Genomic DNA, 70,734 nt, shown 5'->3' with positions numbered 1-70,734 from the left:
AAATTATCTCATATCACCCAAATGTTAAAAAGTGTCTGCACATGCTTCAAGTTTAGGTATCATTTTAAAATCTTGGTTCTTACCTTTATGGCCTTACAGGGTGAGGCACCCATTTATCACTTACTCCACTCCTGCTCTCCAAGCCTGATCCTTAGTTCCACTCCTGGAAGCCTTCTACCCGTCTAAAAACTAAGAGGGATTGTCCATTCCAGACCTTAGCTCCAAATCTGTGAAAGTGTTTGCTGCTCTCTCTTTGCATCATGTAAAAAACAGCTTACAGCCCATCTAATCAGACGGGCATTTGGGTAATGTTCTTTGCTTTGTTGTTTTACTTGTCATGTGCGTAATAAGTGAAGTACATTCATAATATGATATGATACAGTATGGGGCAGCAACAAAGGCATCCTCTTTTACCCCTGCAGCCACTCCCTTTCAATACCTCCTCCTGCAGAAAACACATTTGTTCTTCTGCTAGTTTATAGTTTAGCTGCTATTGACATAGCTGCTAATGTTTCTTAAAGTCTTGTGTATTTGTCAAAGTGAGGAAGGTGTAGTCAACTACAGTGAGTGGAAACATGTCCTTGGTCTCTTGTTGTGTTGCTTGGTATGACATGTGGTAACAAAATGTTATCAGTTGCTAACAGTGGCTACACGTGAACTACTTTTAAGAGTCCTGACTTTAAAGGATATTTTTTTTGTTTTTCTTTTATTCCAATTATTAATTGGTGAGTCTTCCACAGTGTGTGTTGTGCCCTGTCTCCTTCCTATCACACCCAGCAGATGGCTGCCTCTGCTTGAGCCCGGTTTTATGGACTTTTCTTACCATACACTATACAGCACTGTGAGGTGAGTGTTGTTGTGATTTGTCACTATATGATGAAAATTATAATGAGTATGATGAAATTGAATTGAAAGTGAAATGAACCGAATTGAACTCAGTTCATTTCAGCAGAAAAGCATTTGTCTGCATGACTCTGCCTCCAACACAGAAAAGAACACAGAACTAACAAAGTGCAGGTAAATGGGGACATCTGAAACGAAGCTGCATACTCCAGCAAACGTTGACATGCATGTCACATTTGTTTTTGCTCGCTTGCTTTCAAATTACTTTTGCTCATTCTGAAGGTCTTTCCATTTTCTTGCCCATATCTGCTTCTTCTTCTTCATTGTCAGAGATCCCTCCAAATCTACTTATCAAAAGTGGGCATGACAAAAGGGGCGTGGCAAATGAGAGGAAGTGGGAACGAAAGGGTTTTGTTAAATGCATTATGGATCTAGGACACAGACAGATGGATAAATGGGAGGAAATAGAGAGTGGAACAGATGGGAACCAGACAGCATAAACTGACAACATAGGAAGAGCTGTATGGTCACAGAGGGCCATCTGGAATCTGTCTGTTTTTGTCTATGTATTGTGTTTTCTGTTGTTTGCTTATTAATGACTTTTTCTGTGTTTCACGTGGGAGAAAGGAAATATCTAACACTTTAATAACAAACCTCTGATTAATGTTTGCAAAGTAAACTGATGAATGCAGAATGCAGCCGTCATACTGGCTCTTTGGGATAGCCCATCCAGCATATGTGCAACACTCCAGTGACTCATCAGATGGAAATACAGGGTCACACTTCACGGTAATGGTCATACACCCTGACTCAGAGTCTGTCTGCGAACTGTGGTCCACCAGCCACGTAGGCATCCGGCGTGATTCATGAGCCATATCTGGTATTTATTACCAAATTGGATAGTTGGATTCTTTGTAGACTAGAAAAAGGTTTTGTTTCAATAGGACAAAATATTAGTTTGATACAGTCCATCAAAATGAAGGTGAAGCAAAACTACTACAAAACTGGTTCTCTTCAGTATTACTTTAAAACACACCAGTCATTTGCATTCCTTGCATTAAATCTTTCCAGTTTGTCTGAGGCTCAGAGGAAGTACAGACTCAGTTAAGAGCAGCCAAAGAAGGCAGCTGTGCCTAAAATTTGGCTGGGGATTTGGTAGGCTCGAATCCCAGTGATATCAGAGTGTGCCAAAGCTTTATAACTCGCTAGTTGTGCTTTGCTACAGCCACATATGCAACCTGCAGTGATGAGCAAATTTATAATGCATTGTACGTGCTAAGACTTCAGTTACTGAATAAAATATAAGCACATTTTTGCTTATATTAAAGTCACGTAAGATTTTAAATTCAATTATTCATAAGCAGACAAAGCACTGAGAAGCCAATGTTCAGCTTTTTATTTTATTTATGTTTAATTTATTTATGTTTTCCACATTACGGTTAATTCAGTCTGCCTGAAAAGCAGAACTATGACAGATGGTAAATGGACTGGTTCATATCTAAAAGCACTCAAAGTGCTTTGCACAACTTGTCTCATTCACCCATTCACACAAGTACTTCCTATTTACCATTCACACACGTTAATACTTCAGTTGATGCATCAGGGCGCAACTTGGGATTAGTATCTCGCCCAAGGACGCAGGATGCATGCAGAGAGACGCAGGCAACCATTAACATTTATGGTTAACTTAGGATAGCAAATTAACCTTTGAACTGTGGGACGAAGTTGAAGAACAGGGAAAACACACAAACTGAGATAGCTATACAGAGAAAACTTGTTTTCTGTAAACATGTTTGTTTCTGCTCTAAATTTGGGAATTTTAACCTGTTTTTTGTGCACAGTCTCAAGTGGCCACTTGAAGAACTGCAGTGGAATAGAAAGCTGTAACTGCCCTGGCATGTAAAATTAACAAGTTAACAAACATATTTCTATGAAAACGACTGGGGTTTGTGTGTGTGTGTGTGTGTGTGTGAGTGAGTGAGTGAGAGAGAAAACTCTAGTCTGAAGGCAAATGGCCAATTCTTTGCACCACTTAAATTGCAGCCACCCAAAATTTGTCCAGTGGACACGGATTCATCTAAAAAAAAGAAACATGATTCAGCTTCTCACAGAGCTCAGTGAGAGAACATTCAAACCCAGATTAGAAAAAAGTAGACGCCCCACAACGATTACATAACTGACTTTAGTCTGTTGTCATAATACTTTGTGTTATGGGTTTAGTCAGATTTGAAATGTTAACTCTTTTTCCATTCAACATTGTTTCTTAGTAACTAAACAAGCCAAAATGTCACGTCTCATTCTTCCTTAATATGTGAGTCTCTAGAAAACGGTCTGCTGCTTAGCTTTCGACAGCAGTAAATTTACTCATCTGTCAGCACCAACACACCCACATATTGTTCCGATTTCCAAGCAGGCAGTGCCTCTGTTCTGTATGTGTGAAATATCTGCCTTCATACCAGAGAGTGACCCATAATTCCCACGGTGGTGATAAGACTCCATCTTCATGGATAGGCCATTCAAAGTCATTTTAGTCATACAGTCCTGTGAAAAACTAAAGCCAAGTTCAGTAGCTCGTAGAACCAGCTTTAGCAGTAACCGTTTTCTGTGTGACTTTATCAGTCACTCACATCATTGTGGAGAAATTTTGGGACACTTTTCTATATAACTGTGATGGCTGCAGTTACAGCTCCACAGTGGTAATATCCACCAAATATTAGTGTAGAGGCTTATACATAACACTACACTAACATTTTTCTGTCTTTAAATATAAGGTTTAATTTACAGGATAATAACTGGTTTTGGTTTAGAATTAATTCACGTATCCACATAACACTGCATTCTAAAATAAGTGCGCACATTTTAGTTTACACTGTTATGTATGATTTAATCTCTTTGTTTTCTGAGTTAACTGAGTTGCAGCTGCTCCAGTCCCTTGATTGACGAGCCAAGAGGTGGAAAAGGGGCGGAGCCAGCATATATGGAGGACAGCAAATTGGCTCATACCATAACTCTTGATCATGGAGGAGGGGGTGGGGGATTGGGATTTGTTATGTTAGTTTCAGTTAGGTTTTGTGTGTTCTACCCCTTTTTGTGTTTTTGTGGGCTGATCAGCCACTATTTAAGTTTCCCCTTTTGTTTAGAGAGGTCAGTTTGTTTGAGTTATCAGTATTATTTGATTGATCTATGAGTAGAGTTCTGTTATTTTGACCTCTCTTATGGGCCCAAGATTTTGATTTTTTTTGTATGATTTAACCAACTATGTTTTTGGGTTCAATAAAAAAAAAACATTTTTGGATTTTAACCTGTGCCTGACTTTCTTTCACTGCTCAGTTCATCACAATGACACTGGTTCAGTTCATTATAGTTTTGTAGTCTCTTAAGGTCCTACTACAGCACAGGTGTCGAACTCCAGGCCGCTAGGGCCGGTGTCCTGCATGTTTTGGATGTGTCCTTGATCCAACATAGCTGATTTAAATGGCTAGATTATCACCTCAACATATCTTGAAGTTCTCCAGAAGCCTGTTAATGAACTAATAATTTGATTCAGGTGTGTTGAAACAGGGTGATATCTAAAACCTGCGGGACACCGGCCCTCGAGGCCTGGAATTCGACACCCCTGTACTACAGCATTTCAATTAGGCTGGGGTCTGCGAATTTGAGTGGGCCATTGCAACACCTTCATTCTTCTTGTTAGCTGTGATTGGGACCTTTGTCGTATTACATGACCCAATTTTGGCCAAGCTTGAGAGATTCAACATTAGAATACTTTGATAAACAGAGGAGCTTTTGGTCAACTCATTGACTGCAAAGCCAAATTTTTCCTACTCCAATATGGTGATCAACAGTTGCTATTTATCCTGATATGTTGGCTTGTTTTTCACCGATAGCGACCGATAGCCAAACATCTCCGCTTTCATCTCATCCGCCCTAAGACATTGACAGAAGCTATGTAGGGGTTTGTTCTTGGGCGTTTTTTAGCTTTTGAGTTTTTTGCGTTTTCTCTCTTTAGACATCCAGCTGGGACATCCAGTCATGAGAAAAATAAAAACTATCTTGAATGTTCTCCATCTGTGAAAAATCTTTCTCACTGTTGACTGCAGTCAAAGGACACTGTCATTCAGGTCATAGATGAGTCAGTGTAATAGTGGTGATGATCATAATGAATGTGCAATTTAGGGGACATGATAAGGTCAGAGAGACGCAATCATAATTACCCAAATGACAGCTAAACCTAGTTGTTCATCTTCATTTGAGGAAGTCTGAACTTGCTCATGATTTTGAAAGCTTGTCATTGGAGGGGAGGTCTTTAGTGCATGCCTCTGTCATATGAAGTTCATCACATTGTTTTCAAAACATCACCAAATTTGGGGAACATCCCTTAATGACTGATATCCCTTTAATATCTCGAACATGTCATATCTAAAAAAAAAAAAAGTAAACTGGGACATTTACAGTAATTTTTGGGAGGATCTTTTAACCACTTCACATCACTGAAAAAAATTCTAACCAAGGGAGATTGTATTACTTCTTGTATTATAGGCTAGGACTTATCCAGACATGGGGGAAATTAAATCTCATTCACTTGACTTTCCTTAGTTTGGATGGAAAGCAGAATACAAAAAAGAATCTGTGACCAACACTCAGAAAAAGCTGACTCAAACCTTTCTTTTATGAGGCAACAGTGCAAACAGGATGGGTAGATTAAAGACAGAGACATCTGAACATATCAGTTAATGTTTCCCTCTTCTTGCAGTGTTAGCAGTGACATCTGGACACCAGTAATGTGAAGACTCGGTAGAAAGCTGAATGTGATATTTGGATTCGTGTATTTCTGTCTCTTTGTGATGTGGATGCACATCTGTGGGTCTCTGCCCAGCCTATTCATAGACCAACCACTTGAGCAGGCTCGAGGGGCCTCCCATGGGAATCCGTGTGAATGTATAGATGTCATACGGAAGGATTTAGTTTGTTTGATATGATGCTGCCCATCTTGCTCCCATCGTCTATGTACCTCTTTATTCATCTTAATTTTCTGTTTTGGAAGCCTCTTAATCCTTTCACCTTGCTACGTTGCCTTATCTTGTTTTAGCCCCTTTTCCACAGCTGTGTCCTCCTTGCTCCTGACTCCCTGACTTTCCCACACTTCCAGGCCTGTGAACATGACTGTTGTCCACACTGCCAAGGCCAACATTTCTACAGGATTGACCCATGTGGCCAAAAAGATGCTCGCTGCTGCCAAGGGGGGGAGGTTGTTTTATGTGTTATGTCAACAAGGACTGCCAGATCAGTGCCAGCTGTCTTCCAAACACCATCCAGTGGCAGTGGCACTGTACCCACAGCTTCCCTGTGGCAACTTCCCAGTGCCAACTGTACTGAAAAAACAACATGGACGGGTGTCGCAGTGCCAGCTTCCTGCCATCACATTAATACAGACTGGCATGGACTGACAGTAGTCTGGCCACATCCGCACACTTATTTGAAGGTGGGAGTGGGGGCATAGGCGTATCTCTTTACATTTAGCTACAGCCTGTGTGTGTGCGCATGGACTTCTGTGCTGAACTTTTAGCTACTTAAGATGTTTAGATTCTTATCCATGATAACATACCATGAGTGAAAGATAGTCCTAGTCAGACTGATAAGTGGATTTGATAACCAAGACTGATAACCCAGAGTTCAGAAGAACTCTAAATGCTGACTTTCTGAGAATTTTTCTCTTTACTTCACTTTGTATTAGAAAAATAAATGAAATCTTTTAATGACTTTACTTTGAAAAGTCTTTTTAATTTAGACTTTGTAGCTGTGCAACATGTTCCAGATGGGTCATTAGAGGTAAAGTTAAGCCTCATATTGTTGTGTAATCCTGTTCTCAAGTCACAGAAAGGATCTTGATGTTGCAGTAATGCAAGCAGGATTTCCTTGGCTCAGGAGGTAACAATTTATAACAGAAACCTTGTATCAAAAACCCGCTAGCAATAAAGACTAGTTAGATTATAGGAAATGTGAGATCAGAATAGAAAAAAATAATATCATCTCAATGGCAAAGACAGAGAGGGGGAGAGGCTGGACTCGAGGATTCCTGAATAGACATCTTTTGGTGAATTCTGTTATCCTCCCCGTCCCCTTAAAGAGCCAATAACTGTGTAGTAGCAGCCATATTATAGAAAGAAAATGAAGTGCTTTAGTCTTGGTTTTCTATATTCATACCATGAATTAGCACAGCATTTGTTCAGTGCTCTGGTGGTCTGTTGATTATGGCGCTCTGAACTGACCCATAAATAACGCCATAATGTGTAACCTAATCATATAATCTTGTGTATAACTTGATGGGAAAATCTTTTTAAACATTTTCTTGAGCAAAGAATACAAGTGAACGTGTGTTTTTTATGCCTGTTTGACCACTGAAGTCATTTAGTTGGGGACTCCAATTTTAAACAAAAAACCTGCCCAGTTAACTGCCCAGAGATGCCTAGTAAGTGTAAAGACTTGCTTCTGTGTACACCTGCGGCACTATCAGTAAGGAGGCATATCTACTCGTAGTTATTGACCTTTGACCTCTACTGGTCAGCAGACATCAGATTCCTTTAGTCACAGCTGCCACTGAGCCAGAAAGGGGTCACGCCCTCCCATCTCCTTCCACCTCTGGAAATAGACACAGTGTTGCTTAAGAAGTTATCAACCACTCAGCTTTGCCGAGTGGTTGATTCATGCGCACAGAAGTCAAGAGACTTGTAACACATCTTTCACTGTGCCTGCAGTTTTGCATGTAGGTATTACATTCTTAGAAGGAAGTGAAGGCTCTTCCTGCCCTTCTTTATGTAGTCTATGTTTGTGATTCACTTTGATGGATCACATTAAGAGAACTATGTCGATGTTCCAAGAAACATTTGACACTCAGTGTAGATCTTGTTTGTTTTGCCTACAATGGCTTTAATTTCAGAGATAAACAGTGAGTGATCAGGTCACTGAAACACACAGGGCCATTTGTGCATGTGGTGTTGGTGGTCTTCCATTGACAGATCGACACTGCTTTACCAGTAGAGTTTGCAAGACAGCAGGTACACCTAGTGTGGTTGCCTACCTCTGGAAACACCTCCCTGGAGGGGAGTTTCCAGGATTTTTTAAATCCAAAAGCAGATTAATTTCAGATGTGAACTGAAGCTCAGAATAAAAAAAAAAAAAGACAAGACACGTGCTAATAAAAGAACAATTTTTAATCGTTTTATGTTATCGCAGGCAGGTAGTAGCTGTATAAATACACACATTATTTTCCAGTTTTTTTCAGAGTGGGTTACGGCTTTAGTTCACATTTGATCAACTTTATTCCAGTCAACTTGTCAAATCTTAATCTGACTGTCCTGTCAAAACAAAGGTAAATAGAATTTGAAGCAGTTATTATTTACATATGATACAAAAATAGATTTCACAATAAAAGAGAGATATATTTACAATAAGAAGCTCTATAAAATACAAATATCTTTCTGTTATAAAAAGCCATTTTTAAAATAACTCTTCCAGCTCAAGTTTTGCACGAGGGAGTGTAATCTGGTCTGTGGCAGGATGAATTGTAATTCAAACAACGAATGCACCTTTAATGGGAGTCCATTACTTCATGGCTGCGCAGTATTCTTGTCCTACAAAGCTAATCTTAACCCTGACTGCAGTCTTTACAGCCATGTGGTCTGAAGTTAGTGCTGGGTTAACTTTGGGAGCGCTGAGCGGCTGGAACTGATGCTGTGGTCGAGCTACTTGGCAGCTGCTCCGCCATCCAGCTGCATCCTGTTGGGTGGTTTTCTGTGAGGGGTGGGCAGGTGCATGTTAACTGTTCAAGGGGGGTCCTCCAGACTTACACTCCCTCCTTCCCTCATGGCCAGGCTCCAAGCTGACTGTGGGCCTCTGTGTCACATGCCTAGACCAGACAGAGACGGACACGGTTAGAGCAGGACTCCCTGGCTCCTGGTTCTATTCTCAGAATGGTGGACGCTCAACTTTACAGGCTGCTCATCGTAAACACTGGTGGCCCCAATAAACACACCACACTCCGTTGCTAACAGAGGAGCTGGCTGACTGCCTGAACGGCTAATTGAATGTCCAACTTTACAGACAGACGGGATGTCTGCGAAAGACGGATGTGCAGTGGCTAAAACAGAGTAGGGAGCCCAAGGAACAGACATGGAAATAAGAAAAGTTCCTCACTCCCACCCCTGTCTCTTTCCAATACTGACATTTAAAGTTGAAATTTCCGACAGGGTTTACCCGGCACACATTCCTTATTCTCTGATGCAAGTTCCAACTCTGACAAGGCCTGAGCAAAGAGGAGGCGCAGCACAAACCAGCCGTCTATTAGCCTGACGTAGTGTAAGCTACCAAATTGCCTTCTCAGGTTACAGATTTGTGCATTCCAAGTCAACTCAGGTCAAATATTATTATTATAGCCCAGTAGGCTAGAGATGACAAATTTGCATACACCACGGAACATTCCCTACCTCTGGGTTGCCAAATATACAGCAGAGGTTCCAGATTCAGCCCAGTGAATGGCTTTGCAGAGTGCAAAGACTGCAACAAGGAGGGCATAAATTTTGGAATTTTCACTGCTTTTTACATTTGGAAGAACTGCGCTGCTAGTTGATAAGAATGAATGGTGTGATGACAGCTGTTATTTAGGTCACTGCTGGGTTTGCAGTTTATCCTGACATCACTCAAGGCTACACGAGAGTAAGGTGGGGGTTTCTTTGCTTCACTACCACCACATATTGTTCAAACTGACTTGTTTTTCTAAAGACATCTCATCATTATCATTACAAATAGATGTTTTATTACCTGTAGATATTTTCACATTGGAGTTACACTTTACATGAAAAGAAAAGAAAGTAATAGGAATGATTTGGAGGGTTGAACTGGGCTGTATGTGACCCACAAACTAAAATAAGTTTGACACCCCTGCTCTACACTAAGAGGATCAATTTGGATAAAGAACAAAAGCCCAGAGGAAAATGCCTCCGTACAGGGTATATGTACCATACACTGTATACACGGAAAGAGATAGGGGAAGAATAGACCAGGATGAAATTTATAAAGCAGCGTTCCACTGTGTATGATCTGCACTTCAAAGCTGAGTGACAGGTGAAAAGGGATACGCAGCCTTTCTCTCCAGTGTGGCCCTGGAGGCCTGGAGGTCCATATAGCAAGCCTCAGCCACTTCATAATCCTGACACATCATTGTTTCATAGAAACCTGCGGGGTGGCTCTCATGGCATTTTATGAGCAGTTGTTAACACAGCCGACACAGGGAACAAACGCTCCGGTTAATCCCGAGTAGCGGGCGGCGCCAGCATGCAGGCTAATTTATCATGGGGCTCTGACAGCCAGATTGCATTAGTGCTTACTCTCTAGTGTCTTGTCCAGGTCAGCGATGAAGTCCTCCAGCTCTTTAGTGTCGCCCAGTTTGGCTGCAATGGAGACACGCAGAAAGAATCACGATTTTGAAGCAGTTTAAATATAAGCTTCTTCAATCACTCATTACTACATATACAGTACAATACATAGCTTGTTTATGTCCATGAGTTTTCAAGGGCTTTTACTCACGTTTTGGTGACATTAGGGGAGGTGAGGTGGTGGTGATGGGGGAGAGCATGGTGGGCGAGTTCAGTCTCTCGTCGCTGAAGCTGAAGCTGTTTCTGTTGAGAGACTCGGCACCTGTCAGAAAGAGACAGAAGAGAAAATGCAGGCACATAAGATCAAGCGAGTACTCACTTTTCTCTACATCTGTGTCAGTGGAACAAGCTTCAGTGTGTAATCATCGCATTCTCCTCTAATGACACCCTTTCTCTATGGGCTGTCGCGTGCATGCCTCACAAACACGTGCGGGTACAGCACAAAAACAAAAGTGTTAAAATGAATCTCTACGGAAGTCTTTGTTTTTCTAGCAGCAAAAATTTCGGGATGACTTTCAAAGCTAAAAAAGAAAAAGTCTCAATAACCATAAATCATGGATTAAAGCACCACTGAGGCTGTTAGTGACAGTAATATCAGAAGTTTTTCTGGGCAAAGAGGTCTCTAAAGGCAGCCAGCTCTTCTCCTGCTCTTTAGTAAGATTTATCTTTGACATGTTCAAAACAGCAGAGCACGCTCTTATTTGGGATACTGTTTGTGTTTCTTATGCACCACCCAAATCTCTACACAGAGTCTTACATAAATGATCTAATAGTCACCTTTATTTTGCCGCACAGTACTTCAAACCACCACTCTTGCTTCACAGCAAGGAAGGTTCTGGGTTTGAATCCACCATCTGTGTGGCTGCTCCGGCTTCCTCGCACAGCCCAAAGACTTGCATTTAGTGGGATTAGATTAACTAGTGATTCTAAATTGTGTGAATGTGAGTGAGAATCTTTGCTTGCGGCAGACAAGTGACCTGTCGGGGTGTAGCTTGGATAGGGATAAATGTTTATCTGACAGCATGAGAGACTTTTTAAATCATTCTTTGTAGAAGTGCAAACCACACTGATAATAATGAATGTCTAGCTGTGAAGTGTGTGTGCTCAAACTAAGATTAGGCTACACTTAAAGATGCCGATGTGTATCTTGCACCATGTCTGAGATGTCAAGCACCCACTTGTTCCCGCCTCTCTGACCAATGCCTCTCCCACAACTCTGGATTGTGGGAAATTGCACATGAGATAGAAGACAACACGCGGGAAGTGCAAGTGGATCACATGCAAACATACACACACTGATGAACCCTTAATGTCTGCACTTGACTTGAACCTGAACCCCTCTCATTTCTCAGCTTCCTCTGCTGCTCTATATTCATGTCTGTCTGTCCTTCTTATTCACTCCTACATTCTTCATACCACTTTCTGTGGCTCTCTGTCGCCTCTCTCACTCACACTGACACTCCAGGGTGCAGCTCCAAGACTTTTTTGTCATCTATCTACGCCTTCAACAGTCAATACATCCATCAGACTTTGAGACAATAGATGACCCCTGTAGGAGACAGCTCGTTCGTCATTACTTCACTACCATGGAGAGGACAGGGTTCAAGCAGGAATCTGATCCACTGATCAAATCAGCAAGCTCATTAGTGCCACAGACATGTGTTCAAACACCTTCCCTGTGTTTGTATCACTGATGTTGCTCCCTGCGAGATCATTAGTGATACTGGCCCCTGTTATTGTGCAATTATCTAGTTTTAAACATCTGATTCTCTTTCTAGTATATATCATACATTCGACTGTGTGGCCATCAAACCTGTACACCCTCCTTCCTCACTTAGACGGCCCAACCCACTGGCATGTGTTTGGAAAAGTATATTTGCGCATGGGGACATGAAGCATATTTTTCTCTGTGTGTCAGCATATCCCACTTGCCCGCCTGAAGTCGGCTCTACAGCTGGGGGAAGCTAGACTTTTAAGACACTGTATGGTAGAGTGATATGGTAACATGACAGTAAACCCTTAGAGACGCAGCCACAAAATAGGGGCAGGTGTGCCAAAATATGCAGCTCAACGTGACGCCAACATCTCTGAAGCATGAGAAAGGGATTTTCTCTCACTGCTACTCTCCCTGCGTGCGAGCATACATGAAGGCGTATGCAACAGTTTGACGCTCGACTCGGGTGCCCTCTGGATGCGGCACTGTAAATGCAAACAATACCCTAATCAATTCAAAATAGTCTGTATGCTTATCTGTACCTCATACACCTGTGAGAATGTTAATGTTTAACTTTCAGTAAGTTTAGCAGTGTGGTGATCCCGATTCCAGTTATGTCGTGTTTGCACTTCTTGTGGATGTGGAATGTGGTCTCTAGCATTTCCTCCTGTTGAGAATAATGATTCCTGCTCAGTTTTCTTGTTTAGTTGATGGTCAAATGTTTGCTAGCGTTTATGTAACTGTGTGGTATTTGGGCCACTGTGACATTAATCAGCAATACTAAATTAAAATTAAATAACACTCTCTTATGTTTATGTGTACTATATTACATTGATGTGACATATCCTCCTCAAGCCAAGTACACTCAAAATAAACAAGCTTGTGAACCTGGCTTTTTTTAAAAGGTTTCCTTACTTAAAGAGTTTGCATGTTTTTTACATAAAGCCAACTTTACAGTGTACCTGATAAGACACTACACACCCAAGGCATACAGTGCGCTATAGGAGGAGTGGTACTGTAGAGATAACAAACCCTGTGTCTTCAGTCTGCAGAGAAGTACAACGTGTCATCATTTTGTGACACTTTGTAACTCTTGTCTGACTGTCTGGGGTCCAATTTAATTGCTCCATGTTAAGGATGACAACAAAGTCGCGCCACTGAACCTTTCCACTGGTTAGATAACCATGGTAATACTGAGGAGCAGGTGAGCCGAGAGTAAATCACAATCCTTGCCCACTTACTTTCTGTGTCGCTGATGCCGCTGTCGCTGACGCTGGCGCTGCTCCTCCTCTTCATGGTCTTCAGGTGTTCGTCGTACCTGAAGTGTCGCTTCTCCACCGGCGATGTGAAGTCTTCGATCACCGCGTCGAACTCGCACAGCACATCGTTCAGATCCTCCTCATTGACGAACTTGGCTGCAAAGGGGGGGAAATAATTCACATATTGAAATAAAATGTTACGCAAACTGTTGATGTTATGATTCAGGTCTGAAAATCATTCACGTAGCACATTATTTTATTCTTATATAAACACAACTGCAATTCAGTTATCGTACTCATATATAAGATAATATTTATATACATATATATTTAAAACAAACGACATTACCTTGAGGCTTCAGCTTTGGGGACTTCATGATTCCACTAGTTCGCTTAGAAATGATCCAGAAACGTCGTGAAAACTTGTAAATAAATAAATGTGGCCCTCAGCGTAAAGTCCCACTTCGTCGTAGGTCGCTTCAGGTCTTTATCTAACCTCCAGGTCCAGGACTGGCGCTTTTTAACGAGCCCTGAGGAGTGGGGCGGAGACGCAGGGAAGGGAGGGGAAGCGTATGTGTGTGCGCGATCTCTTACGCGCTCGCCATTACCAATAAAGCTTCCCCCGGTTAAAGTTACGGTCCCCTGACGTCTCCTTCTTAAAAGTATGTTTGTAAACAACTTCTGTGTCACTTGCCAGGCAGAAGTGTAATGCAGGGATATTTATAATCACGAGTCAGTGCTTTTCATATTTTATCACCGGGCAGATCATCACAGTACTGTGATGATCTATAGCCTCATCTTTGATGAATGACCAAGTTTCTATAATCAAACTGCGTTTCCTCTCTTTGCATTTAGAAGAAATGAAATGAGAGTATGATCAGTGTGGAGCATCTTTAGATCAATGATTAACTCGGTACATCTCAGCCTTACTGTGAGTGATTGATTTTCATTCACACAGTGGGAAACTGCATGTTTGCTGCTAGAGTTATTCACAAAGAGACAAAACACTGACAGATCCCATAAAAAATCAAGTTATTGAATAATTTCTCTAAAAAATGGGAATTTATTCTGGTTTTATAGATAGAACACTATTCAGGTTACATAATCTGCACTGTACTCAGATAGGAGTAGTGATGTATCGGTCGCGAACGAAACAGCTCTTAGAGCCGGGTCTTTGACGTGATCGATGCGAGCCGGCTCCTTATCGTGAGCCATGGGTTTTCCCCCCCTTTCTCTCACCCTCTCTCTCGCACTATTTTCCGCTTCACTCCGCATGCGAGCCTTGTGCTTTGCATTGGGAAGAGAGGGGGACTCGCAGTAGCACAGGAACAGAGCGGGAGGGAGAGAGAGAGAGAAAGAGAGCCAGGGACAACAACGTCACATTAGAAAGGTATAGTAATCATCCACAACTATTTTCAGTTGCAGATGATAAAGGATTCAGAAAGTTTATTCATGCAGGCCCATATGACAGAGAATATGCATGTTCTTTTTGTTTTTATATTTTAATTTATATTTAATTGTGTTGTGGTTTGCAGTGTTTTGTGTTGTTTCACTTTAAATTTGTTTAAAAGGAAAAAGCTGAAAATTTAAATAGTTAAAAGTTGAAATGTGAATAGTTGATTTTTGTATTATATGATTTATTTATTACATTTTATGTGGCGTGAATAAATAAAAGTATATTTACGGTGGCCCCTAGAGACAAAGCACGTACAAACTTCAAAACACGTAAAAACTCCAAAACACGTACAAAAGACAACAGAAGTGCTCCAGGATGCTACGTGCAGTGTTGAGCTTTTGTTATTTAGTGGCTACACAAGCCAGCAAGTACCAACGACCGGATTTGGTGTGTGGTAGTAACAGGTAAATGAACTTTTTTTTTTTAATTATTTGAATATATATGTGTGCTTGTGTTTTTCTGGGCAAAGAGGTCTCTAAAGGCAGCCAACTCTTCCCCTGCTCTTTAGTAAAATTTATCTTTGACATTTTCAAAACTTGTGTCCTTTTGTGCATAATTTTATATTATTGTTAATAATAAATTAATTAAAGCAACAAAACAGCCTGAAGAGCCGGTTCGGAGCCGAAAGAGCCGGCTCTTTTTAGTGAGCCGAGCTGAAAGAGCCGGTTCTCTAAAAAGAGACGGAAATCCCATCACTAGATAGGACCTCCATAATCCAACGAGACAGCTCGTTTTGCACTGTATGATCTCCAGGATCTCCGGGGCTCTTATTTTGTCTAGGTCTGATTTTCAGCCATCGTGAAACTGCAGTGACATCTGGTGGTGGAATCTCACAGTTGCGGCTGATCTTTGCTCAGCAATACAACAGTAACAAAACAAAATCTCACCTCAGTTGTATTTTGAACTGAACTGTAATCTACATCAGCAAGTACAATTTAAGGAGGGCGCTCTCAATATATCGCCTTTGCTTTCATTTCCAGAGTACCCAGAGGGAACCCACGCAAAGACAGGGAGAACATACAAACTCCACACAAAAAGACCCCGGCCGGGTGGTGGAATTGAACTCAGGACCTTATTGCTGCATCATCATCATCATCATCATTATTAGTAGTAGTAGTAGTATTAGTAGGTTCAAGGTTCAAGGTTCTTTATTTGTCACATGCATAGTTATACAAGTATAACACACAGTGTAACCTAACACGCTCCTCGACTTGTGCAAAAAGGGGGGGGGGGGGGGGTAGAGGAAGAACATTATATATATAATATATACATTAGTTGAATGTGCGGTAGTAGCATGCATGCAGTATTATTATTTCCAAATCACACAGTTAAGCAGCTGCTCCCAGGCAGACTGCAGGTGTCCAATAAGGCTATCTGTGAGTTGATTTGCCTCCATAGATCAGTAGCAAAGTAATCCAAACACGCTGAGACGTTCACACCTCTGGTGCCCCGTTTAACATGATCAGCAAATGGATAAACATAACATGTGTGTGCAGCTGCACGTGTCTGTTGACTCTTGTGCTGCTAACAAAGGCTTGGCCCCAGCAGAGGTGTTAAAAGTGACACCTTCAGGACACCATGAGAAGATATCAGCGTTCCCACACTCATGCTTGGGATACCAAGGCTCTCCATTTGTACAGCGTATTCAGTCATGCAAACCGTCCATCCATCACTGAACATGACACCGAATAAAAACAATGCATATTGTATTTATTAGAAATAAATTACATATTCGTTCTCTGCTTACATATTTACATGAATCAGTATTTGTTCCTGATAAAATACTGCATATAAACTTGAAAATACAACTAGTATTTCAAAAACACACAAATCCTACTTACTCATTACATTTTTACTACTTTTTACTACTTTGATTGCAACTTCCAAAAAATAAAAAAATCATAGTGACAAGTGACAATTCACTCGTCTCCTTCTTCTTGTCCTCAAGCTACAAGACAAATCTGGCAAATAGTCTGAAACAAACATGTGTGAGTTTTTTCATGTTAGCTGTGATTTGGTATTTCTGTTATGTTACCTTTTTAGCTTCATGTCCATTTATTTGCATATTCATGAGCATGCTTGAGCTGACCTGTATGATCTATTATCTATTATCACTCAAAGTCACATCCAAGCAGCTCAATTCTCATGGTGATGGAGGTCATCCAGCTTTTGGGGATGACTCGGATAAAGCGGGAGAAAATGGGAGGGTAGATGTAGTTCCTGGCGTGGCCGTTGTTATTTGTATTTCCCACAAAAACCTGGATTTGATGTGAGCAGAGAGACAGGAATCGTTTACAATCACTTCTTTACTTCACTCAGTGAAAACACAAGTTTACTTGCTCAACATGTTGGACGGCTCACCCTGGCAGGCTCATCCTCACTATCCGTGTACTCTTTCCACTCTATCCCGTTGTCACTGTACTGCAAAATGTAGGACGTGACATACATCTCCTTCCCCAGAGACTTGGCTCCCTGGGTTATGACACCTGTGATCTTTTTAATCTGAGGCAGTTCTACCTGAAGCCACTGGTCCATGTTGTTATACTGAGAAGGAGAAGAAACAAGAGAGGCAATCAGGAAAAATCTGCATGCTAATGAACTGGCAAATTCTCAAGGGTTTTTAAGTGTTGTAGGTGTACTGGTTTTTATGCGATGCTCACATTAAATCTGAATGCACTTCTGTTTTATCTATCACGGCAATATTAGGACATTTACCATAGCCCGCCATGCGTTGACGGCACCTTGTCTGTTGAGGCGTGCGAGTGATGGTTTCCAGGGTCCATTGTACCAGCTAGTGGCTGTAGAGCTGGCTGTGATGTAAATGTCCCCTATAGCTTCACTTTCCATCCCAAGAGGCACTGAGCAGCCTGAGGCAGGAGATCAGAAATGTTTAGGACCTTTCACTTGATCATAACATACACTTTTAAAATTTTCACAGCATCCCTTACAGCCAGTTTAAAGTCTTATGCATTTAGTCTGGGGTTTGCAATGCACAGTGTCCAAACCTTTTTTTAAATTTTTTTTTTACTAAAATCGTTGTTACTGTACCGGCTTACCATCAAGCTCACAGCCAAAGTACTCCATGCGGACTGTTGCCATGCTGTACCATTCAATGGGGTGAAGCCTAATGAATCGTCCAATCACGGGAGGGAAGAAAATATTTGTCTTTGTCCCATAGGCTTCCTGGTTACCAGTGAATACCTGGTAAGAGAGGATAAGACACAAAGTGAGAGAATTAGATAGCTGCTCCCAAGCTTGTCCAGTTTGTAGGTCTTTGCATTAAAGAAAGGAAGTGATCAAACTTCCCCCCCACCTTTCTAAAGCCTTCGCTGTCGCCTTTATAAAAGATCCACTTCCGGCGGTCGTTGCTGTAGGAGATCAAATATTTGACCACATACTGGGAATAGAACATTTGCTTGGCTCCCTGAGTTGCCACCTGGCTGATCACAACTGGCCGCTGGAAGTCTACCTGTGTAGGGGAAAGTAGGTATTAAGGCACAGTGTCAAACATAAGGCCCGCTAAAGCCTCCAGTCCGTCCCACTGGATGTCTTCAGAAAAGAAATTTTGGACTTTTAATTGTATTTTCAGAAGTTTCACAGCTTTTCCTGCTGATAAAGATGTCCCCCATGGTCATCCCTACTTAAACAAAGTTATTCAGTTATAGATTTCTGTAATTTTACACATTTACTCTTTAAAATTTAAGACTTGTGATGACAGATTTCTTTCTGTCAAAATAGTTTGTATATGAGATATATAAGGAATTAAATGTGCAGTTAAACTTCTGTTCAATGGCAGAAAGGGCAGTTTTGCTGGTCTGCCCCACATAAGATCAAAGTGGATCAAAAAGGAGTTTTGGCACTTCTACACACTGGACAGGTAAAATTTGTGCAAATATTTTGTGCGGTAAAAATCTTTTTAAGACCCACATTTTCTTAATGCAGTTGTTCACACCAACTGAGTCATTTCACCTGATGAAACTTGCAGCATTTATTTTTCAGATAAAGGTAGATTTTTAAATTTTTTTCCATATGAACAATAAATGTGACAAATCAAACCGCTGCATTTGGTGACAGGTGCGCTCATTGCGCACCGAAATCGAATCTACAATGATAATAGTTAAATAATAGCAGAGGTGCCAAAAGTACAGACTTTACTTAAGTAGAGGTATGGATAGCTGGGTTAAAAAATACTCCAGTAGAAGTACTGAAGCAACTTCTTTACTCAAGTAAAAGTGAAAATATGCACTCAAAGTAAGAAAACAAACTGTAGGTCTTTGATTCTACTAACCATTTTTGTCCAAAGGTAACTGAGGCTTGTGCTATATTAATATAATAATAAAATAATGTTAGTACATGAGAATTTAATTTTAAATGCTAATTCTAATGAATATACTTAGCTTGAACATGTTATGTAGGACACATGAAGTGAAAGAGAATTAAAAAAAAACAAAAAAAACAAACACACTATTTTCTGTTGCCTACATTGTCGAGGGTGCCTCCACAGATAAACAATAAAATGAGCGCAGTCAAGGGTTACAGTCGGATTCAGTGGGATACATCAAGGAAACTCTAAGATCTGTGCAGAGTCTAAGCGTTGGGAAAAGAATCACAACTTACATTAATTTCTAACGTGAGCTCCAGTAGGTTTTCTTTGTGTACATGCTGTAATCAGCTGACCAGCTGCTCTTTGTGGATTCACACAACTGAACATGATGTAAGCAGTTTCACAAGCTATCTTGGCTGATGTCTATCCCCTACACTGACACTACACTTTTTATACGGTGTTTATAATAGACAGTATAAAGCTGGAATTCAGTTAATTAATATAAGCATCATTGACTTAAATGCAAATTCATCTCTGCTGCACTTGTAACCTAACACTGACCATGAGCAGCACAGCCACTATGCACCAGACGCACACAGTGTTTTAATAAAGAATTCGCCACAGTACTAAAACTAACCTGTTTACCCAGTATTTTCATGCAACATTTGAAGAACATAAAGTTTGTGTAGGTTTGTTTGTTTTGCAAGACATTTCACAATATGATAGTACATAATTTATCAAAACACACCATATACAAATCAAATATGTGATTACATTGAATACAAGCTTTAAAGTTGCAGTTTATCAAGCGTCACTGAGCAGTCTTTATCTTTAAATCTAACCTCTCTTTTTCTTACCCACTCCTGTTTGTGTTCCTACATCTTTCTCCATCTCTGAGTGAACTCATGTCACACAATTTTCTCTCCCTGTAAAATACAGCAGCTGGACCTTTAGCTAGCAGGAGCACTGTTGTGCCAAGGTAGTTATACTTGGCGTTGGGAGTGCACAACACCATTCCACTTTAACCTCAGATGATAAACGCTACAGATGACACAGCTGAACCTAATGTAACCTATCCCAAACCTAAGCTGTTTTGAAAATGGAAGTACAGCTAGTCATTTAAAGATCTAGGGAGTAAAAGTAAAAAGTTGTCAGAAAAAGAAATTCTCAAGTACAGATACCTGAAAATTCTAGTTAAGTACAGTAACAAAGTATTTGTACTTCATTACTTCCAACCTCTGACTATTTTACCTAAGACATAATTTCTCTGCCTCTTCAGATGTGGTCCCAACTTTGCCAACAAGAGCTCAAACTGCCTCACTCACATCCTGAAACATGTACAAGCAGTCGTAAAACAGCTTCAATTCCTGGATTTCAAACCATGAAGTTCTCCCTGCTGCTGCCTTCTTGTGAGAAGTGGATGAACCCAGAATCTCTCTGTCTTCCCTTTCTGGTTTAGAAACATCAGGACCAGCTACTTTTTTCAGTCCAGTGTTGGGGGAAAATTATTTTTTGTGAGGACAAACGCTTTCAGTGTGTATATGTTAAACAACAAGTTTGCATCTGAAAAATGTGGAATTTCGTGTCTTTTTTTTGCATCGCATCTGGTATGTAACAACTGCATTTGCATGGTAAGCATGGGAGTGTAGGTTATCACATCTACACCACATTACCTGAATAAAGCTGTTGTTCTTGTCTGTGCTCCATGCATTGTATTTACCCTGATTGTTCAATCTGGCAAGATGGGGCTCCCAGTATCCTTAAAAGACAGAAAAAATTACAGACCTTTACCATGCAATAATTTCCCAGGTCCTCTGACAAGATACCGAACTGCCGATTGCCTCCGATGTATCCATCAGAGTGTGATTGGTCAAAGTGCAGAAAATAACGCGGGACAGGGGTGAATGCAGCTTGTGGTATAAGAAGTGCATTGAGTCCCCAGTAAAAGTCCTTTTTATGAGAATTATAGAAAAGTTGTCGGATATGGTGGTGGATTTGGAGACACAACTGGTGAAAAGAAAGATTTCTGTGATAGTTGGTGCTAGAGCATCTGTTCAAGACTGTTCCACCTGTAGATATAATGTAGAAGTTGGACTTCTAGCTTGGCTTTAGTTTTTATTAATATTTTTAAATGCCCTGGGCTTGTTTTATTGTAAATAAATCATGTTATTTGCTACTCTTGAGTTTTGTACTCCTTGGCTATCACTGCCCTTTTAGTTTTTTAGTTGATCTCCACCCAATGGAAAAGGACCTCCCTCTTCCTTCTCCTTTTCCTGCATTACATAAAGGCGATGACCTTGATTACCCTTCTAGTTTTAGTCCAGGTAACAACAACATCAGTAGATCAGTAGTGATTCGTGATGTACTGTGAGTTAAGTAGTACCGAAGTGTATTTGTTGCTAAAATAAATTATTGCAGACAAGAGGTAGTATAGCTACCTCTAGTTTTGATTGCTGTGATCTCTCCATCCTTCACACTGCCCGATTCTAGACCCAGTGGACGATAGCAGTCTTGGGGACACACGAGAAATATTTCAGTATTAAAATGTAAGACATATAAAACATGTCAAAATGGGTAGAAAATCATGTTGTAAATTCAGCAGAGTGATAGTTTTATATTTGCACCATTATCCAGAACCAAAAAGAGTGTCTGCATGCCCTTCTGTTGGCTAAGGCCAACTTCTGTCTCCAGCTGCCAGAGGCCAGGTTTGGATGGATACATCTCCAGGGTAGCAAAACCCCCTGCGAACACAGTTCATCACACGGATTCACTTGAAACTTTTCTCTCTGCTGCTACAGCTGACAATCCAAATCCTGCAGACTGTGAATTCTAATGTTTAAAATGTGGTGAAGAAGGTGTTACTCTAAGTTTACATATCATTCTCACCAGGCAGCAGTGGGTAGACAGCCTGTCTGTAGCTGGTGCTCTTCTTGTGTATAAATGTCTGCCCATGAAAGTGGACACTATGAAAATCATTGGGAGAACCCAAGTTGATGAGATGCCAGGTCACAAGCTGGTTGGTGTACATCCTCAGGCCCTTCAGGCTGTGTATAATTCCATTGATTGCTAAAAAAAACCAAGACATTTTTATATAATTCTGTTTTTGTCTCTAATAGGTGCATGGTATAGAAGGCACTAAAAGTAATGCATTACAATGGAACTTTAGGTTCTCCTTGAACGTGTGATCCATGATTCTCCTTCGCCTTTTTCTTTGCATTATCTCAGAGTTCTTCTCATAGTACCAGCTCCGTGACTCATCAAAAGTCATGAAAAGTAGTGTGAATTCTCTCCTATCTGTTAATTTCGTGTCCAAGGTTCCCTCTCGACACACCAGCAAAGGCCCAATCAAGCCTGAGTGGATATCCCTTTCCTAAGAGAAAGCGCACATGTGAGGTTCAATATTATTTTAAATAAATCATTACTTTGTTTTTGTTTTATTGAAGATATAACTTAAACCACAGAAAATTCTCTGCATCTCTCTTTTTTATAACAAGTATTAATTATTATACTCACAGGATTTACGCCTGAATAGTAGGCCCAGGTTCGGCAGACAGACTCTTCTGGTTTTGGCCCAACTGTATGCCCGACTTGCCACAAATAAGTAAAGGTGCTATTGGGTTTAACCTCATTGTCATATTTGAACCAGTAATGGGATTCATCCTCATAGGAGAGGCCTTCTGTCCGCTTGGTATAGGACACCCCATTGGGGTGTATTGAATATGGACGGTTGGCATTGTTCCTGAACACCACCTACGAGACAGTGACACACATTCTGCATTTTGGAAAGATGGAGTGTTAGGGTTGGGGTAATAAACTTTTTTTGGAAAACGCTCTTTTTGATTATCTTGCTGAGAGTTAGATTAGGAGCTCTGACCTTTAAACCAGGATAAAGGACACATAGTGAGTCTATTAGCTTAGTGAAGGTAATTGGTTAGATGGATCTTGGTTGCTTTAGACAGAACATATAAATATTGAGAAAGTAAAGGCAGCTGGCTTATGTCGGGTTAGTCTTACCATGATGCTTTGTCCAACCTCCGCTTTGATGACCGGCCCCAGGATGCCGAGATGCTCGTCTATCTCCCCACGGATGTCGGGTGTGGTGAAGCTACTATCCAAGTAACCTCGAAAGACTACCTTGGTGAACTTAGTTTCTTGGCTGAGTAGTTCATGCTTTTCTTGCCTCCTGTTTAAATAACAGGATGATGCTTTAGCTGACATGTTCTTGATTTCCTGTAAATCAGCATTCAGGTGTTATATTAGTCTTTTAAATTTTCACAACTCTGAGCTTACCTGTGTCCATACCCTGCATAATCCCATTCGACCTCCTCTGCAGCAATGAAATAAGTCTTGACATTGGGGCCTGACATTTTTAAGTAATATTTTGTGGTCTCGTCAAGGTCAAGGTTCTTGATATCATCAGCGACGCTGTAAGGGTCTTTGTACATCACGTACTCGTATTCATCCTGTTCTTCTAGCGCTAGGTGATCTGGTTCTCCCCCAGGAATATAAAGCTCATAGTCGCTGAAATCAGGCCGAGGCACACCAATAACAACGGGCATGTCAATGACGTGGTCCTCAGTCAAGACGGGCTTTGGTGAGTGAGGCCGTGACCCACGAGGAGTCATTCCTGGATTAAATCCACGAGGAGAGAATGGTAAACCACTCCGGGCCTGAGGCTTGTATTCCTTTCTTTTCCTTGTTTTCATGCCATGTCCCTTCTCTGGTCTCTGTCGACGGTTCACAACCCTGACTTTCTTTTTTGGAGGCAGTGTTGTTTGAGGGGTTTCCTTCTCAAAGTGTTTCTTCAACTGGTCTGGAAGTTCCTCAGGTATCATTTGGTAAGTTCCTTCGTAGGTCCAGTTGTGACCTTGTATTTTGACCAAACTGGTTTTAATAGCCTCTGTATTGTTTTCCTTAAGGAAGATGATCACTTCTTCACTGCTCTCTGAGAAACCTAGCTCTTCAGAACTGAGGGACTGGTTACCTGAAACTGTAGTCTGATTAGAAAGACTTTCCAAAGATGTGTTGGTCAACTTGTCAAAGAGACTTGAGATATTCTCCTCACGCCCCATACTGCTCATCACTGATAGAGCTGATCTGGATGCATCCCCTGTGACATTTTGCTCATTCTCAAGCAAAATCTGGGTTACATTTTTATAGCTGGAATTAGTTGGAGTAGTCACAACTTCAAGATTAATTTGAGGTCCATACTCTAGCTCTCCTGAGCTCAAAAAAGTGTTATTGTCACTGGTTTTATTTTCTGTCCTTTTAGTCAACTCCAAGATGGTTAAGTTGTTCCTTTTAATGTTGCTGCTGACTTCTTCAACATCTACCTCTAGAACTGACAATGAATGGTTTGTTCTCTCTGCTGACGTGTTGCCATACTTTACTGCAGTGTTAGTCTCGTCTTCCCGTTTTGTATTTTCCAGCAGAGTGTCAGCTGATAAATTGCTGTTTAGGCTACTGTTGAAATTGTTAATGCTTGGCTTTGACAGAGGCACAGAGTAAGAGAACACATCCCCTCTAGTGTATTTCTCCTCAGAGTCCTGTACAACCTCTTCAATAGAAGTGTGGTTATCAGTGGTCAGTGTTACATTTATTCTTTCCCTTTCTAAACTGTTACTTGAATTTCCTGATAGTGCTGCAGTGAGATTGGTTGGCTCTTGCAATGCTACGTTAGGTCTGGTAGTCTCTGATGACAAACTGCCATTTCTAGTTGTACTGGAATCCTTTTGTGACACATTGTGGCTATTCAAACCAGTTAGGTTCTCTGTTTGATACAGAGTGGAACTGTCTAAAACTGACTGTGTCAATGGTGTACTGCTGTTCAGTATATGTGTTGTATTCTCACTTGTGCTTTGTTTCTGCAAATTACCTATTGTAATATTCAGGACTTTCAAAATAAGAAACCACACTTCAGTTAATGCATCTGAGTTTATAGTGGAGGTCTCGGGTTTACTCTTTATCTCTGTGAAATTAAGGGTGCTGTTCATATCTTTTTCAAGGACATCAACAACATCGTAATCCAGGAAAGAGAGGTCCAAGTTCTCCATATCTGAGTCAGCAGACTGGCTCTTGAGAGACCTGAGATTCAATTCTTCTGCAAACATTTGTGTGTAGTTATCTGGCTCCAGTGATGAGTTTTTATCTGGATCTACCTTCTCTTTCTCTTCTTTTTCTTTGATTTCCTCCAAGCTAGGGGGCTTCCACACAGTAAACTCACTTTTTGGAAATGAATCTTCGTACTCATACTGGTAGTCACGGAAGCACTCAACATCCCGAAACTTAACACGCATTCCGTTAGTTGTCTCATGGGAATTCAGGGAAGCAAGAAGCCAGACACCTGGTTTAAAAGAGACACAAAAAACATCAGTGATAAAACTATGGAGTGTGCATCTGTTTCGGATGGTGGCAGTGACTGGTTAATTACATGGACTATATAGGATGGATATGGGAAATGTTACGTTACACTTGTGAAGTTTCGTGAAGTCATGAAACATTTTTGTTCTCACCATCAACCCACCAGCCTGGGGTGCCTCTAAACATGAAACCAAAGGACACTATCTTTGATAAATCGTGAGCATATCCTGACCTTTACAACTTTGTACAAAATGAACTTCTTGTATATTAACTATGATCTGTAATGTAACAATTAGGGCCATAAACTCATCAGAAAAGCATTTATTTAGGGCACAAAAAAAGAGCGCTGAGGGTTCTGTTTCCATAGACTTCTGTGCAACTGCACTGGTTTTAATTTTAACACCAGAGAGCTATTGCATCTATGAATCTATACTTAATATCATGCAGTTCAATAAAGTGTTACTTTCAATGTCTTTCTGAAGGTAAAAAAATATCCTGGCAAATAATTATCTGGATGTTAAGAATCTGACATAATATGAGCACTGTCAGTCCTTACTGACCAGTGTTGAGCATGTTCATAGTGATGGTCTCTCCAGTCATGGGGTAGAGGCTTAGGAAGTCCTCTGTTCTGTCATTCAGCTCAAATGTGTGGCCGTAGAAAGTAGCTGTCTGGATGTAGTCCTGTGCGCCAATGCTGGACACGTGCCATGTTGCAACCTCACCACTGCAGAAGCCCAAGGGTGGGTCGTCCTTAAAGATGTAACCGTTGACAGCTGTAAGGTAATTCATGACAGTTAGTTGACTGCAGCCAGGTAAATGCAAGGCCAATATGTTATATGAACCTTAATTAGCTCAAGGAAAAACTCACTGTGCTTGATATTGGACTTATAAAATTCTGGGTCTTCCCTGTTGACTTTAGATTGATTACAATATTGGCGAATGTTATCCTCTAGATACCAACTCTTGTTCTCATCAAAGACCGCAAACATCGCATGCTGCTCTTTGTCTGCTTTCAGCTGTAGACAAAAAGAAAGACATGTACTCCTCTTCACACCATCAGCTTCTATATCAACAGCAAATACATCTCAGTCTTATCGTTTTTGGGCTTGCAGGTATTTTGGTCATCATCAAATTATTCGACAAATTAAAACAACATTCATTAAAATCTTTTTCAATAGTTGTTAACTAAACATAAACTAAAAAATGATAACTAACTGAACAAGATTGTGTGCTCACAAACTAAGTTTAGTTTTACTCTTTGCCTGGTTCTGGCGGAGGTTTCTTCTTCCTCTGCACTGGCGCCAAAGTGCTTGCTCGGAGGACATCTGATTGTTGGGCCTTTCTCTGTAGGTTCTTACCTTACAATGTAACTCGCCTTGAGACAACTGTTGTTGTGATTTGGTGCTATATGAATAAAACTGGACTGAATTCAACTTATATAAGTGAACTTGAAAAACTATATGAAACCAAACTTAATTCAAAATACCACTTAAATATGAAGACTGAGGCCTTTCTGTGTGGAGTCTGGACGCAAACCAAATAACACTGAAAGCAGCATTTATTATTTATTTTTTATTTTTGCTGCCCAGTGTCTAGCAGCTGTTTTTCTTACCTGCACATTCCTGACATTGAGGGACTGACTCTTGCAGATGAGCATTGGTCCGATCAGTCCAGAGGCGATGTCCCGTGGTGTGTTCACCGCACTGTGATAAAGTCGTGTCAGACATCTGGAATCTCCCTCCAAAGGCTCATCCTCTTCGACCACTTTCCACACATAGGTGTGTGTCTCACCTGGCTGGACACCATGAGAATGGTTTCCTGGAAACCATAATACAAAAACTCCATCAAATATATGTCAACTTTTAATATAAGCAAACTAAAGTGGGCTGTTCAGCCTTAAAACGTTTGCTTTAAATGGAATGAGAAATTAGTACCTCCTTTTGGGTAGTTGACTCCTTCTTGGGACTTCTCTATTGTCAGTCCATGCGGGTAGATACTGTAGGGTCTGGAGGCCATGTTCTTAAAAACAATCTGTAACAGCAGTAAGGGTACATGAGGACAAACAGTCTGTAATCACTGTGAAATAATTACACAATCCCTGCAGCCCACTTTAGTGAGACACACACAAGATACTTGTCTTAGCTCTGTGTTTATTGATTTGAAATACCACTGACTGTCTGGATAAAGTGCTGACTTTCAACTCAAAAGTACATCTATTTCCTGTCTTTGAGAGATGGGTTTTGAATTTTTGAACGTAGTTAAATAATATTCTGTTTTAAATCATTTAGTGAAGACTGTTGATGCCTAAATAATTGTCATTTTATTGCCTGTCAGTGCACGTTGGTGACCCTCCAAACCAGGTTCCCTCAGCCAGAACTAAGAGTGAGACTGCTTTGAAAGTAAAGCATTTGGAGCATGGTGCTTTTAAGCTGTTTTTTCCTAAATATGTTTTGAGTTATGTGGCTCGTGTGATCATGTGGAGTGATATGAATAATAATTTAACTCATAATATGCTAAGTGACTATAATTTGGCTTCAATACATGTTCTCTCACCGTGATAATGTCTCTGATTTGCGCTCTGATCACTGGGCCCAAAATACCCAGCTCATTTTTCCTCTGCTTGTTCTCTGATTTTTCAGTGAACGTCTCATCTTTGTACTGAGTGTACACTGCCTTCTTGTACTTCCCACCTATGCGTGTTGGTGACTGACTCAGGTACTGGCGCTTGAAGTCCCTACACAAAAAAATGAGAAATTTTCTATATCAGTTCATGTCGGCACATTTGCAGTTTTAATCTTTCATAAACCAAAAAAAAAATACCTAAAATGTTTTAAAATATAGTCTGCTTACTCATCAATATGGTCTTGCTTGGTAGGCGCATAGTCCCAGAAAATTTCCTCAGCAGCGATGTAGTATTTCCACTGCCTGCTTTGTCGTTGTTCTGTATAGCTCACCCACCGCTGTGGTTTTTCAAATCCTTTACAATTTATCACATCCACAAAAGCGTGCATGCTAGCTGCAATGATAGGAATGAATTTTTACTGTCAGTTTAACTACACAGGTGAATACTTTTCTACTCTGGTTAATGTAGAGAAACACTTACCTTCTATGTGCTTGACGGTATGTGAGGAGAGCAGCCAGCGTCCTGTGTGGACAGCCACCATGCTGGCAGTGATGGAGGAACCAGTGATGAGCCCGACTGATGACACTTTATGCCCAGCATGTTCCAGTACTTGCCCGTTCATATGCACTGAGAATACCTCTGGCTCTGAGCTCATACCCACCAGATGTACACTCACAGGGGCATAGGTGCACATGCTGACATCTGGAAGGAAAAGAGGAAACTCTGAGTCTCTTTATGGTTTTTACATTAATTCTTACAGTCAATATTTTTCCTTTACACCGACATACACACCCTAGCATTTACCACTCAATTCCATCAGCAATGTCACTGTTCCTGAAAATACAGTTGTGGCCAAAAGTTCTGGCAATGGCACAAAGGTCTTTTGGTACACTTTGCAACTTGCAGCTTTTGAATGATTAAATCTTTGTGATTGTTCTTCAGTTTATCATAGAAACCTGTCAATAATAATTTCATTAAAAACAAAAGCAGCATGAAGTGAATGAAAAACTTTGTGCCAATGTCAAAACTTTTTGTACAACTCACTGTATAAACCCCAGCTGTCAGAGAAATGGAGTGAACTGTAGCTAAAGATTAACGAATCTCATGGAAATGTGAATCAGAGATGCCAGTGTAAATAATTGTTTAGTATACATCAGAGGAGAACAGAAAAAACAACTGTGAAACTCTGGGCTGCTTCTGGGGTCTGTATTTAACGTAACAATTTAGTCCATAGCTTTTGTTAATACTAATATATATATATATATATATATATATATATATATATATATATATATGAAATGTAAAAAAAACTGTTTTAAAGTGTTTTCATTGTTTTGCTATTGAATACTTCATTATTGTATTGTATTATTGTAGAATCCATATATTAAAAAAGGCTAGCTTTTAGATCCCTTAGTGACAAATAACTGAGTGTTATACAGACTTACCTGGCAGAGATCCGTTTGTATATCCATTGATAGTATATTTCACATGGTTGTCTGAGGTATAGCCGGTAGGCTCGTATTTGCTCCTGCTCTCATCAAAAACCCCGAAAAGAAATACATACTCGTGGTGGATGCCAGCCTGCTGCCCTGATTCATCTAGACTGCCTGCCCAGAGAGAAAGAAAAAAAGAGAGCGATCAAAATTCTAAAAGCAGTGTAAAAAACACAAAAAGCACCAACGCATTTTCATAGTTACCTTGCTTGCAGATGAGCAAAGTGCCAATGAGGCCAGAGTTGTAGTCTTTGACCACATTTTGATGGGAGATGTAGGTGTAGGTAAGACAGGTGGGGTCATTTTTCTGAGGAGCAACATCTGACGTCACCTCCCAGTAATAAACGTGCTCACTGTTTGGAAGTACTTTGTCGTCCTCTTTCTCTTTTTGTGACGTGTTGTCAAAGTAGTAGGCTCCTGTGAAGAAAGGAGATAACTACTCCGAATTACAGATAAATAATATCATGATGGCAAAATTAACAAAATGCCACTGGTGTGCAGCAACTACAACTAAAAATAAACTAAAACTAGATGTGAAAAAAACAAACATTTTAGTTAACTAAAATAAAATAAAAACCAGCCTTTTGAAAAAGAAATTCAAAATAATTTAAATGATCTTGTAAACTTGGAAAACTAACTAAAATGAAATTTAAATATATAGAGAAAATCTCCTTAGTTGCACTGATGTCATGTTCACAAGACTTTCAAAAGTTTCTGTTTTGTTACTGTCATGGTCCTGGGTCAGTGAACCGGTGTTTTATATTTTGTGTTATTATCATGATTTACCACAGTTAGCGTTTTGGTTTCTGTTTTGTATTTCTAGCTCCTTAAGTTTTCTAGTATTTCTTGATTTCTAGTTCTTGGGTTTTGTTCCTGTGCCCCTCACGTTAGTGTGGATTTTGTTCTGTCTTCATGTTTATTTTCTTCTTCCCCAGTCAGTCGTGTCTCATGTCGCTCCTGTCCCTGTGCTCCGTGTTCCCTCGGTTCAGTATCAAATCCATGCCTCTGTGCATCTCGTGTGTTTCCTGTTTTATTTTGATAGTCCCTCTCTTGTGTTCAGTGTTTTGAGTTTTTACATCTGATGAGTTCCAGCTGTGTTTCCACCTTTTCCCCCATCCTCTCGTTTCCTACGTGTGTATTTTAGTTCTCAGTCTTCCCCTGCTTGTTATTGCGTTGTACTCTCACAATACTGTGTGTTTTCCTCCGTGTTCCTAGCCGTTCCAGAGTTTACTCTTCCTGGTTCGTTTTCTTGTGTTCTAGTTGAAGTTTGTAGTTTCCAGTTTCTAGTTTAGTTTAGTGTTTAATGTTAGTTTTTACACCCTAAATAAAGCTGCCTCCTTTAGTTCGCTCTTTCGTTGTCTGTGGTATGTGGAAGTCTGAGAAGATTTTGAGCTTTTTTTATAACCAGCTTTAAACAGTTTACAAAGATAATAGAGACTCTCCTGCATGGTTTTCTTACATTTTTGTGTTTCCTGTGTACTCTGACTTTTGTATTAAGAGCAAATTAAGGAACACTTTGCCTCAATTTCCTAAGTTCACTTTAATTCCCATAAGTCTCAGAGAGTGATTTCCTAAGGCTTAGCAGTTCTTCCTGTTGGACTTCAGAACTGTCTGCTTTGATAATCTGCCTGCCTGGTTAATATTTTAGAAGAAGTCAAACAGATTTGTTTGTTGTATTGGCTAATGTTGTGTAATTATTACAATAAGGGACATCACAAGCACTCACAGTAACATTATGAGGCAGACTATGTTATGAAGTAGTGGTACTGTTGTTTTAAGGATAGCAGCATCTTTTGCATTCATCTGTTAGCAGCTGGGTTAATACGCACTCACCCTCAGACTGTTTCCCATAAGCCACACCGTGTGGGCTGATGCTATACGGGCTGGTGGCCATGTTTCTGAAAGTTACAACAATCGTCTCCCCTTCTTCTGCCCTCAGCGTGGGACCAAGGAGACCTGCAGAGAAGTTTATTTATGTGGAATCATGTCGTTTCAAAGGCTTTAGTTCATCACAGGGACACACTCGGATAAACACAGACTGACTCATCACTCTTTCTCTTTAACTGTTGACTTGCACAGCAACTTGACCGTAAACATTTGCAATAAAATGAAAGTAACCTTCTTTTTTGTAAATACAGCTTTATATTTTTTTCTTGCTTTCTGGGAAAGGAATTATTCTGTGACTGTTATTTCACTATCCTGCAAATGAATATATGCTTTGGCACCACATAAGAGGTGGAAGGGAGAAAGTCCAACCTTTTAATTCAGTTCCTTCAGAGAAAAATTAGCAAAAGTGGTAGCTGCTTATCCATTAATATGCACTCGGAGTGATACATTAAATGAATAATAATAACCTAATGTGTCCTAAAGTAAAAAGAGTGCATTTGATAGCGACTGTCTGTGTTTTTTTCCCACTGCGTGACACCAGGGCACCTTAAAAGCTCCTCAACACTGGTTCATTAAGTCTCTAATATACATGCATGTACATGGTAACTGCTTTCTGGGAACGTTATTGGTAAATACACCCCTCTATCTCACAGGTTAGTTAATGTGCAGACAGCGCAAGTGTTACTTAAAAATTTAAACCAGACATACGGTGTGTTCATGTAAACCGCATGAAGCATTTACCTAACCACGATGGATGAGTCTTAGCCTGTCTGAAGCCTTTCTCATATTCCCGAAAGACCACTTTCTTATAGGTGGGTCCAGACCTAAGGAAGGGTGGAAAAAACACAAAACATTACTCATTGTGCACACATAAGAAAATCCCCACAATACTTACACAATGGTGCATAGAGTCTAAGATGTGAAATTTACTGATTTAACAAGGTGTGACTACTGATTTCATAATAAAACGGATTTTTAAAAATACAATAATAAAGTTACCAGATGCAAAAAAACAAAAGACAAAAAAGCATTCCAGTTACTCTTTATCAAAGTTTGAAGTGCTGTCCTACCCGTCTGTGTCGTTGCCAGAGTATTTCCAATCTATCTCCACAGCAGCAATGTAGTAATGTCTCTCCTTAGGCTGGGGCTGGTTTGCTTTGACCTGGTGGGCAGTCAGAAGAACCAGGACAGGTAGGAGCCAGCGAGCTCCAGTCCGGACACGGAGCCTCATACTTATGATCAGAGAGTGTGCTCTCTTCTACAACTCAAGAACTTGGGAGCTGACAGACAGTCTGCTGTGTGCTTTATCTGCCACTGACACACGTACACATACCCACACTTGCTAGTTCAAACATTATGTCCCAGGGCAATGAACTGCGCCTCTGCATATTTTTTTCCCCTTTTGCAACCGGAAACATATGTGCGTTGCTGTGAGTCATGCCCGAAGGGTGTTGATGGTGGGAATGAGTGTTGAAATTCTGATCGTAAATTTCTCTGGCCTAAGAATGTTCCAGAAAACCACTCTTAAAAACATGCCATAATTTCAGGGAAGCATTACTGTAAGTGTAATAGGTGTGGCCACACGTCATTCTGGTTTACCCCAATTTCACGCAGTTGAAATACTATTAAATGTAGCCTAAACTCATATCTGGACATTCACTTAGTGTTTACCAGTTTATTATTATTTTTAAGTAAGATGTGACTTAAAGTATCACATTTACATAAAACAAAGACAAAAAAAATCTATTGAGGCTACGTCCACACGTACACAGGTATTTTTGAAAACGGAGATTTTCCGTTTTCGTTTTAAAAAATAATCCTGTCCACACGTAAAGGCAGAAATGAAGGAAAACGCTGCTATGAACACGCCAAAGCAGCAGGTGGCGATATATTCCTAACCGTGCAGAAATGTTGGCCAATCAGAAGTCTAGAAGCCTCGGTGGGAAAAAGTAAACAAAGCTGGGGCATAGAAGCAGAACCAAGTCGTATGTGTGGAGGGACAGTAACTGTGTGTGTATATGTAAGCATTCAAACACTGCAGAGAGTACAATTAACAGTAACAGTATTGTAGAAATTCATTTCACCGAAACAATAACGTGGCGCACAGTGTGACGTCAAAAAATGCGCACACCTTTGACGCTGCGTTTTCTCAGTTTTTCTCGTCCACCTGTAAATGCAAAAACGGAGTTTTCGAAAATATCCACCCTGGCAGGCGTTTTTAAAAATCTCGAAAATGCCGTTTGCGTGTGGACGAAAGGTACAAACGCATAGAAAAATCTGCGTTTTTCAAAAATACCTGGGTACGTGTGGACGTAGCCTCATACTCACGCTTTTATTCGTGTATCGTTTTTCTCTTGTCTCTTATTTCCCCTTGTCTCGATTGTACTTTATTTTCTTGTCCCGTGAACATAGAGTTTCCGCTCCACTGCCTTATTTCATACGGGTCCACATTACCGATGCACGCCATTTTTTCCAAGTACGGCCGGTCTTGGCGTCTGGGCGCAATCGGTCGCGATACAGCCCTTTGTCTTTTGCGCTGATTTTAATTTCTCTTTGATATTTGGGCATATTGGGGCCCGATGAATGTAAAAACAAAGAATTACCAGATTTTTTTTTAACTTACTTTTGTTTTTAAGAAAAACGAGAGCCACAAATGAGGATATTCATTTAAGATTATGATAGAACGGTAGCAGTATAATGTTCTCGTAAGTGGATATCAGGCCCATGTAGAGCATAATTGAGTATTTTTGTCTAAATAACCCAAATGTGATGTCCACATATGTGGACGGCAGGTTCTAGGAGGTTAAGCATGGTTCTGACAGTCCTGGGCCCTGTTTCAGGAAGCCGGTTTAGTGCAAAACTCTGAGTAAGTATACCCTGAGTTAACGAAAACTCTGGTTTTTCGGTTTCACAAAGCGAGTTTAGATTAATTCTGAGTGAGTTACTATGACGACACACTCCGTGAAGCTAACCTGCCCCCTAGCAGGTTTACTACAACTAACCCTGACGTTCTCCGCCTCTTTGTCGGAAACCTGACTGTAGGAAGTGTCAGACATGGCGTGCTCCTTCCTTGAAGAGCCAGTAGATCGTGAAGCCCAAATTCTCCGCAGAGCTCTCCGCCGGGAGAGAGTGATCAGAGCGCGTTTGGACATTTTATCATTTCCTGATGATTTTCTGTGCTGAACGTTACCGTTTTTCAGCACAATCTATAAGTTATTTGAATAACATCCTCAGGCCTAATATTGCTCATGTGACACATCGCGGACATCCTCTCAGTTCTGTACATATTATTTGTATTGCACTTCGGTTTTTTGCAAACGGGAGCTTTCTGTATAATATTGGTGACGCTGAGCACGTTTCCAAGGCTACCGTCTGTCGGGCAGTCAGGAATGTTACAGTTGCACTGAAACGTCTCCTGTACTCGTTTGTGGTGTTCCCCGGTCATAGACCCACAAGATTTATCAAAGAGGGATTCCACAAAATTGCAGGTATCAAGGTGACCAAAACGTAATGTATGATGTGGTGATACTTGGACTACTACTTAAATTTTACATTTATTTTCAGGGTTCCCAGGCGTGATTGGCTGTATAGATGGCACTCACATTCCAATCATTGCTCCTTCAGTAAATGAAGGAGACTATGTGAACAGGAAGTCTTTCCACAGCATTAATGTACAGGTACATAGTTCCCTGTAGCATTTCAAACTAACAGATTATTTCATTATAGTAATGGATGCTAATTTGTGTTCTCTGCACTGTGAAGATCATATGTGATGCTGCCAACATTATCACAAATGTGGAAGCCAAGTGGCCAGGCTCTGTCCATGACTCACAAATATTCCGTGAATGTACACTGAGCACAGAATTTGGACATGGTGAGTTGAGAATACTTTAAAATATATAAAGACCAATTGCTTCAGGGACATTTGAACTGAAGTGTATCCTTCTGTCTTAGGAGAGTTCACTGGCTACTTGCTTGGTGATAGGGGGTATCCATGTTTACCCTATTTGCTTACCCCTTACCCTGACCCTGAACCGGGCCCACAGCAGCGATATAATCTGGCTCATTGCAGGACAAGAGCCAGAGTTGAAATGACTATCGGAATGCTTAAGGCCCGGTTCCAGTGCCTGCAAAGACTCAGGGTCACCCCAGAAAGGGCATGTGACATTATTGTGGCCATGTGTGATTCTTCACAACATTGCCACAATTAGAGGAGAACACTGTCCTTCTGAACCAAACATCAGCAGTGATCCAAACCATGAACATCCTGACCCTCCCACGGACATACAAGATGGAAGAGCAGTCAGAGACACCATATCTCACAATCATTTCCTTTGACCCATCACCTCAACATGTTGAAAGAAGAATAAACAGATTTTTGGATCAACTGGCTTTATTGGTCGCCTGTATTTCCTGTACACAAAGTATTAAAAGATGTAAACCTCATAAAGTGTCTTTGTTGCTTCCTCCTCTGTAACAGCTGTCAATGTTTCTTCATTATTTTCCTGTGGTAAAGAAATAAACAACATTGCTGTTCTACTGTAAACTCATATAATCTGTGGAGTATTACTCACAACTGCATGTCGCTCTGGCTCAACAGGAGGCTGCACCAGATGCAGTACACCACCACCATCAACTGATAGTATATGAGGTTTATACAGGTCACTTATAACTTACAAGGGACCAAATGGCAATTAACAAACATACCAATCACCTTACACTTCATTGTCATATTGCTCTCAAAGACAACCAAGACTGAGGGAAGGCAAAATCAGTAGGAAAATAACTTCACTACAAAATAATCCATTATGGTAAAGAGTTTATCAAATGAATGAGTAGCACTGCAAAGGTGACTGTGAAGAAAGGATGTATGCACATCATGTATTATTTTGAATTTACCCCCTATGTAGGCACTTGTGTCTTGCGGGGTTATTGACTCAGAGGATGTCCCCGCAGAGATGCCTTCGGCCACAGGGCGCCCACTGTTTTGGCTGAGGGCCAACTCCTCAGCCTCTGTGAGTGGTGGTGGTGGAGGACCCCCACCTGTTTTTCGGGCCTCCGCTTTTTTTCTGTTGGCTATAACGGGTCACATTTGAGCATACAGAGTAAACAAATATGTACTTGTAATGTGCTCAGATAATTTCAATAAGTGCTTACAGAAAGTAAATTAATGTAGCCTCTAACTGCAATTGATTTACATGGGACAAACAGACCAAGCACTATGGCTCATAATACAATTACACCTTACCTGTTTGGACTATATTTTTATATTTCATTTTTACTTGCTGCCAGGCACGTTTGGGGCCTGTTGGGTTGCACCTGCGCTCACATCACATCACAAAATAAAATGTATAAAATAACAAATAAAATAACATATGATAAAATAACGTGTTAAATTGGTGGAAATCCCTAGATCAATGTTTAAATTAACACTCACGCATTGACTCTGTCGGCTATGTTTTGCCATGCATGCTCCCTTTCTTTCGCAGCTGTGGCTGTGTTACTTTTTTCCGCGGAATTTGCATGTTTTCGGCATATGGCTGCCATCAGAATTTCGCCGTCAAGCGCTGTAAAATACATTGACCGCGCCTTCTTTCCCTCCGTCTCCATGGTGACTCGCTGAATCTGTGCTCCGCTTATCAGGGCTTTATGTATCCTCGTGCGCGTGCTTAACTTGGGGTTAAAGCAACTCCGCGTTGATTGAACTACTTGTTATCAGCCTTTCTGAAACCGAATATTCCGAGTTGGACAGTTCGGGGTTACTCAACCCTGTGTATCGTTTTTCACTCTGAGTTTTCTAAACCGGCTTCCTGAAATAGGGCCCTGCTTCCAACACAGTAGTGTGTTTGTTTTGATTTGTGGCCGTCTGTCATGGCGCCGCGATCCCACAATGCAATGCGGCGTGACGTCAACTCCAAAGCCCAAAACGGGATGACGTCGTAACATGTGTTTTAACGCATGCGCAGATCAACCAGGAAGCGAAACGCAATCCCTCGGTTATGTTTTGTACTAAAGAAGACTAACAGGCAGGTATTTATAACACTGCCCTGTTTTCTCATGTTATGGACAGTAGCCTGAAAAAAATAATTTCCGAATATTTAAAAGAACAAGCGTGTTTTATCGGCGTTTATTGGCATAAAGGTGACGTTTTAAAGGCTAGTGATGCAAGGCCACCTCTGTGCTAATAGAGCTGTGTGTTGAATTTTGTGTGTTTGAACAGTCTAACTTACCGTCCTGCCAATTTTCGGGTGATTTTTACAAGTTTTATGAGTATTATTGGACATGGCAATGGAGTTTAAATTATCTCAAAAGCTGGAAGTTGATTTAAAAACTGTCGACTAATTTGCCGTTAGTTTGTTTTGTTAGTTCTTAAGTCAGTAAGTCTTTGTAAAAGTGAAATATAACTACGTATTTTAGCAAAGTGTCGGTGTTTAAATTCTGTGTATTTAGGTCTGTGTAGGTTCTCAGACGCCAAGATCATGGTAATGTAAGTCGCGTTTTTCCCCAAACGCCTTAGATTGCAAGAGTACAAAACACGTATTTTCTCTTGTGAGTAGGTAAAGGAGAGGAAGCACTGTATCAAATAAGCTTAAATTAAAGCAAGAGTACTTTTAAAACATCATTCAGTAGTTATTATAGCTATCTAGTGTAATTCTTCTTCTTCTTCTTATTTTTTGTTAAGTTAGTGAACAGAAACCCCCCCCCCAGCACCAATACTTGTTGCACTTAGCAGGGAGTGTTTTTTTGTCTTGGTGAAATTGTGGATATACAGTACTGTGCTAAAATATTGAAGCTTCCCTCATTTGTGGCTATTGGCGGCTTTTTATTAAAAAAAAAAGAAAAACAAATTTTCAGTCCAGTCATTGTACCTGATTATTTTCAGAGGAACTTTTATTTATTTATTTTTGTTTGTTTGATAAGCCACTTAACACTGACCTGTGAATTATTCAAGAATAGGAGAGCCCAACTCAGTGTTGTGTCTGCACATAACAAACAACTGAGCAAAGAGGCAATTTTAAAATATATTTCTAGCCACTTTATTACTTGCTGCCTCTCACAAAAACACAGAATTTGTGCCCATTTACTTATTTGAATATACAACAAATGCCCAGGATAATGCTGTTTGACAGGGACACAATTGTATTTTTTGCACCAAAGAAGTGTTAGCTGAAAACTTGGCATATGGTGGTGCCATATGCCACCACGCTGCACACCACATCAGCGTGGTGTGCAGCGTGTCTTTAAAAGCAAAAGGAAGGTAGACAAGTGGAGGACAAAAGAAGAAGTGGCAGGCTTAAAAACCTGCCCACAGCTGATTAACAGTATCTCAAAGTCACGTTCTTTAGAATCAGCGTGAAAAAATGCAGCAAAGACCTGACACAGGACCTGAGAGATGCATCTGGGCTTGCAGTTGATCCATATACTGCTTACTGAAGCCGCATCAGAAATGGTGTCAGTGTGAGGGTGGCTGTCAAAAAATTGCTCTTAAGGAAGGGAAATGGGAAGAAAATGTTATGGTATGCCAAATGACACAATAACCAGACTGAAAATCCCTGTGAGCCCTGTTGCAACAGTGCTTATTGAGTCATAGTTTGACAGAGAATAAACAAAAACAGCCAACATCCACATAAATCTCTTGGATTACTTAAAGAATTGACCTGAAAGCTTGCCTGACACATAGATTTCTTGGAATATAAAGGTCATCTTACTGAATATTGAAGTTTTAAAAAATTCTTTGGCAGTATAATAATCATAATGTAAAGGGGAAGTCTGCTAAACATGTGTGTGTGCATCGTTGTGTGTATTCCAGCAGGTTTGGCTGGATCCATTTCCAGTTGCAGCCATGGCATGCTGCCCCTTGTGCCCCAGGCTGTGCTCCCGCTCATCAGCCTACACTCTTGCTCTCGGGCTAGGCTTTGTAACACTGGGGACCAGCCGCATCCTACTTCTGAAAATGTCTGCCAATGCCGGTGATTACCTGACAGTAAACACATGCACACAACTTTTTTTTTTTTTCACAGCTGGATAAAAAGATTTAAAAAACAGTGTTAATTTTTCTTGCGTGCATTACAGTGATGTGTTGGCAGCTTGCTCAGCACGTGTCTTCACATTTTGTTCTTTTTGCAGAAAACAAGTATGACTTCCTCCCAGCATCTGTAAATCTGCTTGCCGAGGCTCTTAAACTGCTCTTCTGTCTGGTCATGTCAGTCAGGGTCATAGTCCGAGGTAAACTTTGATGCCTGCGTGTGTGTCCTAGTTGGGATCAGCTTATGTTCTGGTTTCATATCACATCTCGAAGTGTTTTCACACCTGCGGTGTTTTGTCTGTTTAAATCAAACTCTAATTCGTTTTCCCCCCTTGGTGCAGTTCGTTCGTGCAGGTGTGACTGCACTCAGGCGCGGATGAAAAGAACAGCACCGAGACCCTTTGGAGGAAGTGGTCTCAGTACAGTTCCAAATTGACTCCAGAGCGGTTCGTTTATGGTGTGAAGGTGTAGTTTGAGCTATAAAAAAACCCCCATCCCATAGCAATGTATGCTTTGTAATCTCAGCATCGAAAGGTACTATAGATGTGCAAAGGTCTGTACGAGCTAGCAGCTAACCATGAAATAAATGTAAATTCTCTGTGTTCAGCACCTTCTTCCTGCGTTTACTTTTGTTGCTCCCAGCCCGACACATCTGGCTGCTGAGCAAACTGAACATTGTCACATTGTTTGTAGTGACGCAGTTTGGTTTGTGTGGAGTTCACTTGATTTCTTCTCTGTGTGGAAACAAACCCAATCACAGCGAAAAGCTAAAAGTTTACAAACTCATCAAGTGGTTAGGACCAGAGTAAATGAACTATAGATGTGAAAACACCCTCAGTTTCAGATATCTGGGCAAACTGCTTGAATGTGGAAGAAGTTAAAAAGAAACTAAGATAATGTTGGAAGTGTGATTACAAGTTTGCCTATGAAAATAAAGAAAACATAGCAGTTAAATATGACTGATCTGTTTTTAAGGTTAAAAGCCCCATTTTTGTTGTTTCATTTGTGTAAATTTTCATCTCAAACTTACAAAGAGAGAATCTTTCTGTCAGACTGGCCCAATTTCCTGTAGAGGACCATTATTAATGAATTATTAATTATGTGTTATTTATTATAAAGTCCTGTGTCTCCAGAATTTTGGGATTGTACCTATTAGTTTATCATACATAGGTGTGACTGACTGTTGAAATTATTTTTAGATTTCAATACACCTGCTAGCTTAGATCGTAGAAGGCACTAAAAATCTAAACTAATGAAGTCTATAGGAGACAGGTTAGTGAATGATGGCCAGTCAAAATAAGGTCAACGCTCCAATTAAAGGTCAGTGGCAACAGGAATGTTGAATTAACCATTACAAAATAGAAGGGATCAATAACCTGGGTATTAGTATTTATCATGTCTCGAATATGACAAAAACCACGACAAGTCTTACAACTAATATTTGTGTTCATAAGTTCATCTGACCTCATTCTGTGTTCCATGAGTGAAGGATGTTCGTTGACTCTTTCTTTCTGTTACTACAGAGGGCCGATCATGCAGAGATTTGGGTTGTGCCTCCAGCTCTTCCTTCCTCAGCTCCCTGAAGTGGGCCGTCCCTGCTTTCCTTTACTTTCTTGACAACCTCATCATCTTCTATGTTATGAGCTACCTGCAGCCCGTCAGTACAGATAAGATATTTAAGATGTTTGCTAAATGATAGCTGCTAGAGGGAAATGTGGTTGCCTGGACTGCAAATTTTTTTAACCCTTTGTTAACATCCAAATCTCATTTTCCAGTTTGTAGATTTGAGCTTTTCATATCAGACTGGCATTAACAAAATGTCCTGCACATTTGATGCTTTAAATGTGCTGAGCTGCTGCTGTTCTTTTTGTCCCCAGGCTATGGCAGTGTTGTTCTCCAACTTTGTCATCCTGACCACAGCTGTGCTCTTTAGAATAGTTTTGAAGTAAGTTTCACTTTTAACTCAACTGTTCTTCAGAAACATGTTGTGTGTGTTTGATTGTGGAATGAGAGGTGATATTTTAAGATTTTATTTGGTTGGTCTCTTGAGGAAAAAAGACATTTTTTTCATGTTTTCCAATTGTAAGCGGACCAAAGTGTGCATGTGAGTGAGAATGGTCTCCTATACCATGGAACACTGTTACTGAATGTGTTTTGCTTGTCCCAGTGCACTAAAGCACTCACAGGTAATTTGATCTTCAGGCTGTTATTTTTATTACTGTATATCATAAGCTAATAGATTAAGCGTCATTTGTTTTTTGTTTTTTTTACTTGGCCTTTTCCTACAGGAGGCGCCTGTCTTGGGTTCAGTGGGCAGCGTTGGTTATTCTCTTCCTGTCCATCGTTTCCTTGACAACAGGATCAGGAGGCAAGCAAAACTCAATAGCTGTTCCCAGTCTTCACTCAAACCCACTTTCTAGCCCCTCCAACTCTTGCCTACTCTACACCCAGCTTCTGGAGGAGATGAAGAACAGCAGGTAAAAGTGAAGCATGCAGGATTATTTAACCTTTACTTAACTAGGAAGTAGATCTTCGGAGATTTAAAATGTTTTTGCAGCAGAACAATTTTCCGGAACAAGATGAGCAGCAGCACAAAATAGAACAATACACACCCAGTGAGCATATTTATACACATGAGATAAAGAATAAAGTGTAGAAACTTAAGTAAAACATTTCAAAACTATGAAAACATCATGACAGGTCAAATGTAGTGAGGCTGCAAAACATTTATCACTGTATTCAAATAATTTCTAATCACCTTGAATTCATTTAGTGAGATCAGTCCCCTCAAATATAGTTGATTTTGCAGCTCATGCTGGGAAGCTGAATATTAAACTGCCCACAGCTGTAGGGAGAGATGGAAAGATTATATGTATCAGTTCCAACTATTTTAGCAGGTCTTTTATGCAAAGGGAGAAGAAAAGGTTTGGTAATCTAATAAATGACACATATCTGTCATATTTGTAATATTAGATTTAAATGATGGTGTTTTGGACTGCTGCATCGAGAAAGTATTCTGTAAGTAAAATGGCGCAGAGAGCTTTGGGAAATTCTGAGCACTTCTTTTGCAACTTGATAACATTTTTGTATTATTTATTAATCTACAGTGAAATACTGTAATGTACACGTTACATTAAATACGCTTTTTCACATCTTTGTTCCTTTACACTGCCAGTATATCATGGGCATCAGCCCTGCCCGGCCAGGCCTGGAGGGACAAAGTAGTATCGAAGCTTCAATCTCTGGGTGTGGGTCACATCCTGCTCATCCTCCAGTGCTTCATCTCTGCCATGGCCAACATATACAATGAGAAGATTCTCAAAGAAGGAGAGCAGCTCACTGAAAGCATCTTCATACAGAACAGTAAACTGTGAGAAGCTGCTTGTGAAGAAAATGGGAAAGCAGAGGACACGTGGATGACTTTGGTGCTAACATCAGTCGTTTTTACTGCGTGTTTTTTAGGTATGCCTTTGGTGTGGTGTTTAATGGTCTGACTCTTGGGCTCAACAGCGAGGCACGAGGTCTCACCATGCACTGTGGCCTCCTACATGGACATAACATTTATTCCCTGGGCTTGGTGCTGGTCACTGGTGAGTAATGGTGGATTAATGACTCGCACTGCCATCACAAATTTGTATTTTTTTCTTTCCCCATTGGTCAGATTTGTCAGTTTCTTCCAAAATGTCAGTGTTAAACAAAAGTGGACCAAAACAGCTTCAACATTTATTCTACTTTTGGACATCATGCAGTCATTGGGACCACAAAATTACATTTAACATTTTTAACTTTTGGTGTTTCTGCCTATCACAAGATTGATAACTTCAGTCAGCACTGTAGTGCATCATTCTCACATCAGAGGGACATTTGAATACTGTTTTATACAGCATATGACTGGAAGATGAATATCAAGCAGGCATAAGTGTGATGTTTATTGAACTGAGATCTCCTACTGTCATTTCTGTTGCTGGAGATGTCCACTCTAATTTAATTTAATTAGTTTGCTGCTTTGAATTATATGCAAACATGTCCATGTGGATTATAGAAGTTGCTTGAGGAAGAGAAAATATGTTCATCAAAAGAAGACAGTTTCCTCCTGGACTCCTAGGTAGGTGAGGTGTTTTTGGCCATGTCCTACTGGGAGGAGGTCTCAGCGGGCTTGGGGAATACTGTGTCCTCCAGGATGAGCTGGAAGGGATGGCTGGGTTGAAGGAAGTCTGTCAAATTGATAAGCAGAGGAAGTGGTGCAGCACCTGGTTCTGTTTGTAGAAGCTCAGATGTAGGGGCAGCCAATCAGATAAAAGCTGGCGTAAATAGAGGAGGGGTCGGGGTGGGAGCTCCAAAAGACTGTAGCATGCAAAACCACTACTTTGTACAATTTCTGTCGTCTACAGACAAAATCATCTTAACTTGTGATCTTGTAAGCTGCTGGCACTTGAGTTGTTTTATGCCTCTGAACAGAACCTGGTGGGTATTTGGTCCTGCTTCTGGCATCAGTGCTAAGCTACAGTAATCCAGCTGCTGGATGTAATTTGTTATTAACTGGACTAGTTCATTTATCTATCTCTAGTATGCATTTGAAGAACTCATAATCTTCTGTGTTCTCCCTAGCTGCCCTGGGCTTATCCGTGGCCTTCATCTTAAAATTCAGAGACAACATGTTCCATGTGCTGACTGGCCAGATCACTACTGTTCTGGTCACAGGCCTCTCCCTCTTCCTCTTTGACTTCCACCCTTCGCTGGACTTCTTCTTCCAGGCACCCACTGTCCTGCTGGCCATCTTTATCTACAATGCCAGCTGGCACAAGGACCTGGAATATAGCCTGCAGCGAGAGAAACTACGGGTCATCAACGGGGAGGTGTTTGAGAGGTCAAGAGGGGTAGGAGACAAACCACATATCCTCAGTAGTCACGCACACAAGCCCACACACTCCTTTTCCTCACACAACTTCGCTCACCTAACCCCGATGTATATCCACTTCCTCTACTCCCGCCCACATACCAAGTGCTCTGCAGGAAACTTGGCTCTTGTTTCTCTGTAATGTCATTTCTTGAGTGCAGGAGGAAACCTGATTCCCAGCTATGAAAATAGCATCCAGGCTCATGCTGGAGCCTTACTTCATATAATTCCTTTAGTAGTCAAGTGTTTTTTGATGGAAGAAGCTATTTAACAATACAGTAGTCTGTGGGGATACTATCCTGGAATTCTTTTCATCCCCAGCGTCCCCAGGAAGAAACCCTGTAATTCATGTGAAATGCCAGGTTTCAGGTGTTTGTTTCTTTGCTAGAGCACTAACAAAAATATCCTCTCTGTTGGCAGCCGTGGCTTTAAAATGCACGGTACTTCCCCGGTGTTTTTCGGGGAGCAAATACTGCCCTCCACTTTCTGAAGACAGAAAAAAGATGTGCACAGTGCCTCAATGTCTGCAGATTTGTCCACTGGATTTGACCACTTGTGCATTCATTCTGATGCCTTGTCTCTTTTTTGTGTTGCAGGACGGTGAGGAGCTCGAGCTCCTGACAAAGGCAAATGCAGACAGTGAATCTGATGAAGAGTCCTTGTAGTAATGATAGAGCTAGTAGTATCCAGAGGATACTCTGCATCTTTCCTGCTGCTGGTGTCGAACTGCACAATTGACTGGATGGAACATGGTCACAGATTGTCTGTGAAAGCATTTATTTGAACAGTGATAAGCAGGTAAACGGTGAAAGATACTGTTGCTAGATTATATGATAGACTCCTAGAATTAAAAACAAACAAGGTGTTTAATAACAGAATTAGCAAAATCTGTATATTTTGGAAACGTGCCTGTCTGTGGATGACTGCTGTCATTCATATGGGGGAAAGTACCAGCAACGCTGTTTGTTGGAAGATAAGTGATACTTTTGGATTCATTATGGATTTCTTTTATGGACAGTGTATTTCTTTACATGATTCCTGTTGTACATGCTGCTATCTGACTGCTTGCTGGTGCTGGACGTCTAAGGACCAGAAACTGCAGTTTCAAGATTGTTTTGATAATAGATTTGTTTTGAAATTGTAGTGATTTTGAATCTTTATCCACACTATGATGAATTCGGTTTGTATTGTACTGTGGAAGAGGCAGTCCAACGCAAATCCCCCCCCCCCTAAATCTCAGCCTTCATGAAACTCCACTCTTGTCCATCAGCCTTGTTTCCACTCCGTTCTGCAGTCATGAATGGATGTAGGAGCTCCTTTAACTGTCTGGACATTTGCAGCTCAAATAATTTCACATGGTGATGAATAGAACCACAAAGAAGACGCAGAGTTTTCATCAAGGTGGATAAAAGAAACTGTCTTTTATTTGGTGATCTCAATTCTGGAATCACAAAAGAAGAAACTCAACCAAAGGGAAAAAAGGAACAGAGGCAACTATTAAGTCCAAAGTAAAAGGGGAAAGAAAGAAAATACCACTCACATTACTACGAGAGGCAAAAAAAAGTTGTTTTTCATTGTTGAAAAAAGGAAAGCAGAGCTGCAGCTTTTTATAGGACCCCAAATTTCCCCCAAAATAATAGGAGGCTTGCTAAAATGTAGTACACCCGACATTAGGTGGAAACAAAAAATATAAATGAATGTTTTATACATCTGGCACCTGGACTATTATTTTCATTGGACTATTGGTGTTTATTTTCTGAGCCAGAATAAGTGGTATTGATATAATTGCCACTAATGCCTGACTTTCTGTCAGCACCACAAACTCCCTGCTTCTCTTACTTGGGGCTTGAATATTTTCTTGTTAAACTGTAAAATAACATTGTCTAAAGATTGTTGTTTGTGCCATTAAAATCCTCACGTGTGAATGCATTTTCTTGTAAAATAAATGGCAAGTTGTTTTACTTCTGTGCAAGTAATGCAATTTAATACAGTCGCTGATGTCTTGTCATAAATTTATGTGCATTTATTTAAATACTGAGGTTTTCTGGAGGAAGACCTAAAGGGTACTAGCTGCTCTAACTCCATGTTTTTATTCTATTACTTTGCACATACTTGATAGCTGTTTTAGCTCAATATCAGTTCCTCTTAGATATTTTACCCACCTGCTGAATAACAGTGTTCCACACCCACTAACATTATACAGATCCAAGAGAAAAGAGACTGTAACGCAGTCTGATGTCTAAGCTTTAAATGAACAAGACTTACTTGTACATACACTTTGGCCATGTTTAATACAAACTCTGTCTCTTGCTCTATGGCAGCTGAGAGATGCTCCAGCCTCCCCATGCCCTTAATTGGATAAGTGGAAGAAAATGGGTAGGTGGATTCCAGCCCTTCTTACTCACAAAGTGTGTTTGCAAATGTGATTGCATTGAGGGGACAGTAAGTTGAGAAGGTCTGAAACTACTGTAGATATTTCAAGTACGGCAGGTTGTTTCAATCATTACATGACCACTAAAATATACTTGGAAATATTTTTCCAGTTTTGCCACTAGGGGGAGGTGTTGCTCAAAAGATTATTGCAGTGCATTGGCACTGAAAGTGAGACAAATAATTTAAAGGACCTGGTAGTAAACAAATGTTTATTTTCATATAGCCATATAGAAACAGAGTATAAATAGAAACAATGTATAGCAACAGAAACTTTACAAAAGAGAAATAATGTGATGCTTTTAATAATATTATTGGTAACTGCACTTCAAATGCAACAGATGTCCAATAAATATGTTCTATTATCTACAAAATCAACGTGTGTGCTGAAACTATGTAAGTCTGACCTAAAAAAGCCTGTTAGAGATGACAGACGATGTAATAATGTTTTAAGTAAAAACAAACAAACAAAAAAGCCCGGCAAAAACTAAAGTACGCAATCCATTTCTGAACCTTCAGGTTCATCCATAAATTTACTGACTAACCAGATCTGACGCTGCTAAGTATAAAGCAGCGTACTATGCTATATAAGGAATGTTAAAGAACTGGATATGTGAAAGCATTTTTCTTCCCTTCACTAAGTGCTACAAAATAGTCGTCTGTGCCAACTGCCCGGTGGGAGATGGGAAAGACACACAAAGGTTTTGGGCCAAAGGAAGGTAGCACCAAGGACCAGCTGCAGGCCAGTGTGCATCATTGGAAAGCACACACCTGTTAGTAACCATACCCCTGGTGATAGCCATCCTGATAACCGTGTTCGTATCCATGATGATGGTAACCATAGCCACCATATTCATCTTCAGGGCAGCGCATGCCAAGTGACTGCTGGATGGCCATCTCCTGTCTGCGGAGCTGCATAGAGTCTACCAGGTCATAGATAATGGCCATGGACCACATGGGTGAGGGGTACCAGGACTTGACATTGCCATCCTTCCCCACCAGCAGCATGGAGAAGTATTCTGGGCTGATTTGGAAGTAGTTTCTCATGTCCTTCACGAGGGTAGCTGAGAGCCCTTCACGCTCCACGGTAGCACTCCCTGGATGGACCAGAGGATCAGGTTAGGAACAACGTATTAAAGAGTGAATCTCACAATAGATGTAGCACATCGACATTTTCCTCTTCCTCTAACCTTATCACACTGAACTCAGATACCAAAAAAGTAGAGACCTTAGCTTTCAGAAAATATATCTGTTCACTATTTTGTATTAAATATTCTTACCATTGATAGGATAGAGCTCCAAGACTCCGCCCATATCTGGCGACTCTGTGCCAACCAGCTTCAGAATGGCGATGTGCCTCAGGCCTGTGTAACCATGGCAACCATTTTTTGAAAAGACATCAGAATGAGGCAAACAATTTTTAGACAACAGCATGACTTCAAATGAGAACAGCAGTATGCTGACCAACTGTTCCTTATCAGTCTGCTTATTTAGACTGATTGTTACTTATTTGTTATTGGAACTGTCCTAAGCACTGGTCTCTAGGTAAAGGGAGGAGAATGTGATGGTGGTCCAGAAAGCCCTGCCAAAAAAGCTGTTTCCTCTGAAGCGACAAAGCCCACGTTAAACACAGGAGAACGCTGGCTTCACTTGGTGAGCGCCAAGTGCTGAATACCAGGATCAAACCTCTCAGGCCTTCAGCCCAGTCAGCAGGACAGGCCTTTGTGTGGGATGAGGGAGTGAGGGGGCAGCCCTGGGTGCTAAACCAGCCAAGAGCAACACATGAAGGGAAAAAAGTCCCAGTAGAACCTAAACTGGATCTAGTGATAAAGCAAGAAAAGCTGATTTTTTTTAATCATCTGACTTGACTCAAATAAAAACAGTGTACACTCAAACAGATAAATGGTAGCACTTTCTAGGAAGTTATATTTCATGAGAGCTTTATAAGCTAGGACAAATAATCTGTTAATGCTTCACAGATCAACAGTAAGCTAAAAATATTTTTTATCATTGCAAGGTTGTAAAAATTTGCTTTGGCTTAAATATAAACCCCTATTTAATGCCCCTGTGTACACACAGTGTATGTGTGTTTGAAGGTGAAACAGGCATGAAACATTCAAAAAGAGAGGGCAGTGAAAGATTACTTGTCATCTTGTTCACTAGCCCTTAAGGTCAGAAACTGATATAATGTAATTGTAGATTTAATGGCTGATTGTTACAAATAAAACATCTGACTCAAGGTCATGCTCATACACATGAAAGACCATTTAGTGTTTTTTACAGCCTATGTTAACCTGTATGAATATGCAGAAGCAACAAAAGTCTGAAGGGAGCCAGGAAGAAATGTCCAAAATCTTCAGCTTGTGCAAACAAAACAAGAGCGTGAGGTTCATCTTGGGCAGAAAGTCCTGCTGACAGCAGTTATTTGGTTTCACAGAGAAGGAAAGTTCACCGTGGGCTATTTAAAGTTTACATGTATCTTCCACAAACCTGTCAAACGTGTCAGGTTGTTGAGATTTGCAAAGTTGAGACAAATGCCTCTTTTTGAGATGTGCGGCAATAACTTTCAAGTTGCTGTGGAAAAATTGACTAACTGGCCGGCTGAAAAGTCTCCTGCCAGGGGAGGAAAAGAAAAACAGTTCAGTTTTTTGCCAGTTCCGTCATCTGGGATCCTTCTCCACATCCGCTGGTGAACATGCATTAACACACACATAGTGCTCATGTGCATAAACACAGGCTGATAATGTCTGGAAAGTTGCAGTAAACAAAAAAAACATAACTTGTTCATTTGATTTCATTGCTTCTTCATTTGATTAACATATTCATGAATATTCTGACTAACATTTTGGCAAGCAGGGACATGACACAGGCCCGTGTGAAGAGAAGGTCACCTTGGAATAAACATGTCATCAGAGGGAAGTTTCATAAAGAGTTCTGCTCTTTTAGGTATCTCTTCCCAGGAAATGAATCTTTGTACTTTAGGACTTGCAGGAACAGAAGATTGTTATGGGCGGCTGTGCATCTTCCACTAATAGGAAGGTCAGTTGTTCAATCTCTTACAACATTTCTTATAGGGTACAGAGTACAGTGAACAGGCACATCGTGACCGTTTACGATGAATTAGACTAAGGAGTGTTAATCACACTAACAATCGGTTCATTGAGCCTGCAACTGTGTTTCTTATAGATTTGTTTTTTGGTTGCAGCAGGCAGCAGATTTTGGAGAAAAAAACCTACACCACCTAAACAGCACCAAGCAGCAGAGAGACTCAATTAGAGCTTGGGTGGCGAGCATATTTGAGCTTTTAGCAACTGAAGTGACCTCTGAAAAGTGAAACTGGTTGACTTCTGGTGACTCACCCAGATTGCAGGCTTGGCTGTTGAGGGCGTAGAGCTGCTGCTGATAGGCCCACTCCTCGTCGTTGGGAGCGGAGATAATGAACAGGCGACGTCTCCATCGGAACCTGCAATCACAGAAAATTTGAGTCCGGATTTAAGTGGCACTTTGGTCCCGCAGTGAGAGCTCTGTACCAAGACAAGGAGTTTGTGCTTGTGTGCTACATATTCCCCTTATTACTGCCAGAGGGTGACAACCCGGAATTATGGTCAAAAACCTGCCAGATCTCTACACTGTGTTCGGGGGGATTCAGGTCTCTATGGCAACAAAAGACAGCCTGTCTTTAGACATCTCCAGGAGAAAATGTGACTGAAATGATTCAGCCTTGAGGAATGGCAGGGTTTTTGTTACTTTTGATTTTCATGGAACACACACACATGCAGGCTGCTGCAGTCTGCCAAGTGCTGCTCAGAATTATTTAATTGTGGTCCAGCTGACTGCAACAGATATTTGACTGATGTGGACACAGCATGATGGGACCACCCAGTAATTCCAGCTACACAGACTATATTGATCCTTGGGGGAACAACCTATATATGGCATCAATCTCAACAAAATGTTGTAATAGAAACTGTACTGAATACCTCAATTTGTCATGGAAATCTTGCACCCATGGAATGGTTTGTGCATGTTATTTTTAAGCTACAAGTTAATGCTACATCAGCATGAGTGCTCTTATCCAGTGTTAATTTCACAGACCAATTATTTTTGTCATAATTTTTGTCAGTTACCTTTGTTTTCATGGGGAGACAATAACTAACTAAAAACTAGTGCACGAGACAAAAAAGTGCGATGGAATATATTGATACTTTGGTCTAAAAAAAATAAAAAATTGTGAGATCCAATCAGAAATATTTAAGCTGTGTACAAAGGCGGGACGAGTTTGGAAGTGACCCAATCAGAGGTAATTGCCCTGTGCATAAAATGTGACAAAATATCGAAACCTGGGAGGAAGAGGAGAGTGAGCATATGCACACATTTCACATTTGATATCAAGGAAAATAAGATAGAAACAAACCTTTACACTTTCAATGATATTTAACAGACTAAAAATAGAAATAGACTGAAACTACAATATTTCAGACGCCTAAATTATGACTAAAACGAAATATTCAAAAGACTATGACTAAAATAATCAAAATTAAAAATGTAAAACAATCACAGCAGTATTCCTGTACACAAATCCATTCTTGTGTGATCCCCGAACAGTTTATGATTGCAGCTTATTAACCAAGCTTGCTAGTGTTAGCTAATAACTTTCTCAACCTCAACCTGAATTGTGTCTCCAAAAACACCACACCATAATGTTAAAATGTAAGGTTTTCAAAACAAGTGGAAGAGTGAATCAGTGGCTCTGTCCATCTTTTGTCTACAGGCTTTATTTACTGATCTCACTCATGGGCGAATATCAGCAAATCCCTGCTGATAGTTCTTAAGATGTCTTTGTCAGAAAAAAAGGTTTTAATGTTTGTACATCCACAGTGTTTTGGTCATGCCCTATATTTCCATAGAAATCCTCACCTGGAGAGAAAGTTTTCCAAAGATCTGGGCTTGTCTTCCTTCTTACAGACCACTCCATCTCTCTTCTGCTGCTCCATCTCTCGCATTCGGGAGGAGAAGGTGTCGATGTAGTTAAATACAGCCTTCATGGCAATGGGAACCTCATAGGATTGCTGACAAACAAGATTGACAAGAACCAGTCATACTCTCCCAGTCCGAGGTGAAACCACAGAATAAATAAATCAAAATCCCTGTCGACAAAAAATAAAACAATAAGTAACACTACAGTACAGCGGGCATTAAAATAGAAATCCACTGCATGAAAATGGTGAAACTCCTTCCAGTAATGTGATTATATGAAGTTATGCATGTTAGTAAATGTGGTGTGGGCTTTACCACATCCCAGCAAATCTTTGTAACAACTTCTGGGAAGCAGCAAAACCAACTATCTCATTTCATCCTAACTGGTCATAACACGAACATCTGAAACGCGCACAAAAATGTAACACACTTGCACATCTTCCTCAGGACATGCTGAAGTTGCCATTCTGATTCTTTCACACCTTTCCTTGCACTGCGCTCTCTGTCCTTTTTCTGTCTAATACACACACCCACATCCGTGTACATTCACAGACTCCTCTGTCTCTGCTGCTGACAGCAGAGGATGTGAACACTGGCCTCTTTGATGAATCTGTCCGAAAAACAGGCTGGTGATTTATCCTGGCACATGCACACACACTCTTATACACAGATGTTGAGCAAATGTCATGTTGTGTAAATTTAAACAGTGTTTTAGTAAAAGCACCATGTTGGCAGTATTAGGGCAGAGAAAAAGAGAAAGATTTAATGGAAGTGTAAGCAGATAAGTTGTGAATCAGTGAACACTGGAAGAGGACCAACCGACCAACAGCAGTGCTGTTAATCAAGACTGTTTAAAAGTATTAGTCAAGACTATGTGAAAGGGCAAGTAAAAAAGTACGATTAAAATCCTCCCTGCTAAAATACCATAGTATATTTAGAGGTCTTTCACAATTCAGTGACTGAATCCCTTAAGGCTATGTTCCAGGAAGGCAGGACTTTTGACACAGCTGATCATGCAGTCTTGGTGAATATGCTACATGACAACAGTCTTGTCCAAGAACGCTGTAACTTAGTTTTGAAATAACCATGACGTGTCTGCTTTCCTGGGTCTTCTTCTGTGTTTTTTCCTGTTTCCAAAGAAATGCCTTTGGATGTGTGTGTGCATCCAAAGGCACTTTGCATTGGTTACATTGTTGCTCTGCTTGGTTCCTTCTTATTGTTTGTATGTACATGTGTAACAGCCATACCCAGCACTGCCTTCACTTTCACAATATTTTACAAATATTTGTTTCCCAGAGTCAGAACAGACATTAAAAAGAAGCATTTACCGATGCTGGCCATGTTACGTGGCCTAATCTACAGGGGGATATCTTTTATGAGTGTTTTCCATTTCCCTGCATTGCTTCTCTTCTCTTCGTGTCATGTCAGCTATTTACAGTGCAGCTGACTGAGAAGAGCTTACACTGCAAATGCTTGTTAAAGGCTCTTTGAGACTGATGGTGGCGCTTGAACCTAAAGGTTAGTGTGAGCCTGCTATTATAGTTACTCACAACGACAACGCATCACTATCATGCTAACCGTCTTGTTAGCATGTACCAATTAGTCCTAAACATAACATGGAGCTGAGGCTGTTTGGAATGTCACAGGGTTTTGACATCATATGTTTAGACTGTTTAGCTTACACGTATGTACCTCACTGCATGTTTATTGGGCACCGATGCATTACAAATATATATTTACTCATTTATTTTTTTTAACACCTTGTTTTGTGTTTTCTTAACACTTTACTAAAACAAGCCCATTTAATTTTGGTATCTCACCATAGCACTTGCAACAGTTAAAACAAAGTTAATTTGGAGTAGAAACCAAGTGTAGACATATTAAGTGAACACTAGATATATCTGTATGCCCATCCACATTATCGTTGCCTATATTGACAGCTGTTTGTCTCTCTGCTTCAAGCTTTACAGGTACATTAATGACAGTTCTCATATTTAGGCTAAAGATTATTCTCTCTCATTATTATTTCCTCTAGATTAGGGTTGTAGTGGAGATATCAAGGATAGGCACGGTTGTGGCACTGATTCAGTCTTTGAGCACTACGGTCACCCCGGTGTGTCAGCCAGAACACAACTTAAGGGCAAATTGTCGCAGAGTAGGGAAGAAGGAGCTTGAGGTTCGGTCTGAGGCACTTTATTGTCACAACTCAATTTCTGGGGCTGTAAAACAGTTGCATGTGTATGTGTGTGGTTTTACATAACATCCCACAGGAATCAGTGCACCCCCACCGGACCAACACTGCTCATCGGACCTTAAACTGCCCACCTTACTAACCAGATGATGTCACCATACGGTGGGCTGGCCCAAACTGACAGAAGATTGAATATTAAATGAACAGTAGATAAACTTATATAAACTTATGAACACCAATAGAATTATCCTATGAACTTTGGGGCCTTTTATACAAGGGTCAGCCAACTCCAGGTCTCAGGGGCTGGTGTCCTGCAGGTTTTAGCTCTCACCCTGGGTCAACACACCTGAATCAAACGATTGGTTCATTGCCAGGCCTCTGGAGAACTTCAAGACATGCTGAGGAGGTTATTTAGCCATTTAAATCAGCTGTGCTAGATCAAGGACAAGGGTACACACATGTATATTTATATGGCTCTTTGAGAGGATATTGATTGACAGCAATGCATTCCCAAGTCCCTCCAACAGGACTTGAAATTGGTGTGAAATAGAAGAGCTGCCCAAAAACATGTAACTTTTAAGAATTTCATCACAGCGTGAAACTACAGTTCTCAAAAAAGCTCACCACACCACCTTCTTCCTCGACACCGTCACATTCAGTGAGTATATGTTTATAACTCTCTTCTTTTCAAAACAAAAAATGTGAGTGTGTGTGAATCTCCAATCATCTCCTGGATGATTGAGAATGCATCAAGACGTGAGTGTGTGTGCTTCATTTAGGGGACATCTTTATATTTTAGAGTGAAAAAACTGCTTGACTTACATGCTTTCCAAATTCACACACATTAATTTAAGTATTCAACAAGCTAATTGATCTACACAGCACGGCCATTCTGTTATGGGGCTGCCCATCACATTCTAGCTACTTTTGGCTGCCCCTTTATTATCAATATAACATGCCTTGATGAGACTGTGGTCTGGCACTATTTACCTAAACCTGAATTAAATTATTCACAAGTCACCACAAAAGGTATACTTGTATGTTTAATTTGGCGTATTTGATGCTCTTCCCGACACATCTGTCAAGGGATTTTTTTTTTTTTTTTTTTCCTCCTCCTGGTGCTTAAATAGGGATCTTTCACTGTTAGGCAAATGTGCAAACCACTACACTATAGAGCCACAGCCTTCACATAATCCTCCTATACTGCTTAGAAAGAGTAAGTCTCTACCTTGACTCTCATGTCAGTGTCTGTGAGGACCATGTAGAACTCCTCGTAGGTCATGCCAAACTCTTTCCTCAGCTCTGTGATCAGATCCTGGTTCACCAGGTCTTCCTGACGAAGGCCCTTCATAGGCTTGTCATTCTCTGGAGAAATAAAGGCACATTAGACAGATTCAACATCTACTTTCCTACTTTAAAGGGGGTACTAATTTCCCCTTTAAAGAAAATCAATTAACTGTTAAAATCAAAGGAACATAACATTTATTATATTTGGAATCTTAGTGAAATGGTCCAAAAGTCAAATGTAAATCTAATATATTGCCCGGAATATCAGATTGGAAAAATTGGGGAAAGAAGGAAAACTGCACACTATTGGTTAATCTGTCTTCTGTCATGTCTCCCTCCCCTCACTGCCAGTCGGTTGCGGCAGATGGCTGCCTCTCACTGAACCTGAGATTTCTTCCTGTTCAAAAGGAGTTTTTTTTTTTTTTTTTTTTTTTTTTTTCTTCTCACTGTCACCAAGTGATTGCTCATCTGCATCTTCTGAATGTTGTTTTTTTTCCCCTGACAATTATTCAAATGGTTATGGCTTCAAAAGGCTAGAAAAGTACAGAGCAGATACAAAAACAGCTTAAGACATGTTACAGTCGTATTTCTTAACGTAAAACGAAGAGCAATTGTTTCCCAGTTAACATGCTTACTCCTCTTGTAGTTTAGTCATCTATGCTGATTTCAAAAAAACTGCTCCTTTAACAAATTTGTCTGAAAAGTTTAAGAATTAGACTCTTGACTGAAGAGCAGAACTGAAGCATGCAGAATGAATCGGGGACAAACTGGACAAACAGCAGCTGAGATCTAAAAGGGCTGGATGTCTCAGAAGTCTAATGGAGCTGGTGTTTATGCAGACCAAAGCCTTTAATCATAGCTCCTTCCGTGTGTGTGTATGACATACAGACCACGGAACAGTGTGTTCTTGGTGGCTGGTTTGCCCACTCTCTGCTGTGTAATGTGTATGAGCAATCATGTCAGGAAACCCCCAGTACATGTAGGTGGCAGAGGACAGACTGTACACACAGATATGTACAGCAAACACTCTTTAATATGGTCTATATGCAAAACATACACGTGGCCAACCAGGCTACAACCCAAAGATGAAGTCACTGTAAGCAGAGGAGGGGCAATGCTGAAAGGACCAGCTGTTTGTCTGTGCACTGTGATCACACACAGTGCGTTTCTCTCACTTCCAAGGACTCTTATGTTGACTTCCATTTACTTTCTTGAGATTCATTTACATACTGTTGCTTAGCTTAACCTAAACTTAAATCAAGCCTTCATAATTAAAATGAATGAAGACTTACCAACAATGTGACTACATAAAAACATTATGTCTGGATAAAACCTCATCTGCACATTGAGTGACACACTTAAAAAGCTTAACAAAGAGCAGTTAACACACATCAACCGCAGCCTCTGGTTTGAGACGGCTATAAAATGTCTCAAAATAGAAGCCAAGCACAAATGACGCAGTGCGTCTCACAAAAACAGCAGCAGTTTTGTTGCATTTGAACAAGTAGGTTTTCAAGCACTGTTATAACTGCTCTCTGTGTGCATGTGGGTGTGATGAATTAAATGTCTCCAGCTTACACATCAACTCCACAGGAGATGATGCACAGGAAAGGTATGCACTCTGGTTTGCTTTCCTGGTACATGTTATACAGACTCCTGTACTTCATAGCTGCTGAACTCATCACATTTTGGATTGGAAGCTGAAGGCATTCCTACCTCTAGCTACAAATAAAGTATAATTACTAAAATAAGCGCCGGTAAATGAGCCGAATCTAACATCACTGAATTCAGAGGTCAACACTGTTTAGTATCACCTACACAGAGAAGCACAAAACACTGTGGCTTTGGCAGAGTCGGTGCGCATTCTGGATGTCACTGTGGGAGCAGAGATCTCTGCTGAACACATCTAGTTTGACATAATGTGAGGAAGGTAAAACAATGACAGGACAGCAGATGTGGCAGGAGACACTTTTCCTTGCCACAGTCTCAGTATGGACAGCACTCACACAACATTTCCCTGAAAAATGGTATTTTTAAGGCAAACCACGTCTGCTGTATTCCTAAAAACATGTAAACTTACTTACATTTATGACAGAATGCCCGAGTCTGTTTATTTCAGTGCTAAGTAGAGAGAAAATGCTTTCCTTTTTGGTGATAACCACAATTGTTATCAACAACCCTCCGGTGTAAGAGAAAGAGTTTCACTGTGAAGGAGATTAGTGGTGAGGTCAGTGAGAACATGTGGCTGGAACTTCATCTAAGATGACATTACCTTTGCCTCCCAAAGCCTTCTACTGATCTGAAATACAGGACTAGAAAGACAGATCCTATTTCTTACATTCTTTCATATTGCTTCCAGTCAGGGCTAGATCGGGAAACCCTGAATCATCCCTCAGTCATGCTGCTGTGGGCTCAGGCTGATGGGGGACTTTGCAAAACACTCTGAGCATCGCACTGAACAGCTCTGAGCTTCTCTGCTCACTTATTTGTCTTCTCTTTCCAGCAGGTTGCGCCTTGTTCTCCAATCTTTCTCCTCACTTGCCCAACTGTCTCACCGTGAAGTGGTTCTGTCAGAAATCTCTTCTTGTTAAAAAGTTCTTCCTTCCCACTTTCACCAAATGTTTACTTGCAGGGTATCTGATCATTGGGGTTCTCTCTTGTATTGCAGGGTCTTTAGTATATAAAACAACTTGGGATGGCTGTTGTTGTAAATCGGGGCAATAAAAATAAACCTGGACTAACTGCTTTGTTGTTCTGTGTTTCTAGTTAACATGTTGTTTGTTTGTTTGTTTGTTTTTGTGTGGTGCACAGAAGTTCCCACTGTGTTACTGGTTTAATATTGTTTTCCTCATACTACACGTGAGTATTCTGTGTCTTCACAAAGTAGAACAGAAAAGCGGCAGCTCTTAAAATGACAGGAAAAGCATTTAGCTGGATCTACAATGACTCTGTCATCCTAAGGAAGATTTACTGACAGCGGAAACATGACTTTGATTTAGAATTACAGCCTTCTGCTGGTTAACTGCAGTGTTTTGCTGCATGGAAGGGCTGTTTGGGAAATCCATCTTCAGTGCTGGAAACTTCAAAAATGTTTCATTGTTTCAAAATGTTGCAGTTGAGAAATGCTGCACGTCCAGAAAACATCTGCTCCAAATTGAGAGCCACATGAGCTATTCAAAAAGGGTGCCTGGCTGAGCAACTGAAAGACTTGCTACAGTTAATAGCGATTGTGGCATATACCATGTCAAAACAAGGAGCAAAAAAACAAAAACGTATTGAACCCTCTCATACTGCATATGGAGCTACTTACCTATCTGATAGTGGTCGATTTTCATGGTGGAGTTGGTCAAAGAGCCAAAAATAGTTATGATAGAAACTTTCCTGATGGCCATCTCACACACAGACTCCAGGTACTCATCCCTCTGCTGAACATACATACTGAGCTCCTCACTGGGGGATGTAATCAGCTGGAGGAAGGGAGGGAGTGGAAACAGGGAGGTTAGAGTATCCTGTGTATGCTGTGACACGCGCGCGTGCAAATACAGTGTGCTGCAGAGGTGATGTTTACATTAACCTGCAGGCGGACGATGGGGCATATTTTCCCAGCCTGTTCACAGCACCACTGTGATAAGAATCTATACTGGCTGCAAAACAGAGCCGCACAGTCTGTTAGCTCACAGCTGTGCAGTCTTTCAAATACCTGGATGATGGTTGTGCGACCTACCCTACCACTTCACTATAAAGAAGTGACACTGTACAATAAATGGTACAGAGGTGCTTACCTGTTTGTTGACTAGTGAAAAATTAATCAACAATAAATTATTTGTCCTGATGTGAGTCTTTAGAACATTTCAGTACTCTGTCTTGGAAAACAAAGGCTTTCCTTATTGGAGCCGCACCAACTGTAGGTCACTTCCTTCTGCTCCACACTGCCAGCTGCTCAGTGACTCAGAATGGTGTAATGCTCAACTTCCCAACTCAAAACCTATCAAGTCGATCAAAATTTGAAGTCCAGAAAAAAAGCACTAATTTCATGTTTGACTAATGAGTTTGGCTGATGGCTGTGTCTTTTAATTTCTCTTATAGCTGCATTCATTACTGTAGTGCTGATGTTTCTTTAAAGAAACTGTTTGAGATTTTAGGGAATTTTGCTTATTTGCTTCCTTGCTGCAAGTTGGATGAAGAGATTGATCCCATTCTCGAGTTTGTTTGGGAAATATATTATATATTATATATATATATATAGTTACAGCTATTGGCCAGTTAGCATAAAGCTGGCTGATAGTTGTATTTGACAGAAAACTCAGTTAATTACTGAGGAGATATTTAGATTATTACAGAAAGGAGGCAACATCAATTAATTACTGAGGTAATGCTAAATCAGAAATTAAATCGCATATCATGCTTCATCTGTTGGAGCCATTTTTGGCTGGGTGCAGAGAAGTCCATGCTATCTGCTTATCAGGAAGTGGCTGTGTTTGACATATAATAGACTAATAAGCAACTGTTCCAGATGCCCATGGTCTGATATTTGTATTCATCTGTATTTTGGCAAGAAATCAAATAAGCACTTTGGCCAAAATGTTAAACCTGTCCTCACACTTAGCGATGGTGCTCTGAGTACTGACATTTCCCTCTGGCCAAAGCTCGAAACCTGGAGTTTTGCCAGGTGAAAGAGCCTCTTATGAACTGTCAGTATTATGTCATGCTCTCACCAGCAGCCGCCTGCTGTTTTCAAAGTAATCCAGAAAGGAGGCAAGGGCACTCTTTGGTGGTGGCGTTGGCTTTTTAGTGGGCTTTGGATAGTCCACTTTCTCCGGGTACTTTGACGCCTTCTTTCCATTTTTCTTTCCCCCGATCTTTCCCTCCTTCCCTGGCTTTCCTCTTCTGTCGGCTTTCTTGGCACCCTTGTCATTCTTTTTCTTCTTCTTGTCATGCTTATCGTGCTTTCCCTTCCTGGTAGGAGTGATAACAGTGATGACTTCTGGCTCCTCTGGATTGCTTGCTGTTGGCTTGCTAGGCTCATACTTGTCTTCATACTCGTTAGTCAACACCTGCGCACAAAAACAGATATTATTTTTCATTTTGTTCACTGATTCAAACACTGTGAGAATGATTTGGTCTTGAGCTGGTGTCGTGGTAAACTTTTCTTTGTACACACAAAAAATGATGGTGAAATGAGTTATGTTGGCTACTAAACAGCTATTTCATTTGAAAAGCTCCAATGAAAAGCAATTAAAGTAATCAGCAAGAAGTGTGCTGCATATGTACTCATGGATATTATTTATAAATTTATGTAATGTATGGTTTTAGCACTAATATATACCCAGGTGTTTTGTATTCTATAAATAGCATGAATCTGAAACCCATTAAAATACAAAGTCAATCTATTAAATCTATCCTTAAAATGAATGTTACAGATTACCTTGTCTCCACCGTTCTTCTTCTTGGTGGGTTTGGTCTTTGGGAGTCTATGTGTGATGGGTAGCTTGCGGCTGTGTGGATCTCTGTTGAGTTTGTCAGTGCGGTTATCTCCAGCTGGGGTGGTTTTCGGTGGGTACCGTTCCCTCTCTCTGCGGTTGTAGTAGTATGGATCAGCGGTAGTTCTTGGCAGTGGGAGCCACAGGGCTGTGGTAGGAGCTCTGGTCGTTTTCTGAGTGGTGGTAGTAGTGGGCCTTTTTGTGGTGGTTGGTTTTCTGGTTGTCGTTGTAGTTGTTGTTGCTCTAGTTGTTGTAGTAGTCGTAGTGGTGGTCGTGGGCTGGGTTGTTGTTGTTGTTGTTGTTGTAGTGGTAGTAGTTGTGGTTGGTTGTGTAGTTGTTGTTCTGGTGGTGGTTGTAGTAGGTCGGGTTGTTTTGCTATTTGAGTTTAGTTTTATTGTAGGTGTGTCAGGAACTGGCAAGATGGAGACGGATATCACAGGTAAACATTTCATTTTGCATACACTCAAAAAAAAGATTATTCACCCTAATAAACATGAAGCAATAATTTTGAATAAAACACAACTGAAATAAATACAATTTAAGATTAACTTAAATTCAAATTCAAACTTTTAATTGAAATAGTAAATTCCTAAGGAAAATGTGCTTTGTATAAACTGAATGTATACTATTTAAGCAAATTTAATTTGAGCAGATTTCATTAAATGTAACATTACATTGTACTTATGTAACAATTTAATGGTATGCGTCATCAGTGTATACTGTTAAAAAAAAATACCTTTGTAAAACTACAGGAATTTTAGTACAGTAATATATTGTACTCAACTTTGTTTCTGAGTACAGCTGCATACTGTAAACGATATTATAAAAAATATGAAAAAATATGAACAGCAAGATACAACATAATTTTACAAAGAGGAATTTTTTTTTTTTTTGGTTTAAATCCTGGATTTAACAGTGTTGTGAGAGGTTTTTCAGTTATTTGGTGTTTAGAATTTGTTTGTTTCTGTATGAGGTGTTTTTAAGAGACTGCGTGACTAAGAGTAGGGTTAAGGTTCAGCTGGCAATGCATTATAATGGCACAGAATCTTTTAGGCAGTAATCTGAGATAGTAATAAACTATAATGAACTACTGACAGTGTTGCTTAGTAAAAGCTATATTCTACATTACCAGTACCATAAAGGTTTTTACAGTGAGGAAGTTGTTGTAGTTTATAGGAGGGCACTGAACACTGTAACAGCTGACAAATCTAGCTGCCAGCCCCCTGAAAACCCCGAGTGCCATTATTCACATTATTCAAACTGGTCTAGAACCTGAGGAAAGGCTGAGTGCCAACTTGATCTCATGGCTGCCCTTCCTGGTGTAACCATCCAGTTTATCCAGGCTGCAGACTGACACTAAGATCGTACAAGTCTGTTTGCAGCTCTCAAACCAAAGATCTTTTGTTTATAAGGCACATGTGGTAATCACTGCACCATGGATATATTCTAGAAAGGTTCGATGTTAATTAAGAAGTTTTAAAACTAAAAAGTGTGGATTTCCCTGCTGTGAAAACAAACATGTTGAAAAAATGTTTATCATGGTCATTCTCACCTGCAAGTGTGCCTTCTTCCACTTGTCCCTCCACACCTGCTCCTTTACACTTCTGGATGAAGCCTTTCTGGCGGAGCTTCTCGAGCTTCCTCATGGGTGACTGGTCAATGACCTCATACATGGCCTCCAGCCTCACAGGGTAGGGATATCTCTCTTCCACCTGCAGGGTTTTCTTCAGAAGCACCATTCCAAACTTGCCTGCAGTTCAACACATTAATAGATTAAGGATATGATATGGTTAATATCAGCACCTGCAACGACGTTTTGACCCATGCACAAGTTGAGACAGAGGCTTATGCTGTCTACCTTCTTACCTTTCTCTAGTTTTAGGAAGTTCATTAGTCTGGGGATGAGTGCAGTATCTAGTGGCTCCTCCATCACTTTCCCCTCTGTTGTGATTCTCCGGACCTTGCCTCCCATCTCTCCTTCTTGGTGAAACATGACTATCTGGTGGACGTGTCTTTCTGCCAGCTCGCAGTAGACATCTGGCTTCAGAAGTGACATCATCAGTCGGTAGTAGCCGTCTGAGTCATGGGGCGCCGAGATAACGAGGACTCGGTTTTTTCCTGCAAAGCTGGCCAGCAGATTTGGTGACCCGGCGCTGCTGGGCATGCGGGTAACTCTGGCTCTGGCTCCTGGAGTACCTTCATCTGTCAGTTGACGGGACAAGCCAATCTGTCCATTCGTCCCTATCCTTCGCAACCGGCCTCCTGCTTTCTTGACTCCCTCCAGGTTCCCCGACCTGGCGGTAAGCAGAATCGCCTCGTCTGCCTGCACATTTTGTGCGTTCTTGTTGCTGTGCACCGAGATTGCCGAAGCATATCCAGGGCGCAAACGTCCCTGAAAGCGTCGGCGCAGTTGCACCCGCTTGAGGTGAGTCTGTTTGTCGGCTTGGGTCCAGGTAAGCAGATATATCAAAGCTAAACTGAGAACAAAACCCCTCATTGTTGTGTGAAATTAAAGTAGGCTAAACACTCACTGCCGTAAATGCAAAGATCCAGTGGTGGATCCTTGAACCTGTGCGTCTTTAGCGCATCTGAGGGTGACAATCAATTAATTCCAGATGAAGAGTGCAGCGCGCGCGGGATCGGCACATAATCTGCCAATGACCACTTTCAGAGCATGACTTCTACTGAGGAAATCCACGTTGCTGTCTGCCTTTAATCTGGCAAACAATACGAACACGAGAAGAGTTCAGAGCACAGATCTACAACTTCATCTCAGCAGCACTTTCGTTTCCAACTCACAGAACAGAAGATCAGAAGCGTCGATCATTGCAGTTATAATCTGCAAACATCCTCAAGTGGCTCAGAAAAAAAAATCTATCACCGCGGGATACACTCAATAAAATCCTAGAGTCCTAGAGTGAAAAGTTAAGGACCACGTCACATCTCCAAAATGCAAAATTTGTTTACGCCCTAATTACTTCTTAACTAGTCAAAGTTCTTTTGGGCTCTGTTTATTTCCCACAACAATAAGTCTTCTGGCTGCAGAAATAGTGAAGATCCCTCAAAATGCAAGACAGTTAGTCTGAGCTGGAAACCTGCGCTTAGACTGTGCAGAGGAAAAGCGAATCTGCCTCTTCTCAGGTCTCCCCTTTGGCAAATCGGAGCTCTAGAGGTTTTCCCAGAAACGTCCACACTAACCTCAGCCTCCGGACTCTTGGCGACGCAATGTCAGGACCTGCCCCGGGACATTCGGTTGCCAGTTCACTCTGCAACACCCCTTTCACTAGAAGGTTCTTTATAGGAAACTGGTCAGAATGAGGTGGGTTGCACTCAAAAACACATTAAGTAGCTGAGGAAGATTTAAGAAAGAAAAAAGTAAAGGAAAAAGTTGACTCCCCTGCTGGCCAGATCTCCGGGAAGAGAAATCCCCATAATCTGACACAGTGTCAAGTTCCCCCTTTTAAGGCGAAAGAGGAACGCCCCCAAATTCGATTTCTTTCTGCCAGCATATTCCACCTCCTCATTTTCATTCGATTTAAATTCACAGCATGACCGTCTCTTTCATCTTATTCTAAATGTCACTCCGAAAAAAGGAGAAGAAAACGTCAAAAGATTAATATTTCCAAAATAACGCAACTGCAATGATCGCCCTTGCTCTTTTATGATGTTTCTTGAACCCAAATCAGTGTTTCTCAATTTCCTCTATGAAAGTTTCCTAGGTTGGCTTGTAATTAAGGCCTAAGTAAAGAAAAGAAAGCCACCAAGTCTAAACCACATCCACTCTCACCCCAAAGACAAAATACTACCTCAGCATAAACAAAAAGGAATAGCTGCCACATTTCTATACACACAGAAAATATATCATGCCATGCAACAACCATCTTCATCTTTCTTCGAGTGATGTTAGTGTTTAGATGCAGCTTTAGATTAGATTTCACTTTTGGTCCTTTCCGTCCACAATTACAGCAACGTGGCATTATTGATGTTTCGTAGATGACTTTGCCACTTGTAATGACACTTTTCTTGATCCTGCAAATGCTGAAAATCTGATTACAAATACACACAATCAAATCAACAAAAGACTTTGTGAGCTTATTCCACTTTACTATTCCTCTCACACGTATAAAAATTGAAACAACTTGTGAAGGGAAAGAAATGCAAGCTTTCTGCAGCTTACTGCAAGTAAACTCTAAAACAACAGTTGTTATTAACACTGTATGGCATTTCATAACTTGCAAAAACTCTCTTTATGATCTTTATACAATTCTGTGTATGTGCCACTGCAAATGTATTGGATTGGTGTTATTTTTATTAAAGGATTCCTAGGGTAATTTTAGGATGTTTAGTGAGTTAGGTTGGTAGAATAATGTTTTTAGGGAATTATATCTTATATACCTGTTATTTGGCCCCCTACCTATAAACCTTATGAATAAAGATACATTCTAAGCACAGCACAACTGAAAAGATCATCATAACACTGGTAGTTCCAGGATTTGTGGTTCAGTATGGATGTATCCTATGAGTATTTGTGCTTACCATTACAGAAGTCTTATCTCTTATAAACAAGTAAAAACATTATGTAGGGACATTGTTTGCATTCACAGTGGACAGAATCAAACAGAGCACTGATTACTGCATTCAGTGCACAAACTCCACAGACTTCTCCACGATTTGCTCTGTAATTACACTCAGTATCCAAAATCACCAAAGTCCTCTGGCCGCTCCACTCTGAGTGAGCCAAGGTGAAACTCATTCCCAGGACTGCCGGCCTCAAACCATGTATTTTGCTTCCATCCAGATGGTTCTGTACAACAGATCTTTAATACATTCAGAGAACCAGAATAGGCAGCAGTGGATGGCCGTATGGAAGGATGCCAACATCGAGGAGGAGGGATTCAGATGCATAAGTCACAGTGGAGGAATCTCATTTGGACCTGATACTGAACCAAACATTTATCATCCAGACAATCTGATAAATTATCTGATATTTACAACATGGTTTAGTTAACAAGTCAGAGGGCATGTTGATTGTTGTACACCAGAGCTGTGTTTCTTATACCAGACACCCTTTTTAAAAGTTCTTTAATGCTGTAACAAAGAAAAATATCCAAAATTGTTGGTGTTTGGCTTAACAGAAACTGAAAATATAACATTTCATTTTATGGAAAAGATCTGGAGAAAGCCCGTTCTTGGTGACAGCTTGATGTCATTTTTTTTGTTTCAATGGTGTGTGCGCCAGTCTCCTTTCCTCAATTTTGAACTGTGTTTAAAATATTGTAATAAAAGGCATTCTCCATTAGGACTTCATACATAGATTGAAGGAAAAATTGCAATTGATTAAACCACAAAGGTCAATTCATTTCAGGGTTATGAAGAGACATTCTGATGTTGTGATATGTTGAGAAACAAATTGTACATCCTCGATGAAATACTGCCTTCTATTGTATCTTTTCAAATTTGTTAAATAAATAAAATAAATCTGGACACGGACACTGCTGAGAGTTACGTAGAAACAGGATATTTCCTGTTTCTACGTAACTCTTGTGCTGCCCATTTAAAAATAAAAGATGTCCAAAATGTAATGTTGTGTTTTCCATTTCTTCCATTTCTGAATGTTTGGTTTCATGAAAGAGTGGAATGGTTTACAGCTGGAAACCAGGCTGGTTATAGCTAGATAAGAAAAATGATTTTGGATTTTGTTTAGCTAGTAGAAAAAGCAGCACAGAAAACACAAATGCCAGGTCTGATTTCTGATTAAGTGAATAGCCAAGAGTAGACCGCCAAAGCAAGCCTTCCACTGGCAAATAATCTTGACATAATCAGAGATTTGATTCGATTCAATTCAATTTATATACTGCTAATTCAAATATTGCATGGTAAAGACCCCAACAGGCAGACAACCCCTATAAGCAAGCACTTGGCGACAGCAGGAAGGAAAAAAAATCCCTTTTAACAGGAAGGAAGACAGGAAGGAATGACAGGGGAGGGCAGCCATCTGCCATGACTGGTTGGTGGTGAGGGCAAAGAGAAACACCAAGGTCAGAAGAAGCGCACCACTGCCATCTCTCTGAGCTCTGAATATTCTTGATTAGTTTGTTAATTGATTTGCAATTAGTTTAGTAGTTTATTGTTGTTGTTGTTGTTGTTTTTTTTTAAGAGATCATCTGCAGAGTCATTTCAGATATGCCAGCAGCTGAACAGTGATTCAATAAATCGTAGGTTATTAGCAGTTTTTTTTCTTTTTCTTTTTTTCATCCAAATTACCCACATCTCATTTTCAACTGCCCACACATAAGAGGCTAGATCTGGCCCTGGCTGAAAAAGAAATTACAATTATAATAAGTGTGGGAGACAGGATCAAAAAGAGCAACAAAATAGTAAGTCCACAGAGAGGTACTTCATGTTCCATGTTTATACAGTATAGTATTGCATTTTCTAAGGCAGTATCTATTTGAATGACAATCAAACAATCAGGAAACTGTGTTTAAGAAAGAACATTTTGGCTCCCCTGCACCGCCTTCTCCTGCTAAAATTAACCTCTTCCCACAGTCTGCCATTCCACCCAAAGATTACAGCCATCTGTGTCTCACATGTTCTGTTCAAAGGCTTGCTTGAGGAGTATAACATGTCTGAAACGTCACGGGCATCCTTAGCTCTTCCTGAGATTTAGCTTTAAGGGGTCCTGATAGTTCTCACGTGTCCTATAAAGCGGCCTGTGGTGCGCGGGTGAACGGTGGCCTGCTGCATCTGTAATTTTAAGATGCTCAGGGAAAGGTGGATTTGGTCACTTCATGGTGTTCAGTTCCTCTCTATTCTAAACAGGGGAGGCGGAAACAATTAGACAGACATATTTCAAAATAGGAACAAGATGCCAGCCATCTGTTTACCAGAAACCTGCACATATCTTGAACATCATCTCTGCAGACCAAGCATGGAAATAAACAGTACTGTTTATTTCATCCAGCAGAGCTACACCCATAAACAATAATGACCTTTGACCTTGCTCACTGGCATTTGGTATACTTTTCTGTTTTTTGACCCCGCTGGTGGGTTAGTGAGAAGGAAACCTGTTGCACACATCTATATGACACATGATTGGAGACAGAAAAATCAAGCAGCAGAATGTAAGAGTGAATGGTTCCTTATCTCATTGTGTTAGCCCTGTGACAGTCACGTGGCTTGTCCAAAGTGTACCCTGCTTCTCACCTGAAGGCAGCTGGGATAGGCTTCCCCTGTGACCCAGATAAGGATAAATGGATAGATGGATGTAGCTGATGCTGATTATCTGACCCGAAGTCCAGTGCACAAAGTTAAAATTGGGACAAAAAGAAGACTTCAACTATTTTATTATATTATATATTAGAGTGATCCTTAAATCCATCTCAGACTCTGCATCACAGCACAGGCATCCTCACCATTCTGAAAAGCCCTTATATTACCACATATCCACTGACTCATGTGAATAGATTCTTCTATCAAGTTTGCTCAGCTACGCTGCTTCTAAGTGTTTTAACCTTCTAAGGCACATGGGTGTATTTCTAAATATACATATGGATGGTTATGTTCAAAAAGCAAGCTCGGGCTGATGATCTCCTGGCCATGACTCAGTTTCCCTCAGTGCCCCAGTATGAGGCTAAGACCATTCATCATGTCAATAGGGAGCCTTTCATAGGGGTGAAAAATCAGAGGCCCTGCGGTGGAGGAGGACAGACTATGAGTCAATTCCCGCTTGGTGCTGCCCAGGCCAGGGCTTTCCAGCTAATGACCCTAACATGTGGGCTTTTCAAAACAAACTTGTTTTAAGTTCTCTGTACGGCATAGCAGACATATTGTAAAAATTTATTTAAAGCTAAATCTGAGACTTAAATGTCAGTGGGGGGGATTTATCTTCATGGATAAGAGCTGTAAACTTGAAACCCAGTTAAGATACAAAAATAAGGACTTGAGACAAGAAAGAAATAAACCTTGAAATGTCAGATTTTGATTTCCACAGAGCCACAGATTTTGAATATTTTGTTGATTTTTGCTTCTTTTCTTGGATGAGTGGACAGATGCACACCAGGACTTAATGCTATAACTGTGTGGTTACTAACAAGTGTCAGTATACATATAAAATAAACCCAAAGGGGCTTCACAAATAATAAAAACTACACTGGAACTTGAGGCATTGAGTTGCTGTTGCTATATTTTATTGTTGTTCTATTAAAAATTCTTTAGATTGTACAGTCTGAGAAACATCACCAAAACAAATACAAATCATAAATTGAAATAAACAAATGCACTCATAATCAGGGGCTCTGGCTCAGGAGATGGAGCAGGTCATCTGCCCTGTTGTCTTCACTGCAGTGTAGCTGTTGGAGAAAAAGCTTAGGCACTGAAAAAGTGTTTGTATGAATGTGTGTGTGAATGAGGCATATTGTAAAGAGTGCATAAGTGGAAAGGAAAAGTGCTATATAAGAGCCAGTCTGTTTATTCTGTAAAGCAGCTGAAACTAAACTGATTTTCAAACAGAAGTTTCAACCTACAAAACTAATGGAAAATGGAGCTATAGTATCTCTAGTGAAAACACCAAAAAGACTAACTGCTGTTAAAAACTGAAATAACTGCAAGCTTACAAACATGAGAAAACTAGAGGGTTTCTGCATGAAAGGCAAATTGAGCAGGTTTGTTGACAAAGGCAAACAGTGCAAAAAACATTTTGTCACGTGGGCAGAGAATCTATTAAAAAAAACATTCAAAACAGTCAGTTTTGTCCTTATCCACAATTATCCAGCTAAAATTTAGGGCTGCAGGACTTTTGAGTCTTTGAGTATTTGCTTCTCTTGATTAAATAAATAATTAATTAAATAAATAAAATGAACTAAAAATGAGGGGGTCAGGGGTTAGGGTTGGATTCATTGCCAATGATGACTTAGACCTCGGGGTTTAAGAAAAGGAGCTCATCAAATACATGATATTTATCATATTTGGCAACACAATGCTGTTAAATTGCAAGCAGCAGGAAACTGGCGCTGATGCCGCTTCCAATGCAGATAAATTAAAGAGCCAGTTGCAATGAGCCCCAAACCCAAACTCAGCGGGTCAAAGCACATTCCTGCACCGCATTCGTTTTATATGAAGACGAGGGAAAGAATGTTGCCTGATTCATCCTGGGTGCGGGAGCAATACGCCAAGACCACACTGTATCCCAAATTATTTCCATGTGAAGTTTCTGTTATTGCTATGCTAATGGCTTCAGCGCAGTGATACACTGGGAATGTGTGAAGAGAGCTTGGGCTCACTGACAAGGGGATCCCAGAAGAAAGAGGAAGGCATTTGCATCATATTCAGTTGCTTTTGTTCGATCTGCCATTTGTGTTACAAACTGAAATTTCCCTTTGTCATTCACTGCTGAAGTAGTTTTTTATTCTCATGTTGAAATATGTTGGAATTTTAAGCATTTCTGTGTGGAAATTAAATCATCGTGGCCGTGGATAGAACCAGGAAGGAGCAAAGAAAGAAGAATATAAACATGGAACAAACAAACAAAAAATAGAGGTTCATTTACACAAAACAAGCTAAACTGCATCTGTAGGTGATGATGATATTAACTATACTATTGTACTGTATGAAATATGTGAAAATGAGCTATATGAGTTATATCTGCACTCAGGAGTCTTGTTAGTTATATTGCCACACAGACTGGATAATGACTTACAGACCTCACTCTTGGAGGAGTAATGGGGCTGCTAACCTTGAATACAAGCCACTAAGCCATACACATGCATACACACAACATGTCTAAATCCAAACACATATCAAAATAGATGTCCCATGCCTTGTGGAAGGAAATAGCAGCTATAATAGACCACAGATGAGGTTGATTATGAAAATCTGTCTATGTTGCACAGTAAAGCGATCCAGGCTGGACACCGGATGTTTTTCTTGGATTGTAAGGTCAATCACGGTTTATAGGCATCTTTAATAAGACTGCAAATGTGTTAAGCCTCAAAGATTGTTCAGACTTGGATCATTCTTACTCAGGAGGAAATGTCTTTCTCCCCAAGTTTCATCTAA

General features: G+C 40.5%; 4 protein-coding genes across 8 annotated transcripts; 1 reads left to right on the top strand and 3 right to left on the bottom strand.

Moving 5' to 3' along the window:
- Positions 1-8,033: 8,033 nt before the first annotated feature.
- rgcc (regulator of cell cycle) lies at positions 8,034-13,753 on the bottom strand. The gene is made up of 5 exons (XM_040006853.1): positions 13,597-13,753; positions 13,230-13,403; positions 10,426-10,536; positions 10,227-10,289; positions 8,034-8,749 (listed from the first exon to the last, which is right to left on the bottom strand). Exons 1-5 carry the CDS (start codon positions 13,622-13,624, stop codon positions 8,742-8,744), a joined length of 384 nt encoding a protein of 127 aa, XP_039862787.1. The 5' UTR covers positions 13,625-13,753; the 3' UTR covers positions 8,034-8,741.
- Positions 13,754-16,392: 2,639 nt separating this feature from the next.
- f5 (coagulation factor V) lies at positions 16,393-32,734 on the bottom strand. Its single transcript, XM_040006713.1, has 25 exons — positions 32,461-32,734; positions 32,132-32,214; positions 31,337-31,459; positions 29,708-29,920; positions 29,456-29,617; positions 28,491-28,712; positions 28,238-28,403; positions 27,941-28,121; positions 27,322-27,418; positions 27,000-27,205; positions 26,256-26,403; positions 25,948-26,160; positions 23,318-25,370; positions 23,042-23,210; positions 22,541-22,777; positions 22,181-22,397; positions 21,914-22,093; positions 21,652-21,768; positions 21,466-21,537; positions 20,701-20,786; positions 18,017-18,172; positions 17,760-17,904; positions 17,419-17,570; positions 17,065-17,247; positions 16,393-16,961 (listed from the first exon to the last, which is right to left on the bottom strand). Exons 1-25 carry the CDS (start codon positions 32,619-32,621, stop codon positions 16,815-16,817), a joined length of 5,889 nt encoding a protein of 1,962 aa, XP_039862647.1. The 5' UTR covers positions 32,622-32,734; the 3' UTR covers positions 16,393-16,814.
- A 4,587-nt stretch (positions 32,735-37,321) lies between these two features.
- On the top strand, positions 37,322-46,303 carry slc35a5 (solute carrier family 35 member A5). 5 transcript variants are annotated; one of them, XM_040006715.1, is made up of 10 exons: positions 37,322-37,420; positions 39,201-39,360; positions 39,518-39,616; positions 40,940-41,073; positions 41,294-41,361; positions 41,705-41,893; positions 42,592-42,786; positions 42,879-43,006; positions 44,025-44,293; positions 44,910-46,303. In XM_040006715.1, exons 1-10 carry the CDS (start codon positions 37,349-37,351, stop codon positions 44,976-44,978), a joined length of 1,383 nt encoding a protein of 460 aa, XP_039862649.1. In that variant the 5' UTR covers positions 37,322-37,348; the 3' UTR covers positions 44,979-46,303. The 5 variants fall into 5 exon arrangements, with proteins under 5 accessions (XP_039862649.1, XP_039862653.1, XP_039862652.1 ...); XM_040006718.1 differs by having other exon boundaries at positions 37,333-37,416; positions 39,204-39,360; XM_040006716.1 differs by having other exon boundaries at positions 37,334-37,420; positions 39,204-39,360.
- Positions 46,304-46,938: 635 nt separating this feature from the next.
- On the bottom strand, positions 46,939-64,119 carry ccdc80 (coiled-coil domain containing 80). The gene is made up of 10 exons (XM_040006714.1): positions 62,545-64,119; positions 62,231-62,428; positions 60,624-61,090; positions 59,914-60,252; positions 58,509-58,665; positions 55,140-55,276; positions 51,661-51,812; positions 50,103-50,206; positions 48,024-48,107; positions 46,939-47,840 (listed from the first exon to the last, which is right to left on the bottom strand). Exons 1-10 carry the CDS (start codon positions 63,173-63,175, stop codon positions 47,518-47,520), a joined length of 2,592 nt encoding a protein of 863 aa, XP_039862648.1. The 5' UTR covers positions 63,176-64,119; the 3' UTR covers positions 46,939-47,517.
- Between the last annotated feature and the right edge of the window lie 6,615 nt (positions 64,120-70,734).

This window comes from Simochromis diagramma, unplaced genomic scaffold (genome assembly GCF_900408965.1).
Source record: "Simochromis diagramma unplaced genomic scaffold, fSimDia1.1 OVJJ01000514.1, whole genome shotgun sequence".
Lineage (NCBI taxonomy): Eukaryota > Metazoa > Chordata > Actinopteri > Cichliformes > Cichlidae > Simochromis > Simochromis diagramma.
Note: the sequence above shows the minus strand (reverse complement) of the source record. Positions and strands in the feature narration are given on the sequence as shown.

Coding starts and splice junctions, on each gene's coding strand:
- rgcc (XM_040006853.1), bottom strand. CDS start 13,624: ATGAAGTCCCCAAAGCTGAAGCCTCAAG. Junction 13,404..13,596: donor CCCAAAGCTGAAGCCTCAAG/GTAATGTCGTTT, acceptor CCCCCTTTGCAG/CCAAGTTCGTCAATGAGGAG. Junction 10,290..10,425: donor TCCCCTAATGTCACCAAAAC/GTGAGTAAAAGC, acceptor TCTCCATTGCAG/CCAAACTGGGCGACACTAAA.
- ccdc80 (XM_040006714.1), bottom strand. CDS start 63,175: ATGAGGGGTTTTGTTCTCAGTTTAGCTTTGATATATCTGCTTACCTGG. Junction 58,666..59,913: donor AAAACAGCAGGCGGCTGCTG/GTGAGAGCATGA, acceptor CCCTTCCTCCAG/CTGATTACATCCCCCAGTGA. Junction 47,841..48,023: donor GGAGCTCTATCCTATCAATG/GTAAGAATATTT, acceptor TGGTCCATCCAG/GGAGTGCTACCGTGGAGCGT.
- f5 (XM_040006713.1), bottom strand. CDS start 32,621: ATGAGGCTCCGTGTCCGGACTGGAGCTCGCTGGCTCCTACCTGTCCTG. Junction 26,161..26,255: donor TAAGTCCAATATCAAGCACA/GTGAGTTTTTCC, acceptor ATTACCTTACAG/CTGTCAACGGTTACATCTTT. Junction 17,571..17,759: donor CTTTGGCTGTGAGCTTGATG/GTAAGCCGGTAC, acceptor CTCCTGCCTCAG/GCTGCTCAGTGCCTCTTGGG.
- slc35a5 (XM_040006715.1), top strand. CDS start 37,349: ATGCGCAGATCAACCAGGAAGCGAAACGCAATCCCTCGGTTATGTTTT. Junction 37,421..39,200: donor TAAAGAAGACTAACAGGCAG/GTATTTATAACA, acceptor TGTGTATTCCAG/CAGGTTTGGCTGGATCCATT. Junction 42,787..42,878: donor TTCATACAGAACAGTAAACT/GTGAGAAGCTGC, acceptor CGTGTTTTTTAG/GTATGCCTTTGGTGTGGTGT.